The 69583-nt window shown below is 36.7% G+C and overlaps 3 protein-coding genes and 1 long non-coding RNA gene across 4 annotated transcripts; 3 read left to right on the forward strand and 1 right to left on the reverse strand.

The window, feature by feature from the left end:
- Nucleotides 1-2024: 2024 nt before the first annotated feature.
- LOC129266209 (latrophilin receptor-like protein A) lies at nucleotides 2025-4828 on the reverse strand. Its single transcript, XM_054904046.2, has 2 exons — nucleotides 3655-4828; nucleotides 2025-3128 (listed from the first exon to the last, which is right to left on the reverse strand). The coding sequence occupies exons 1-2, from the start codon at nucleotides 4654-4656 to the stop codon at nucleotides 2874-2876; spliced, it is 1257 nt and encodes a 418-aa protein (XP_054760021.2). The 5' UTR covers nucleotides 4657-4828; the 3' UTR covers nucleotides 2025-2873.
- A 12140-nt stretch (nucleotides 4829-16968) lies between these two features.
- On the forward strand, nucleotides 16969-17634 carry LOC135155423 (uncharacterized). The gene has a single exon (XM_064104373.1). The coding sequence runs from the start codon at nucleotides 16969-16971 to the stop codon at nucleotides 17632-17634; it is 666 nt and encodes a 221-aa protein (XP_063960443.1).
- Nucleotides 17635-31688: 14054 nt separating this feature from the next.
- Nucleotides 31689-44005, forward strand: LOC129261378 (nucleoporin NUP42-like). The gene is made up of 7 exons (XM_064104382.1): nucleotides 31689-31815; nucleotides 33198-33648; nucleotides 34689-34783; nucleotides 35840-35916; nucleotides 36490-36576; nucleotides 37509-37615; nucleotides 40551-44005. Exons 1-7 carry the CDS (start codon nucleotides 31689-31691, stop codon nucleotides 41032-41034), a joined length of 1428 nt encoding a protein of 475 aa, XP_063960452.1. The 3' UTR covers nucleotides 41035-44005.
- Nucleotides 44006-50938: 6933 nt separating this feature from the next.
- LOC135155694 (uncharacterized) lies at nucleotides 50939-55251 on the forward strand. The gene is made up of 3 exons (XR_010294879.1): nucleotides 50939-51102; nucleotides 51612-51761; nucleotides 54609-55251. It is a non-coding gene; the product is annotated as an uncharacterized LOC135155694 (long non-coding RNA).
- Nucleotides 55252-69583: the final 14332 nt, after the last annotated feature.

Genomic DNA, 69583 nt, shown 5'->3' on the forward strand with positions numbered 1-69583 from the left:
CACGAGTAGCATCATTCAGATTTGTAATCAGCACCCTCGAATTGACAAAAAAATCATAAAAAAATATTGTATGTATGAATTTAGTCAATTTTTTATAGAGCCTATCCTGGACTAAGTATCAGAGTCCCGTCTTCTACAAAGATTTGTGGTTAATCCAATCGAGATCAACTACTACTGAATGGAAATCGATCCTTGCCATATTGTTTTGCTCCAAGAAATCTGCACAACGCATTTCGTAAACAAAAAGGAAGCACAATGAATTACCAGGACAACGATGAATGTCGAGTATACTTCAAATTAAAAAAAAACATTTTGGGCAATCATGCATTTTATAAATTATGTTGCATGTTTACTCAAACTTATGGCTTGCCATAATTGTTGTTGATCAGATGAATCGTAACACTCTTTGTAAGACGGGACCCATGCCTTTTTCCCGAGGCTTTTGAGTGTAACGGCATTTCGAAATATTCACTAACGAAGTCCATTATTCCACATGATTAATTAGTAGACTTTAAGTGATATTCGTCAGCTATATATTTGTTGCCCTACTTCTGTAACGCGTTTGTGTGGCTGAAAATCACTGCGATGCAACTCCCAACGCAATTAGTAACTGTTCAGCGCAAGTTTTCAGCATTGTTTAATACCAACCGATAACTGCGTCACAGAAGGCGCGTCTCAGATCTGAAGTTGTTGACGTTTATATCCCTTATTTGAATATTCATGAGCAACCTTGATAAATCATTGTTAAATTGGTCAAGGTGCTCATGTTATTATCATTATTTTGTATGAATCTACAGTGCTCTTTGTTATTTATTTATAAAGTATGAATAAATTATCGTAAAAATATCGGGAAATGCCACTCGCGTCGCTTTTCCCCAAGTGTATATATTGGCCACATCTATCAACACTGATAAGACTATCTGGCAATTTTCCTATCAATTTAATTAGATTTGTGAGTGACTTTGGTTATAAGTCGAATAATTCCACAAGAAAAAATATTATATATTCAATTGATAATACATATCTTTCATTCTTCTGCAAAGGTATAAAAGAGTCACTTTGAAATTTAGTTGTGTCCATAAAAAGCTGAAACTTCATGGAAAGATCTTTTTGAGTGATTGAAATGTTTTGATTGAAATATTTTAAAGATACCCCCTTTTGGAGAATTGACGTATACTATTGATTGTTATTGTCGTGTTGATTATTTTTTACCGATGATAATGCAATTAATTTTATTTGATTTTACTATACTGTAATGTTTGGTTATATTTGGGAACCATTAGTTAACAGTCTGCTTCCATCTTGAGTTCCACAATGTTTGTCAACTTGAACGTCTTCTTTGTATAGAAACCTATATTGCATCTTTGATTCCCCCACTGCCTCAATTTTTGGTATTATTACTTATTTTGTTGTCATTTATTGATTATAAGGATTGGGTAATTTTTCCCGATAATGCCTTAACATATGATTTCAGAGTTACGATTTCTATTACTTATCCTTTGAACTTTAATAAGAAAAGGTTTCCCAAACTTTGTCACTCATACCTTTAAAAAATTGTAGACTTTTAATTAAAAAAAGTTTACCAAACTTTGTCACTTATCCTTTTTTTATTTTTAAATAGTTTTCTGTACCCATATCTAGTCAAATCAGTTGAAAGTAGCTTCTTTTATTCATTATTTTCTTTACAAATGAAGTTTTGGATGCTAACACGGTCTTATCTGATTATGGTGACACCGAAGAAAATAATTTAAAAAAAAAACCGCACCTCGAATTCGAGTTCAAGGGGCGCAATGCACAGCATACAATGGCACAGATTTTCAAATAAACAAGTGCAATCATAATTATGTATCAAGACCTAATTCCATTACGAATGGACGGCATCTGTACTTTTAGAGGATGTTTTAATGAAATCATTTCATTCCCTTTCAAGAGATTAAAGGTGCAAGGCTAAAGAAAGAATCACTTGACCTAGTCATAAAATACTATTTGCAACAAACAACAATCACTTAATTATTTGTATTTTTATGTACACATATGTATATCATTTACTGTCGGGGCTCACAAGGCCTCAAACTATTCCGATCTCGAAGTCAAAACGATTTCTGACTTGAAATAATTTACTTTTTCATGTTCATTTACATTTTTTTAAGTTCAGAACTCAATAAATAACCTCATCCCGGTTGCTCCGTTTCTTCGCTACTGGCGTTCTTTTTTAGATCTGCCACTGATATGTAAGGTCAAGGCTTGATTTGGATCAAAATTTTAATCATTACAGATAATTTTTACTTAGAATGAACTGAGCTATATTACCATGTACAAACTATATCATCATAATTACGGTTCTTTAGTGTTTGCCGAGCAAAGGACGTGTGTCCAGTTTGCATCTGCCGTTCAAAATAACTAAATATCGAAATTCCAGTCAATTACGCCTCCATGGGACGAAAAATGTTAATTTCGATTTCGAATCGTTATAACGTCATCATCGGCTGCGTCTTGAGGCCGATATGACTTTACTCTGATCACGATTTGAGCAATAAACTTGAAGTAGAATTTTTAATTTAGCATGATACCTAACTTCAAAATGTAAGTAATTATAATTTTGAATAATAAATACTGCCAATGTAATTTTCATCTGCAAATTAAAGAATATCGAACCTGTAATCTAGAAATCAAGAAAATAGTCCATCTTTTCTATTTACAAACTTAGAAAAATGTGTAATCAGAACCCTCCTGACATGGTATGAAGTCAAGGTATAGGGTTTCGATTTGTCAGTTTCAGTTTTATCTCTTGTTTGGATCTTCAAGTAAAGAAAAGGAAATCGCACTAAAACTTCTTAACCGGGGGCATTTATAAGTTTTCTGTGAGGGATATGCTACATGGTACTGTTGATTGTCGAGTTCTTGGTGTTGGTACTTTTGCTATCGCCTTGGCTGGAGCTTGCATCCTTCCTTTTGATACCGAACTTCTCCTTCCACAGACCAATCACACGCTTGTTTAGACCGAAAGCAAGGAAAACGAAAACTCCTTGGAGAGAGTTGACTGCGGTGAAGATGTACCAGAGTTCTGGAACGTTGGCATACTCGCAGACGAAGCAAAAGATCCAAGTAAAGCCCATTACACTAGAAAGCTAGAGACAGGAATATATATATGAACAAATGTAAGCAAGTCTACACTTGCACATGATCTACTGATGATGTAGAACAACTAACACACTAACACGCTAAATGTGCTCTCACGTTTAGGTCTACATGTATATCATATACAATAAATTGGACAGGCTTGATTCATTAATAGAATTGAGATGGTCCTATTAAAAAAAAATCGCAAACTCCGATTTTAAAATCTGATGATCATAACCATGGGAACTATCTTGAAAGCATGATGATTGTTTTTCCTCATTCCATCATGGATATGATGATTTATAAATTCCTTAGTCTTTATACAATGTATGTCGTCATTATTGATGGAGCAGGCATGATAATGCTAAAACGAAACTGACACTAAACCGACCAAAGGTAAGCCACCGGAAATAGCGTAGTGGATTGTGTCGGTCTATCTGGAGTCGGTTTCGCCTGGGTGTTCGTAGCATTTGGAACAAGTTTAGAGCATTTCATTGAAATTTCATATTTCACCATCAAAATAGATTCACTTACCTTGATATAAAGAGAAAGTTCTTCCTTTGCTCTGGCTAGAGCTGGCCTTTCTTTGAGGGCCTTCTCGGATGCCTTTTTGGTGAGTCGGATACCAACGACGGTGTCGCTGAAAAGAATTATGTTGAAAAACAGCAACGCAGCTAGAGGTACGCCAAAACCATACAGATTGGCATCACCACTGGATAGCCAACACAAACCTTCTCTTCCGTACTCAAAACTCAGGTCTGTGCACTCACAAAGATCAATCGTCAAACAGGCGCCAACAATCAAAGCTGGCGTTCCCCAGGAATAGAGAGAGTACCAGACGTAGAATATCTGGGATTTGCTGCCGACTCGGATCTTGGCACGGGACCCGAAGGTACGATTCAGATCAATAGCCAGCGCGTTCATCCAAAAGAATATTGAGAGCCAGAAGAAGTGGGATGCGGCTGACATTGCCTTACAAAAGCCCTTGCTATTGCTGCTGATCACTGCCAAACACATTAACACGAATACCATCAGGAGAGCAACGGACAGGGCGAGAATTGATTTTCCTGCCATGTTTCTGAGCTTGGGGAAAACTGTATAGGTGGTAATTACAGCGAGTACAGATATCATTGACAGTATAGTTCCTACCATAGTCATAATGTCCAGCCCTTCAGGTAGGCTTTGGTTTTGACCTTCGTTGTCTTTACGACAGTATAGAACCGAACCATTCTCAATACGCTCGAACTCCCCGTTCTCAATTATTCTGTTGTCAGTTTGCAAACGTATGGAATCTTCAGAGTCGTCAGTATATTCGAATTGTCCCGGATCAGCCATGAAGTATTCCTTGCAGGTTTGCAGAGAAATATTACGGCAAATATATTCTCCTCTTATTGAGGTCATTTCGTATGCCCCTGCCTCTCTGGTGATCTCCAACCTAAATGGAGGTAGCAGAGTTTCATTGGTCTTCCCTGTGAAGAAACTATAATACGAGGCGCAAGTCCAATCAGCAGGAACATTTATTTCTATATCTGTCATGGAGACGTTCCCAAAAGAAGGTGTAAAATAGCACGCTGCGTCATCAATCCAAGAAGAAGCATTGGAAATGACGCTGATATTAGATTCAATCAAGGCAGAGAAATTAAGAGCTATTTGAAAGCAAGCCTGGCATGCTCTCGTTGAGATTGTCCCGTTCGATTCAAAACACCCTTCCTGATCGTAAGACTGTATTTCGGATCGATTACAAGACACCTGAAGCAGGTCTAACACGTCAGAATCCGTCAGCAAGTCGTACGATGATCCAATCAATAAAGAGTTCATCGCGTCTACGAGGTACTCCAAATCATCAGAAGTAACGTTCACCTCCGTCTCTTTATTTGACTGAGATTCGAAGGACAGACACACACCTCCTACTTCGTCAATAGGAAGGCGCTCGCAAGTTCCTGTAGTACCGTTATAGACAAATCCAGACAGGCAATACACGACCTGACAATTCCTTGTCAGCGGATCAAAGGCCTCGTTGAGGGCACAAGAAAGAGTAGCAGATGTATCAGGACTGAAAGAAAAGTATTCCGCTAGCGATGGAAAATTTCGTCGTGATATCCTTAGTTCTGGACGCATCGATCTGCACAATGTTACATATTTATTACAGACATCTATACCGTTACATTTCGCGCAAGCCAAATTCTTATATATCGTCCCATTGTGCTTCACAGGTGCTAGATAAGAAGGACATGTGATTTCGGTATCTGGTTGTTCTGGATATTGCATGGGACACGTGGTAACGCTGACATTTAACGTACATGACCTGGGAGATAGGTGTTCATGTCTGTCTTCCGGTTCTTCAAGAGCTCGAGAACAATATCCAAGATTGATCAAATATTCCTCTGTGTAGTCAAGGTCATCAAGCTGAGACGATGTAACGTCAGGTAGCTCAACATTACATCGCCATTTTCCTTTCCATTCCTTGATGTTGGACAAGTCCACCCCGTGGCACATGGCGCAGTAAATGTTCTTGAAATGTCCAATGCTTTCCACCATCATCGGAGTGTGGAATACATCTGCTGCCGTCTGATACTCTTCACAATAAAGGCGAACAATGCTCTCACGTGGGACGTAGTCAGGGCATCTACTAATGAAGTTATAATACTCGAGACTTGTACTGTTCTCTCCGATTAAAAACCATTCTACCAGTATGGACTCACACCTCATGTAGGGTAGAAATTTCTCTATGAGAACGTTCTCGACTGGGACTTGATCAGAATACCATGGCGCATCATGGCAACAATCCTCAAAGAGAACACAATCGTCATCGCATTTACAGGGCTCAAGTTGTCGAGGTATCCGACATGAATAAAGTGATTCTTCGTCTGAACATGTCGGGTCGGGGTGAGGCTGTTCTTCCCCATCTTCTATGCATGTTAGTGGTTCTGTAAAGAAGAGCATACATGGATAAAAGAAAAAATATGCCAAGTTCAGTGGTTTCACGGTACACCATGTATTTGTTTGTGGGTGTATTATGCCACTTCTGCAGAACTTGAATTCCCGGGAGGGAAGGGGGTTGCAAGATGGGGTAAAGGGGAGCTCACTATTCACAATTGATAACTGACGTATTTTAAATAAGTGAAACTATCTTGGCAAACTTGTCAGCATTCCTGTTTTATCATCTCAAGATATGCACTGAAAAGGAACGTATATCTGTTTTCCTGAAAAGAACTTTTTAAACAATTTTTTATGTCAAGTGTTTTGGGTAGGTACACTGTAAAAAAACGAAGTGCTAATTTAGCACTTACAGTGCTTGTATATAGTGACAGCACTACGAGTTCTGATTTTCTAGTTTAAATTTGAACTAGAAAATCAGCACCCGTAGTGCAGTCACTAAACAAGCACACAGGGTTTTCAGGCCTTAATATCAACAGATTTCGAGCTCTCATTGATATTAGATTGGTAAATAATAAGATAAAAGTTTAATGAATTCCTAATAATTAAATTGTCCTTTTTTCCAGAATGGAATATCGATATCGACAAGTTTCATCTCGCACTTAGGAAGAGGAGTAGGAAAATAGTCATTTTCATAATGATGACAAAATGTCCTTACAATTTCGTCAGGTGCTTGGTCTAAATATATCCATAATAAAAAAAAAATCGGCTCACGCTTCGCACTCGCATCATTTGTGAAATACGGCCCATATCCACTTCACAATTTTCCTTCGATGCTTGAAATAGTGCTTAAATTGACCTTCTTCAGATCGCCATCAAATTTTTTTTCAGCTCGCGCATTATTGATTTTCATAATAAAAGAAATATATTTAGAATGCCTAGATTCTAGGTCTAAATCTAAAAAAAACACGCGCACACAATAGATATACAGATTTTTTTTATTCAAAACGTGCTTGAATTATCCAGTTTCTTGTATATCAGAATATCAAAAATGTTCTTCTCGCGCTTCGCGTCGCATCATTAATGGAGGAAGATACCCAATTAGTCATCTTTTCGTAATAGTGTGTCCCGTTTTGGGTCTAAATCTCATTTTTTCGCTCTCGCTTCGCGCTCGCATGAAATGTTTCGTTATATTATATATAATACCTATCATATTTATGACTACAAAAAGTGCTTAGAATGTCAGATTTTTAGGTCGAAATGTCGAAAATTTTCAGCTCGCATTATTTGATTATTGAAATGTATCGTTTTCAAGAATAGCTGCAAACAGTCCTTAAGGTCTGTTTTCCATCAGGACAGAACGTATATTAAAAATTTATGCTCGCCATCTACTCTCGCAGTAATTATTTAGTTACATACACATCTTGTTCACGATCACAATTATTGCTCAGAATGTTCAATTTTCAGGATAAAATACATGAAATTTCCTTTAAAAAATTAGCTCGCGCTTCGCGCTCATAGAATCAATTAGGGCTTATAATATATTTATGTTTTGTGAGAATAAAGCAAAGAAGTGACTGTTAGGTCTACCCCTTCAAAGAAACAAATCAAAATCAACTTTGAGCGGCCGATCAGGGAAAATATGGGTAATTCCCCTCCCCCCCCCCCCCCCTCCCCCATTGGCAAAAGCTGGATTCGCCCCTGTTTATGATGGAGAAAAACACATCATTCACAATCGAAATAATACATGTATTTTGGACTAAGTGACCTTACATTTTTGGTGAAACCTTTTTTTTTTTGCTTGTCAAATTTTCCAGCCCCTGGTCAACCTACCTTTCGGTATCAAAGGGATCCCCCTTCTTTTATTGTAAACAAGTGACGTTATAAGGGCATGAAGTCATCCACTTAAATATTGTATCTTAATATGTTCTGTCAATTACTTTTTTCAGAGAGGACACTTGTGGAGAGAAATTGATATGAAATCATTGAAACATGTACTTGTCTAAGAAAAAATGATAAGTGGATTTATGGGTTTGCTGCGTGTAAACAAAATAACGTTCACAGAGACAAAAAAATTATTCTGAAGTAACATCTTACTCAGTTTAAACATAGAAAGTCAAAAAGGGGCCTAAGCTTTCGATCCTAGCAGAATCTTCGTCGGAGGCAAAATGACAAACATATAAAGTGGAACAACCATAATATAGACCACAAACAAGCTACAGCAACGCTAGAAACAAGGAGACAAAAGGGGCATTAGTGAGTAGAGAAGACCAATCAGGTTAGTGAAGGGGATGAAAGAAAAGGAGTAGGCAGACGCAAAGGGAAGTTAGTGTAAGTAAGGCCAGTAAAAGACCTCAAGCCAAGAGGGATTAAAATAATGAGGCAGGCAACATCAAACAGGATCTGGAACAAAACAGTGATAATGGGATGAAAAACAAGAGAATTAGTGAGAGGTGGGTCAAACAGGTTACAAAGAAAGGCTTAATAAACTGGTGCATAAGAGTGGGGGAAAAAAAGAAAAAGAATGGGGAACAACTGATAATGTGCAAAAGACATATAAGTATATATGATAAAGCATTAAACAAACTAAGAGAAGAAGGTAAGTGTAAATATGTATCTATCAGTTTAAACATATTAAAAATACCGAATTCGGAGAGGACATTTTCGTACAAGATTGGCACTCTATTTTGGGTTGAGTTTCTCGGGTTTTCGAATTTTAAACAATCGTATTTCTGATTGCCGGTAAAACAGGGGCTATGATTGCTCATGAAAAAGATGCACTGGCTCAGAATTAAAAAAAAGAAACAAATAAGACAGTAATTTTGGACCTAAAATGCCAGATATGGTCAATATTTGTGTAGGTTGCTCGAACAGTGTTCAATAGCTTGTCATCGTAGATTTGAGATATGAAACAACACCTATTCAAAAACATCACATCTCGAAAACTAGATATTACTTCATGATCATGATCCAAAATATTTTACAAGACCTTGTCATGCCTTATAAACCAGCTCGTTGCCTGAGATCATTACTCCCAAAAAATCTGTAGCCTATCAGGTGCGTGAGCTTTCTCTGCTGCAGCACCTTCCCTTCGGAATGATTTGTCACTGAATTTAAGAATTATATCATCACTGGAGACTTTCAAATCTAAATGAAGTCTTAACTTTTCTCACAGTGTTATTGGCACTTTGACCCTCATTCATCCAAACTATCTCATTCTGTCTTTTTCTTGTGCGCCACGGAATAGAATATTTCTAGATAGATGGCGCCATGCCTATTATTATTATTATTAATTATTATCATCATCACCATTATTATTATTATTACTATTATTAGTGTCCTTACAAATACGACAACGGAGAAAAAGAATACAGAAAATTCACTGACATTCTAACGATAACTTACCTGAAAATTCGACGATTTCACCTTTGACTGAGTCAAGTTTCAAGGCAATAGAAAGTATCCACAGGATACGAAAGCAATAAAAATGAAAATGCATCATGAAAATGTTCAGTCAAACTGCATGGAAAGCAGAAAGCCAATCACACACTCAAAATAGATCATGAAAAACGAAGAACGCTTCTCCCTGTGTCAAAAGTCTCCTGAATCAATTGACTATCTTAGAAAGAGTGTATTAGCTGTTACATTTAACAATCAGTCTCTGATGATGGTGATCAAAGTGATGATGTCAACGATGAAAATCCTATGACAGATTAAGATTTTTAAAAACGAAAAACAATCACATATTATAAGTTCAGATCTTGATGGTTCCCTTCCTCGCCAAAATGATAATCTCTGTTCAGCTTTCCGCATTCAATAATATTATTCTCATTCTTCGATTCTACTCGGAATAAATCATCTCGAACCACTCCATGGAAAATCATTGCCAACTTCAGTCGGAGAAGTCTGATTGGCTAGCACTTGATTAAAAATTTATCCTTAAAATTTGTTTTAAATCGTTTGAAATTATCGCTCTTTATTTGTTCTTAGTTTTTTTTTTTTGGGGGGGTAGTCTGACTCGATGACAATTGGAGGTAGATCCTCAGAGTTTAAGGAATCGTTTAGAAGAATGGTACTGAGGATGATATTGATGATCTGTATATCTCCACTTATCTCTTTTATCAGAAACCCTATGCGTTATCGAAGTGACTGTCATGAACGAAAGCTATTCGTGGAGCTGATATCAATTAAATTAAATTAAATATTATACACGCGTCCTTGTGGCCTCATTTTTTGGTAATGGACTCTTAACCAGACAACTCTACCTTATTAGATAATGACTGAACAATTAGATTTCAGTCGTTAAATGCATTTCCCCCGATACAGACACAAGATTTAATGGTAAAGGATTACGACTCTCCTCTGCTCGCAGTTAAAGAAGATAATGACGTTGAAATGAAATGTAATCGAAGCTGAGATGCATATATACTCTTCCAATAATGATCGATGTTCATCGGGTCAAGCACGCGAACCTTGTGACAGACTGAAAGGGTGTGTATGGTTGTATTACCGAACTTCGTCGGTTGTCAGCAGGTGTCGGCAGATTTAGACAGTTTTCTCGTGGATGGGGGGATGGCCATGCGTAATATCACAATTTGATTTTCATTTAATGTTTTTTGTACATGATTACTAAACAGATTTGGAAACTGAAGCTCCTCCCCCACCCCTTGTTCCGCGGCTCCTGGTAAGATGAAGATTTAAACAAAACGGGCAGGTTCAGTACAAGGTAGATAAATTCATATCAGAACAAGTTGATTGACAGCTTGACAGGTATCCAAAGGCTTGTAAAGGTATCAGAGGATATCAACCGTTGTAAATGAAGATTTTGGACAACTTGAATGTCCAACTTTTGTGCAAATTTGTTTCTTAGATTGACAATAATCTAGTTCGTGTTGATCAATAATAGGTCGAACAGTGTGTTATTTTACATTTACATTTTATGAAAATATATTGACGTCAATTGGATTGACGAATCACGGTGTTTGGCTCTCAGTTTGGCTGCTTATCAGGCGTCCGACAGTTGGCATTTGGAAATAAAGAAATGGACGCTGGAATTCACCTATCAAATTTACTCTATTGAGTTCTGGAACGGATCGTTCTTCACAAACTCACTTACTAAAAAGAAGATTTATATTACCTTATCATACGTCACTTATAAATCTGTGTCCTTCATAATGAAATAGAGCACAGGGGTAGCTAACACGTGGAATAACAAGGTATTTCATATGGGAGGAAAAATAAGTGTGTCATCTTCTGAAGATAGCACTACATATAAGTTCTTTCGAGTTATTAAAACTGACAGAGAAATCCCTTTTTTGACAAATACATGTTACCGAAAATGCCAGCAAACAAACTCACTTATACTTAACAAACCGTGTAATGGAATTATAGAAATCCAAAGCCTTAGTGAAAGAACAGTCCTCTTTGATTTCGTATCACCTCTCCCCAACGCTTCGAAGTTTAATTCAGCAGAGATTTAACATCTTTGGCGATAGGGCTGTCACCGTTTATTAATACTAATATCGATTTCGTGATCCAATTTACCGAGCTCTCATTTGTATAACGACTGAACTGACGGTGGAATTAAATACGATTAGTTGAAACCTACAGGTCTTTATTACTTTATTATTTGCTACTTGACAATCATATACATGTAGTTATACATGTGTATAGAATACAGAATATTCTTGATATATAGGCATTTACTGCTAGATCGATTGTTCTGTCTTTTCCTAAAAGTTATGGTCGGATGATTATTATTATTTTTTGTTAGGGGAGGGGTGGGCAAACAAAGATGCCAAGGTGTGAGATAGGAAAGCTTTTCTGTTAAACATTATAGTAAAATTTTCAAAAACTGTTTAAAAAATCTGTTACGTCATGGGTGGATGAGTTTAACAAAGGTGTCAAATCTACCTATGTTGCAAGAGGACTGCATCAGTTTGATCATGATGTTAGTTCAAACAGTTTTAATACATTCTGTTTGTTATTTCAACACTATTTTATTTTATACAGTGGTTAGCCCCCCCCCCCCTTAGGAGTGACAGGGCGCAACATGTTGTGTATTGCAAAATGTTTAAACTCCATGGAGCTAATTTAACACCTGACCATGTGGTGTCTTGGAACACCGAGTGTTTCTCTTAACACCGCACTTTCCTTTTCTTAATCTCTTTACCAAATTTATGTGTTCTCTTCTATTTGCCCTATATTTCGATCTGTAATGGGAATAAACTCATTTTACTAGTAAACCAAAGCTTATCAGCTGCCGACATATAGCGTAATATTTGATTTTGCCTATATTAGGCCTACCCAAACCAATTAAATTGTCACTTTTCAAATTTATCACGATATCAACTCAAAATCACACAGTTTTTTAATGAAAGATATTGATGGGTCCTACATGTATGTGTATCGTGATGCGGGTATGGGTTGGTGACTTCCGCGGTATTTGACTTTATTTGTTGCGACATAAAAAGGGCGTCTTCCACACGATACGGTTTAATTTCCTGGTATATAGAGCGAGTCATGAAAAGCAAAAACCACTATCTACATGCACATTTGTAATGGTAGGGCTATATAAACTTTAATTTTGTTTGTTGGAAATGGTAAAGCAATGGCTTATATCACTTTCTAAAATACGTAAGTTAGGTATTCATTATAATGGTTGATGCCGTGATATATCTGTTTATTCCGTTTAGAACTTCATCATATCGAAGTGCTAAATCGGCGCTTTCTGTTATATCAGAAACTCGGTTTATGAGTTTGGTTCTCAGACATGTTTAAACAGTGCTTTACATTTTAAAAAATTATATAAAAGGCTTCGTGAACAACCAATTCTGTCGAAGACCCTTCTTACTTAGCATTTGGCAAGGTCTAAAAAAAATGAGGAAAGGGGGGAGAGGGAAAATGAGAAAAATAGATAAAGATGAAAAAGAAAACGGTAGGAAACAACCGTAATTGTGGTTGGTTTAGCAAGTGTGCGCCTAACAGGCTTCTTGAAATGCTATGAATCCAGTGACCGGGTAATAATAATTGTGAAGCGCTTTGAATAGTCGTAGATTGATAAAGCGCTATATAAATGTCAATTATTATTATTATTAAAAAGGGAGATAGAGAGAGAGAGCGAGGGAGATAGAAAGGAAGAACATTGACAAAGTGGAAAGAGGGCAACTTGATCTTAACCTTACAGTGTGCCGAATTTATATCCAACCAGTTGGGGCGCCGAATCAACAGTTTTCATGAGGCAGTTTGATGTATAGTGACTGATGACATCATCAACTCACTATTTATTTGGTTCAGTCAGGTAGGTCCTTATTGTCAAATTTGTTTAAAAAATTGAAATATTGTATCATTCAAACAATAAAAAAACAAATTAAATAGTGAGTGAGGGACATCATCAACTATCTCATTTGCAGGTCACTGCAGTGGTGCATATAACTACTTTGTGAGAAATAAGCGAAACCTTAAAATGTCATAACTTTCTTATTTTAAATCCGATTTGGATGAACTTGTCAGTGTTATGTTTGTTGGATTTTTTACTTTGAATCAAATCACCATTTTTGTGGGATGGACTTGACCTTTAAATACTTTCTAACTGCAGCACCGGGGGCTCATTTTGGGTGCAACTTTGCGCCTGCAGGAGAAGTATTGTGCACCTCTAATGGTGCAGAGTTGCGCTCTTAAGGAATGGTGCGAAATATGCACCTCTGAATGCAAACCTTTTAGGTCCAAATGAATTAGGTCCCCTTGAATTCTGGTAGGTGTTAAAAAATGGGAATATGTAACAAAAAATGACTTATGTTTTGTAGTGAACCCCCCCCCCCTTTTTTTTTTTGCCTGTAAAATTTTTCGGGAACAGAATAAGCTTCATTTTGAAGTGAAACTTTGTTATGACCTTCATTTTGTAGTGAAACCCTATTCCCAGGGCCCTGCCTGACAGCCGCTACCTTCATTTCTTTCTTCGAGAATTTGAACGTGAGAGTAACAAAAGAACCAATGTCAGAATTCAGAATTTGACAAAATAAGAGAAAACATTGTAATTTGTAAGTTCTTTCAAAGGGACGATAAGGAGATCCGAAACTTGCTTCCAACTAATGCAAAGCTCAACGTGAAGGACGACAGGGCAAACCTATGTCACACATAGATCATTTATTCCCAATTTTCTTAAATTGATCTAACGCTGACAAGTTTGACAGAGTCAGGGGAATTTCATAACATGTAGCAATATTCTGCTTTGTGTGTTGGTAATCCATGGATATTTAGCTAGCGCTAGTCATAAATTTAGCAACGGGAAATTGAGCACGAGCTCCGTTGTCCGTTCGCAAACATTTCAGAAAATTAACGTCCACTTCAGAAATGAATACCGCCACCACAAGATGTGGCGCCTGTCATTGTTACCATGGTTTCAAGCCAAGGACTTTCATGGTTACCTCAACCCTATATAATTATCACGACTGCAGACCGTACAAGTACTGCAGTTTGTTGATCATCCATCTTTCTTTTTTAAAAATTTATCTTTATTTTTTTCCTCGTCTTTTTGTTATTTTTATTCTTATTCTATTTTTTTCTTTGGGTTTGTTTCGACATTTAATAGTTACACAATATAAGACAAATTACACAATGTAACGCATATTATTGTTTTGCATCCTGTCTAATATTGTAGTTTTAATGCATTGTCGTTTTCGAATTTGCTTCATGTTTATTTTTATTTTTGATTTTTGTTTTTACATTTGACCTTCATACATTAGTTTGCTTGTTCGTTGCTTGCTTTTGGGGGTGTGATAATTATTATTTGATGGTTATCTGTATTTGTGATTAATGATAATCGATGCAAAATTCCTTACGGGGGGTCGAACCATTAATAGAAACACTTATTTCTATGATTAGTAGTAGATTTTCAGTAAGCGTAATTGACTTTCTAGGCAGCAACCCGAAAACGACTTAAAGTTCATTTCAAATTTATTATGCCATTTTAACAATTTTTTATATTTTGCTAGAATCCTGAAGCAAAGCCAAAAAAGGGCACTTATTCGCCAAAAAGGGCATTTTGGTGCAAACGGATATTTTCACCAAGAGATTATCATCTGTGTGAAGAAGTTGTGTGTTTTGTAGTAATTAAGTTGAGCAAAAAGTTGTTTTGTTTTTTATGATTTGTATTGATAAGATACATATTTAGGTTTTATTTTTCGCGAGCGAGCGGTTTGGATTAATTTTCAAATCTGAAATTGTAAAACTCGCTTTTTTGTCAATAATGGACCTAATTACTTGTTAAAAGGGCATCCTTGCGAGATGTTGCGAGCCGCGAATCACGAGCTCAAACTTTTGGAAATTTCATGTAATGAGACATCAATAGTAAACATTCTGAGCACTTTTTGAAATCATGAAAAAGGGATGTGAATCTATCTGAAGAATTAAATTTTCAATATACTGACCAGAAAAGGAACCTTTTAAAGACTGTATTTAGGGACTCATGAATAGGATACGGGCTACATATCTCACCAATTGAATAATGCGAGCGCGAAGCGCGAGCTGAAAATTTGTGACAATCTAACCACAAAACTGGACATTCTATGCATTTTATTTAACCAAGAACAGAATGAATACCTTAATAAACAATACTTGGTGCGAGCGCAAACACCGGCCAAAAATGTGAAATATTCCAACTTGATAAATGGGCATTCTAAGCATTTATGTATGAATAGGATAAGTATTTTACTAAACAATTATTGATGCAAGCGCCCCCCCCCCCCGGTTCCGCCGCCCCCGCAAGATGGCATCGAAAGTGGCCTCACGTAAGTTGACTCCAAAAATCTGGCAGAAACTACTGAAGCTAACAAGGAAAAATTGATTGTGACAAGATCGTTTTATATCATATATTCCATATTTAACGAACGATTACGCTTATACTATTTACAGAAAATATAATCCTTTATATTCCAAAACCTTTAAAAAAATATGTTTGCTTTAGGCAGTATATAAAACATTTGAATAAAAATTATTACTACTGTAGATGGCTTTATATTTAAAAAAAAATGATTTCATGAATTTGCTTGATACTACGCGACTGGTAATGTTGCTAGTAATTGACAAATAACTTCATGAGAATAATAAGATAATCAATCAAACCTTGGATTAAATTGTATAACCAGTCGCTGATCAAGACTTTTTAAAGGGGTGCATTTTATTCCCAAAATTTGACAAGCAAAAAAAAGGAACTTCAAAGGTAATCACTTACAAGTCATGAAGGGCATTGGATCTCCTGTTAAAACTGATGAGCAAAAAAAAGAGGGAGGGGGGTCATGACTCCAAAATAAAGGAACATTTTGGGGGGTGGGGATTTTACGATCGAGGTGCACCATCACCGTCTACCCCCTTGGATCTGCGCCTGGTAACATGTTTTAGCTAACTTGAAAGCAATGGTGTTTTCAGTAACAAAATTATAAGGTGTCAAAGTTTCAGGGATCAAAAATATATCCTTTTACACGTGGATACGAGCCGATCGAGGACTCAGGGGGTACCGGGGGAGGTGCGGAACTAAACGTGGTATGGGGGTGTGCACATCTTGGGGAGGTGGAACTAAAATGTTTGGAAAAGCAGCTGTAGAAAGCAGAAGAAGGTACGAATTTCGTTTTGCTTGCCTGTATCGGAACTCCTCTGCCTCAGCTGGAGGATGCACGGACATCACCCCCTCTCCCAGCCTACGACCTTGAGGGGGGAGGCATGACAAAAATATTCACTGGGGCACGGGGCAATGCTCCAAAGAGCCTTGGAAAATCCCCATTCAGCTTATCAAAATATTGCAGATTTAGCCCCAGAAATAAAGGATAATTACACCTAAAATATACTATCCAAAGTCATAAGAAGGGGATGAAGGGATAGCAGAGATTCTTCGTTTTATCTAGAATGCACTGCAGGGAGCACTTTTTGAGAGGAGCGCCAGTTGGTTCCGAAGGGAGTGCGCACAAGTCGGGATCGATGACTGAAGAAAATTTCTTGAAGTTTCTACAACACTTTGTGAAGTATGTGAAACCTACTCCGGCCGATCCAGTTCTTCTGCTCTTAGACAACCATGACTCTCATCTGGCAATATCTGTATTTGACTATGCTTCTGACAACGGTATCGTCATGCTTTCCTTCCCACCTCACTGCTCCCATAGACTTCAGCCTTTAGACTTGTCTGTGTTTGGGCCGTTGAAATCTCGTGTAGCACAGGAACAGGCGATCTGGTTAAGGAATAATTCTGGCAAGACCATGACAATCTATGACATTCCAAGTATTCTTCATGATGCATGGAAGGACGCGTTGTCAATGAGAAACATCATCTCAGGTTTCGAGAAGGCTGGAATTTTCCCCTTTAATCCTGACGTGTTCACTGATGTTGACTTTGCCCCCTCGATTGTTACAGATCGTCCTGACCCCGCCCTCTCAGCTCAAAGAGATAGAGCCAAAGATCCTGCACCTACCAGTGTGTCTGCTTCTCCTCTTGAAAGGCAACTCCAAACTTCTTCCAACCCTCATATTCCGTGTGCAAAGGTAGTGGATACGCTACCAGGTGACATTGTTGAAGTGAATGGTGAATATTCACTCCGTAACAGTGGTTATGAAGTCAGCAGGTTGTTGGCCTATGTACCACCATCATGACATGTGCAAGGAACTTGTCAGGGAAGTTTCCTTAAACCGGTCGTATTATGATAAGTTTTCCACTAAAGTCAACGTTGTGGAGGAAGTAAATGACTATGTCTACAGGAGGAAATACAACACAAACACTGGTGATATCATCTTGACAGCCCTGTGCAACGCTTTTGGTTTAACTGCCAACGTGTATCAGACATTGGAAGCACCAGCTCGAGGTTATCGCAAGATTCGGATGTCGCCTGGACGTGAGGCGGTTACCTCCAAAACCGTCATCAACCTTCTCCGAAACGGCGTAGGATTTGGCTCGCACTATTCGGCCATCGTGATTCCTACATGCTGATGCGCACGAAAAAGACGGAGCCATGTCGCCTCCAGGGACAAGTCCTGCTAACATAGCGGATGAGATGTTACAATATGCTTCTGCTCATATCTCGGATAAGACGCCACAATCTGCTTCTTCTCACATGTCGGATGAGACGCCACAATCTGCTTCTACTCCCATCTCGGATGAGAGGCCACCGTTTACAGAGACATCTGCTGCTCCTCGCATCTCGGATGAGACGGCTCCACCTCCAGATACAAGTTCTGCTCGCATCTCTTATGAGACACCATAATCTGCTTCTACTCGCAACTCGGATGATACGCCACAATCTGCTTCTACTCGCATCTCGGATGAGACGCCAAACTCTGCTTCTACTCCCATCTCAGATGAGAGGCCACTGTCTACAAAGACATCTGCTGCTACTCGCATCTCGGATGAGACGGCTCCACCTCCAGATAGTTCTGCTCGCATCTGATGAGACACCACAATCTGCTTCTACTCGCATCTCGGATGAGACGCCACAATCTGCTTCTACTCGCATCTCGGATGAGACGCCAAACTCTGCTTCTACTCCCATCTCAGATGAGAGGCCACTGTCTACAAAGACATCTGCTGCTACTCGCATCTCGGATGAGACGGATCCACCTCCAAATAGTTCTGCTCGCATCTGATGAGACACCACAATCTGCTTCTACTCGCATCTCGGATGAGACGCCACAATCTGCTTCTACTCGCATCTCGGATGAGACGCCAAACTCTGCTTCTACTCCCATCTAAGATGAGAGGACACCGTCTACAAAGACATCTGCTGCTACTCGCATCTCGGATGAGACGGCTCCACCTCCAGATACAAGTTCTGCTCGCATCGTGGATGAGACACCATCGTCTTTAGAGACATCTGCTTGTGCTGCTCTTCGGACATCTGGTGCCTTCACACCAACAGGAAGCTACGATGTATCGCCTCAGAGAGCAGGGCGTCCCGCATCGCCTTCTTTTTCCCCTGAGATAGTTCAGCCTCACCCAAGAGCACCCCAAAGATCTAAAAAGGCAACTGGCAGAAAGAGGAGTACTGCAATACTTACTGACACCCCGGAGAAGCGAATGTTACGCGAGGAAAAGCAAAGACGGGTGGAAAAGAAGACCAAGAACGGTCTCTAAAACGAATAGAAAAACTACCCCAAAAAAAGAAGACTGGAAAGAAGACAGTTACAAAGAAGCAACTAGCGAAGCGTACGCTAGAGGAAGAATTTCTAAAAAAAAGGACGACTGGGAATGCGTTGTCTGCGCTGGACTTTGGTCCCAGAGCCGGCCAGGAGAGCCATGGCTGGTGTGCCGTGCGTGCCGTAAATGGGCCCATGAAGAGTGCGCAGGGGTTAATGATAATTACCTCTGCCATGATTGCAATGATTCAGATTCGTAGTTTATTCACTAGGGTTGTGCGTACATGATTTTTCTGGCGTTTTAAGGAAGAACAAGGCATTTATAATCACTCATTCAAAGTTGTGACAAATGGCCTGAAGAGTCTTATTGACTGTAGTTCACTGAAATTGATTTCCACTGTTACGAATATATAGTGATAATAGAATGATTCAGATTCGAAGTATATTCGTTAATCACAATTAAATATTTATGTGAACATGTCGTTTTTCCGGTGCTTTAAGTCCTAAATAATCACTCATTCAAAGTTGTTGTAAATGGCCTGAAGATGGCCTGCTTTTGACTGTAGTTCACTGATCTTTTTTTTCAAAAAGACTTTAACTGTTATAAATCCAGTGTTACTATACATGTAGTGATTCAGATTCCGAGTACATTCGTTAATTAGCATTAAAAATTTTAAAAGTTTTTGTTATAACTTGCCGGTTTTCTGGTGTTAAAGGACCCCAGTTTAAGGAGGCACCACAAGGCCTATCAAGACTTTTTACATACTCTATGATAATTTATTTGCCACAAAATTTTAATGGGTTAGGCTTATTATACTCGTTCAATTTTTAGGCAAATTGCCTAAAGATCCTTGCTATTGACTAGTTCTTTTTCTTGTATTCCAAAGTGAATTTTTGTAGAAAGTGTTACCTCTTACTTCTAGACTGGTCTTAAAATTCAAGTGCAATGTGGGTTAAAGCTTAGCCTTACGAAGGATTTGGTCAGCAGTATATTTTTATTTATTTATTTTGTATTTTCAATTTATGAAATTTTCAATTGAATTATTTTCGTTCTATGTGAGAACAACGAGTTTTCTGGTTTGTTGTTAATAAAGCAGTTACAGAATTGAATAAAATTGTATAGTTTATTTCTTTGGCGAACTTGCCCCGTCATAGGCGCATTTACCCCGGGGGGTAGGTGAACCTGCCCCGACACGGGGCAGGTTCACCTACTTCGAAAATTTTCATTCAACATTGAATTCCTAAAAAAAAGTGATAGGTAATAGGGTTGAAGTGATGCTGTAATTTAGCCAAGAGTCATAGCTATCTAATGAAGACATTTGGGCACTATGTTGACTTGTAATTTGGACTGTACGGCGACTTTAGTAAAAAGGGGGCGAACTAGCCCCGGTCTCCCCCTTTTTCCATTATTTTGTTGCTTTGACACCCTATTACGTTACGTACATAACGTGCTCTATTTTGAAAAGGAGTTCCTTTTTACGTGCTTTTTTAATTTCTTTTTGGGGTCACGCATGGTATCCACTCGTCAATGGAAGTGCCGCCCCCCCCCCCCCCCCCGACAGATATCTCTATATATGCATATGGAAAACTAGCGGACAGAAGGTCCTCGCTGCACGTGCGCACCCTTATAACACGCATAATTCCCTTGCATTATACCCTTTTTTCACAAACAAATGTGTATCAAGGACAAGCGTTGATTCAAATAGAATTTCCGCCCCCCTGAAATGAATGGTCACAACTTCTTCTATCAGATGACCATAATTTTTTTTACATTCAATTAGTGGGAAATATGGCACTTTATTACATTAAAATCACGAGAAACCATCCATAGTCAGGAATATGTATTGGGATAATGGGTTTGGGGGACATTTTTATAGTACCCGGGTGGATTATATCCGTCGTCACATCGGTGGGTGGTGGTATCATGAATTTCCGCCCACATTACAATAAAGGGCACATTGTAAGGCAAATACTCATGAAAGAACCATGGAGATTTGTTAATAAGGAAATAGGACACTTTTATCATCAAATCAGAGGAGATTTTCTTTGTGATAGTGATGTCCGAAGAGCAAACCTACACTCGTGACGGGTTCGTTATGTATACGAGGGGTGCATCCTAGCTTACCACTGCATAGCTAAGTCTGAAAATTAAGTTTTGCTTATTTCTTTCATTTTATAATGATGTTTAAATGTTCAAACAACGATAATTCATGAAAATTGACTCAAAATATTGCAAATATTGCAAATATCTGTGTATACATTTTATCCCTCTGTAATGCTATTTCCCCCATAAAGCCGCAATGGAACATTCCGCACCACTAGTCATACGATGATCGCGAGGTCTGCAAACGTCGTCTGCTATGTTTTTACACGTCCGGTACACTATACACTGCATACAAGTTTCTTCTTCTTCTTCTTCAAGCTACACTGCCTCCTTCAATCCTGAAGATTCTTGCAGTATTGTAGTACCGTAGTATTGTATTGTAGTTTTCGATATGTGATTATGTCACTCAAAATTCTATGATTTTTGTATAATTTATGTATTACAAATAATTATTTCTATTTATTAGTAATTTTTTGTTCATTTATTTTGCAATGTGCCATTACTTGCATGATTTGAACTGAACGAAATTCATAAATAGGCCTAACTTTTGCTTCACTACAAAACAAAAAAAAATTAAAATATCAAATAGAAAATACTATTTGCCGATACCATAGAAAGAGAAAACCGTAAATGTATTATTGGGATTTTATATCATAAAAAATGCCTGTTTGTCGTTATTTTCAACAAGGAAACTGTCGGTTTGGTGATAGATGTCGATATGAACATCCTAGAAATCAGTCAGGTATGTTTCGTTTCTTGTTATTGAAGGAGGTTCTTCGATTTTCGACGAATCCCTGCACCGTGCTATTTTTTTGTAGTGCCCCATGCACCTAAAGTGGTGTAAGCTCCAAGTTAGATGGCAAAAGCTTCGGTCTCTGTGAGTGTGAGTGTAGGCCTAATGGTTGCTCAGCTGAACTCCGTCGGCTCTAGCCAGGAGTTTCAGTTTTTTTGGGCGGGTTGTGTGAAGATTGCGAATAAAGTATAAAATAAGTGTGTGGAGCACAAAGAAGAATTGTACAGGAAACAGACATGTTTCATTCACAAATCTTGAGCTGTGATCTCATTGACATTGGGTGTTTTGGCTCTCATTTGCATATTTTCCCATAATATAAAACCTATGTAGTGCGAGAAGTTTCTCTGCGAACCACCGATCAACCTCATACTAAACACGACGTATTTCCTTCAAGATTTCGAGTTGAAAATCTAATTTTCTTCATATATGGAGCTGGGTTTCACCACTCTGGGGCACTCGTCATCCCCGACCATTTGCCAAACAGCAAAAGGTAGGGGATGGGACTAGAGGTATGTGAGGCGTACTCATAGACAAAATTTGTGATAAAAAATGTAAAAGTAAGAGAGTTTGACTTACCAGTCTTTCCCCCCGAACCAAACGTTGATCTTCCTTCCGTTGTTGCTGGAATTTATCTTGGACTCAACGATATCTTGTCAATTATTCGAGGACTCTTCGGTAAATCGTCAGAATGTATGATGAAATTTGTCATGATCCTCAGCAGCGCATAGACTTCTACGTAGAGGATGTAACGCGCCCTCTTGTGCTCAATTAAAGAAAGCTAACGGAAGCGACCACACCACTGTCCTCTACAAAGCTGTATAAAAATGCTTCTCACCACAGATACCTGTTTCCGGTGATGCTTCTATTTCGGAAATCCAAGATCCAGCGATAGTAGTCTCTTTCTCCCCTGACACACAATATTTTATTTTTATTATTTTATACATCAGAATAATTTTAGCGCCATCAGCTTAGTTTATTCTATAATGAACTGTATCTTGTCGTATGCTGAAAGGAAATATGATGCCTTTTTTTTTTGGGGGGGGGGGTTATTGCTTCTTTTCTCGATCCCCGATGCCTCTCTTTTATTGAGTACTATCATTGTAAGGGTTAATTATTAATATTATTTTGGTTTTCTATTATTTTTCATATTATTATGGAATATTCATCATCATATCACTTTTGTAAGCCAACATTTTGTACCATCCTGAAATTAATATGGGTAAAGGCTGAAATGTGAAAAGAATGGAAGGGGCAAGAAACTCAAGACAAAGTGATAAAACAGAACATAATTACGTTCCAATTCTTTTTAATGAGTTTCTTTTATTTATCCAGGATGGGGAGCACATCAGGCTCGTGCCCACCCCCTCGAAAGCCATAGAACACATTTATTTTGCATCCATTTTGTTTGATAATTTGTACTGTTAATTTCATTTGATTGCAATCCTTTATGTTTGGATTTGAAATCAATTAAATTAACTTGAAACTTTCCCGCCCTCCCCTTGAAAATTGTGATCTACCCCTAAATAGGCCTTTGTGGTAAGTGATTTTTTATTTTATTTATTTCTTAATGAAAATCCTTTAGGTTAGGATTTTAAATCAATGAAAACAAACTTGAAACTTCATACTGTATAGCGAGGAGCTGTTATCATAATAAATAAATAACTAAATCAAATAAATCAAAATCAAATCATAATTGTGAAATTATTCGTTACATAAATCTCCATCACGGGGGGGGGGGGAGCTTGTTATTTTTTTCTGTAAAAGAAACCACCCCCTCCCCCTTTGGAAAATCCTGGATTCTCCCCTGATTAGACCCACAGTAAAGTTTGTTATTCTGAATTTCTGTTACATAATAATTTGGAAATTAATGCCTAACTTTGTGAAAAGTATTTCTATCGTCAGGTTCATTAATTAGAAAAGAATAAGGGGCTTTTTCATCAAGAGTCCCATAACAGAAAATTAACAAAATCGAAACAACTGAATTTCTCCTTAATTTTTTTTTATTTCATACAAAAATGTCTTTTTTCATTCCACTTTCACAACTACTAGTATCACTTTTGACTTTGTATAAACATGAAACAAAATTGCAAATTTGTCTTGATTGAGGCTATCAAGACTTCCTTACCAGAATTCATTACAAGCAAAGTTTCGTCGAAACATCAATGGTCAGTGGTCCAAACGGGTTGATGAGCCTCTCTATGGTTTCGTGAGTTCTTTTTTCTTTTTCGATTTGTCACTGTCGAACACAATAGACGTAATGGAGGCAGTTGGATGAGGTTCACGTTGAGAAATCGGTGAGTTTTTATTCATTTTTTATATCATATTTATTAATTTAAAGTCATATCTGTCAAAATAACAGTTTACATCAACGGATCAGTTCAAGTATGAACTGATTCGCGATGCTTTGGGCAACAGATGGGGGGAAAATGACCAATGTATATTTTAACAATAGAGAGGTATACAGCCGAGAACGAGGTTATATTATTTATAACCTCGTTCGTAGGATGAGTGCTCTGGGGCTACACCGCTATTCCAACGCGTGTTGGAAAAGTCGACGCCAGACGGGTACGTTTTGGCCTTGAATTTCCAGCAAATTAATCAAAATTACGGCCTAAATTTAGGTCTATGTTATCAATTATATACTAATTTCATAATTATAATGTAAAACGGGTACTCACGGGTTCTTTTCTTTCCAAATTTTGTGTTTTCATCGCCTCTTCTGGCCAACTCTTGCGATGGATTTTGTCGCCATGGCATAGGATCCTGTACGTGCAAATCCAGGGCGAGTTGTCACATGACGCTCGCGAGTCTCTAGGGGTAATGGCCTTTAATCAAGGCGTTCTTTTTGCTATAATTTTATAATGACGCTTAAATATCGAAATCAATGTAGACGAGTCTGTGCAGGGGCATAACAGGGGTATATAAGAGGGGGCATAGTACATGTCGCATGTGGAAGATAAAAGTTACGTAATGTAAGCCCCGAGCACTAGCGTACCTAGGGGGGGGGCAGTCTGCCCCCCCCCCCCCCCGATGAGTCACAAACCCATGCAAATTACATATCTCTGCCCCCCGGCCCCCCTGACGAGCTTGAAAACCTATTTTGCCCCCCTCCCGACGAGCTTGAATACCTATTTTGCCCCCCCTGGCGAGCTTGAAGACTTTTTTTTTGCTTGTCAATTTTTTTCTGGTACGATTGAAGACCTTTTTCATTGAAGAGCCTTTTTTTCCTTTTTTTTGCTTGTCAAATTTTTTGGCGGCCGATTTTGCCCCCCTGTGGAAAATCCTAGGTACGCCATGCACTGCCCGCGCTACATGTATGTTGGTAGCCCTGGGACCTCTGGATATTAACTAATCCAATTTAATTACAGATGGCAGATTTTTTTATTATCTGAGTAGCCCCCCCCCCCCCCCGGATTATTTGTTCTCACATTACTTTCCTTTTTAAATTTCCTTTCGTTCTTTCTTTCATTTTTCTTTCTTTCTTCCTTCCGTTGCTCCTATGTTTTTTTTTCAGGTGAAATCCACTCGGGGGATGGCCAGCCATGCCCCCATCTGTTTATGCCTCTGAGATGTAGGCTATACTCATGATCTTAATCTTCGATTTTCCAAAGTAGGGGGGTGCAATTTCTCAAGTAAAATTTGACAACCCCCCAAAAAGGTTATCACAGAAAAATTGTCATTTTGTCTCGCGTAAGATTTGACAAGTAAAAAGAAAAGATGGTTACTAAAAATAAAAGACTCATTTTGTCCGTGTAATATTTGGCAAGCCTCCCCCCCCCCCCCCAAGTTTAACATATCGGAGGCGCGATGGCTCAGTCGGTAGAGCAGGGGTTTCGGATTCCGGTGACCCGGGTTCGATTCCCAAGTGGTGCGCTAGTGCCCTTAAGGCTTATCCTCATTACCAGGTCCCTCGGAGAGGACCTTAAGCCGTTGGTCCCCTGGTTGCTTGCTCACAGGCATTCGTGCTTTTTTAGCAGTCAGGTAAAAAATCTCGATATAACATAACATTAAAAAAAAGTGAAGGTCATTTTGTCCTGCGTGAAATTTTAAAAGTAATAAAAAGATGGTCACTAAAATTGAAGTTCATTTTGTTTGTGAAATATTTGGCAAGCCCCCCTCCCAAAAAAAGGTTTTAACTAAAAATGATTGAAGGCCATTTTGTTCCTCTTAAAATTTGTCAAGTATAAAAAAAAAAATCACTAAAAAATGAAGGTCATTTGTCCCACGTAAAATTTGACAAGCCCCCCCCCCCCTAAAAAAAAATGAAAGGTAGCTGATAATGATTGAAGATCATTTTTTCTTGCATAACATTTTACAAAAAAAAGTGTGTCACTATTTGGCGAGCCCCCTACCCTCCAAAAAAAAGGTTTAATTAATAATGATCGAAGGTCATTTTGTCTCTCGTAAAATTTGACAAATAAAAAAAAGTTGTCACTAAAAAAAGAAGGTCATCTTGTCGCGCGTTATATTTGGCAAGCCCCCACCCCCCTAAAAAAGTTTGTCATTAAATATAGAAAGTCATATGTTCAAAGTAAAATAAATTTGGGAAGCAAAAAAGAAAAGGACAAAAAAGAGCAAAGAATATGAACAAAATATCCCCATTACAAATATTGCTGTGATTCTCATAAGGAGGTGGGGGGGGGGACTTAACTTTGTACGAACGACATTTTTTTTTTACATCCAAAATATTGACTATGAATCTCAAAAGGTGGAACGGGCCAGAAATGCTCAACCCCCCCCCCCCCCCCCTGATCTGCCATTGATTCCAATCGATAATGACTTTTCCCTGCAATACTGATGCTTGAAATCAAGATACTGAAGATTGATATATTGTAATATAAATTATGAACGTCTGACAAAAAGATAACCAACCGATCACCTGACCGATCAGCTGACCAGTACGTGAATCACATCGTAGTTGATCAGTCCCCACAGCGTTTGGAACGCTCACCAAGAATTCAAGAAAAAAGACTGAAAATGTAAGTTTAACCTCAATCCATTAAATTTCAAATGTCGTAGAAGTTTCCTTATCATGTTTAAAACTAATTAATACCTAAATTGTTACCATCCACTATGTATTAAGGCGTACATTTGCCAAAGTTCTTGGGTGCAAATAGAAACGGCAATGTCTAACCGGTTTTATCACTGATGTCGCCTATGAGGTCCATACATGTAATGTTTGGACCTCATTGGTACTAGGAGTGGGTTTCACTGGCATTGTTGAGGTGCACAGGGGGAAGGAAGAGAATACACTCTAGAAAATGCGACAGTTTCAGGGTTTTTTTGGCGGGTTGTGTGAAGATTGCGAATAAAGTATAAAATAAGTGTGTGGAGCTTGGTTTTACTCACTCACACTAATACTAGGTTAGTAATAATATATATATATACTAACCTCGTACAAGGGACCGTGTTTGACCCTGGATTTCGAAGTAGTCGGCAAACTTCGCTTCATTGCTGAAGTAATATTTGCCGAAATTCCTTCTCGCTACGCACCGGGGCTCTTTCCGGTAAGTAGCAATACATAACAAAATTATATATATGATTTTGAAATAATTTAATTACAAAAGGAGCAAATTTCGCTTATCTCGGCCCAGGGTTGGCGCGTTTTAAACGGTGTGTTTTAAAACATGTTTTAAAACGCGTTTTAAAACACCTCATAGACTTGTGTGTTATAAATATGCATGGATGTGATTTTACATGAATTTATTCTTTATACTTTTATTTCTTAATTGGTTTATTATTTTCTTCTAACTAAATCTCTTTCTCAACACCACTCTTTTTCTCCTCTCTCTTTCCCCCCTTATTCTCCCTTTCTCCATTGCTTTGTCATGTTCCTTTCCTCCTGTTCAATTGTGCACATCAATCCATATTTAAGAATATTCTCATTTTAACAAACATCTGAGTGTTGTGCTCACTTTTAGACAGGGAAAGAAACACTATTTAAAATGAGCTCAAATATGTAATAGTAGTACTTGAATGAAATGGAAGTGTTGCACAAACATAATAATATTTTGCAAATAGACTGTATATCTGACATTGTAACCTTGAGGTACACACGAAATTAGGTGAAACTTTGCGCTTCGTAAAGATGAAGAAAAGTAATTTAATTCAGTATAAGATAATCAGCTAGCAAACCTTTTTTTCCTCCCTGAACATGTGTGGAACTACCATTGTTTTAACATTTTTTGGTTCAGTCAAGTTGGTCATTAAATTTTTTATCAAATCTGTAAAAATTGTAATATTGTATTGTTCAAACAATTTTTAAAAAAATAGTGAGGGGCATTATCAACTCTCTCATTTGCACATCACTGAGTTGTAATAAATGTTTTGTGAAAAATAAGCGAAATTTTAAAATGTTATAACTTTCTTATTTTACATCCGATTTTGATGAAATTTTCAGCATTATGCTTGTTTGAATTTTTTCTACTGATTCAAATCAAACATTTTTCTGGGGTGGACTTGACCTTTAACCCTAACACACCCAGGGGACCGTAATGGCCCCCTTAAAAATTTATATGATAAATCCATAAGCACAACAGGGCCACGCCATATTGTTCAAGACTATTTTTTGGATACATGCATGGATATGTGGTTATGATATTACCATGGAGCTATCAACACATTAATAGCTCAATGATATTACAAGTGCATGACAGACCAGAATTGCTCAATATTGTGATTTCATGTACATGTATAAAGCCAATGCAAATTTTTCGCCAACATTTTTATCTGTATCAATATTTGTACTTTTTGTTAATGATTGGAAAATTATTGCCAATAATTTCCATTAAAAATCCGATTAAAAAAACACAAAAGTAACCACAAAACTGTAGATAAGAAATATGTAAAAAAAAGTTAAAACAAACATTAAAAAAACAATTTGATCAGAATTCCTCAATTAAAGAAATAAGCAGTTCAAGGGCCTAATATTTATAGATTTAAACCCAATTTTGTATTTCATGCACTTATGGGTACCCGGTTGAATGTAAATTTCATTGTAGCTTGTCCAGTACTGTGTGCGCCTCAGTGGCGACTGACTTGAATACTACCCAGGGAGTGGAGGATGTGCATACATTGTGTGCGGGAATGACTGATTGAATCCGATGATTGTGGTGATAAATCTTTAAAGCGCTTAGACATGTCGTTCCAATGTATTAAGCGCGATATAAAAGCGGACTTTTATCATTATTATTACTTAAAATTTGTATAATTGATTCAAATGAAATAAAGCATATTGAGTAAATGAAATTAAGCATTGAAAGCCTATAGTCTATAGATTATGTCATTTTCTTACATTGTGCAAATTCTTCTCACCCCCTAAATTGACAAGACTCAAAAAACCCTGAGACTACATCATATGTATGAGGAATAAACTTATGAAATGTCAACTTACTTTTTCGGCATTCGATTTCCTTGATTTCGTTATTTGGGGAAAATATGAACTTTTCTGTTGGAAATTCAGTAAAAAAAATTGTAGTCATCTCTTACTAATACTCCAAAAATGTATTTAAAACATCAAGAGCTTAAATCATACTGTATTAAATGTACAATTTAATTGATTTACAGAAAATTACATCGTTCGTTGGGAAAAAAACGTTTTAAAACGATTTAAAACGTTTTAAAACAATAAAAAGCGTTTTATTTGTTTTTATTAATAAAAAACGTTTTTTATTACAACCCTGAGGCATAGCAAGTGACTTCATTTGTCTCTTCTACGGAAATACAAGGAAGCCCGTTAGTGGCGCTAATAAATTTCACAACCTTGATTCAGCTCCTCAGTACTTTTATAACTGTGTCTAAATTCTTTGAATACGCAATTCTTATGATTAATTTACTAATTATGGGCACCAATAAATGAAATACCTTCAAAAACATAATTCAAGATTACTATTGGGGATGATAACACTTTTTTGCAATTAATTTAAAACGATGACTAATAAAAAAAAAAATGAAAAAATACACATGCCTGGAACGAAACCAGCAGTACAAGCTTTAACGAACGTCAATAATACGGTATACCAAAGTCTATACAATGAAAAGATTGGACACTTTACGGACTTCGCGTAATGCCTTGCGTCGATTTGCGTGTAAAATAGTGTAGGTGCCTACATGTAGTCTTTCCCTTGTCGTGTCTTTGATATGAATATAAATCACGCGCCCTCTTTAGGCGAAAATTGATATCCACGCTGACCAATTTTTATCTCTGTGAAATCTTCACTAAAGATCAAGAAAATATACATATTTTTTAAAAGAAACTTCAAGGAGAAGTCACGGAAGGATCTAAATGATTCGGTAAGTGTCATAGCAGAATGTGAAATACCAGATTATGCGTGATATTTTATGTGGGCAAAAGCCCAGTATATTTTGGATGTGTCGCGTGCATATGACTGATATTCCTTCGCACGCGAGACGATATGAACCCATGGGTGGGTTTTACTGGCATTGTTGAGGTGCACAGGGGGAAGGAAGAGAATACACTCTAGAAAATGCTGTGGGTTTGTCTCAAAGAAACCTACAAATTGCCTGGTATTGTCATTATCCTTTATGCGGTTGATGAGGTCACGGCGCACAGATGCAGCACTTGGCTGGACATGATGAAACATACCTCAGGCTCAGGCGATGTTCGTGCAGGCTCTACTCCACTTCACTACCGCTATACTACGCTCCACCTACCCGAACATCGGGACAGTGAACTCGATCGGATATTCCGAGTCACAAAGGTGGGATGGCAATCATGGTTATCGTAAAAATTAAAGAAAAAAAATATAACGAGGGATATGAATGACTTAATATCTTACTCTACACCCGTATTTCACTCTGTGTCCATCCTCCAGTTATCCTCAAAATTTGTGAATTTGGGCCAGTATCTTTTTCCTCACACATATTATTCACGGCCGATTTCAAAACATCGCATGCGATCGCGATCGATCAGCAACCTTCAATTTTTACGATAACCATGATTGCCATCCCACCTTTGTGACTCGGAATATCCGATCGAGTTCACTGTCCTGATGTTCGGGTAGGTGGAGCGTAGTGTAGCGGTAGTGAAGTGGAGTGGAGTCTGCACGAACATCGCCTGAGGTAGATGAAACAAAGTGTTCTTCATCTTCTCGATTAGCAGAACACAGTCGACAGATGTCATCAGCAGCCTTTCCAAGTCTGGCCTGAGTCAAGTAAACTTTGCATGAGATCTGGGCTCTGATGGTGATAGCTGGTCTCAGGGATGAATTAGCTATATGTCCAGGATACAAGTCAGTAGCCTTGGGCTTTGGTCTCCTGGTCCATAACGAGAGTGAAACTTTCTTGGATAGAGCCTCACTTTGCCTGGACTCTGATGCTCCAGTCACTGCTAACACCACCATGCGTTTCCAGAGGTTATAGGTTGGAGGTCTAGCCAACAGCTCGTTCAGTGAAGGAAGATTTAGCATCCTGAGAACAGAGCGCCATTGTTGAACAGAAGGGGTGTTGGCACAGATGCTATGAAGAAATAGCCTGCGTTCTGTTCTGTCAGGGGCAATGTTCAGGATCTGTCCTAAAAGCAGAAGCATCTCCTTCATAACCAGAAGACTTATAGGCAGTATGTCAGTCAGGAGGTACACAGCTTCATCAGATGCAGATACTGGAAGCCCTAGTATACGTTTGAAAACAAGATGGACCTGAGCTTTGTCGAGACGATTCAGCATGGCCTTGGAGAAAGACACGCAAGAGCAGCCATACATGTATAACATGCGTGGGACACAGAAGGTTGACCAAAGCTTGGCAGCGAAGGAGATGATGGAGATGTCCCGACAAGAGCAAAGAACACTTTGTATCCTTTAGAGATAGCCTCCGCTGCAAAGTCGAACTGTACATCCCAAGTCCTAGTAATTCCAAGGTGTTTATGGGATGAGACCTCAATGATAGACTCTCCACCAATGTGCCAAGATAGACCATGATCTTTGTGGTGATTGAAAACTATCACGGCACTCTTAGAGGGGTATCCTGGGTGTATCGTAGAGTTACATTAAGCATCTCCTGGAGCTCTGTTGGGCTGTTGCTGAGAAGCGCTATGTCGTCAGCAAATGCTATGACACCAACATAAAGATTCTTGATTTTACATCTCATGTTTACGTTATAATCTTGTTTTCTTTGTTTTTCCCAAGACGACAGCACGCATATCACGATATAAATAATTCCCTCTATTCTTTCAAAATATGGGCCTGGTATATTTGTTTTATATCCTTCTTTTAGAACAATAAACAATAGATCTTAATAACCTAGTTCTTGTACTTGTATTTCAACCCTTTTTTTTTTTAATATAGGTAACGCGCTGCACTGACTAACCTACTTTTCCTGAAGCGACACGCTCAGTGGATTAGCGCTGCACCGTCCCTTCACAAGACTTGCCCCGTAGAGACACCACGCTGACCGTGCGGCCGAGAGGTCGCATGATCTGCGACATCATTGATGGAATAGTGCGTTATTCCATCATTGACGTCACAGAATAGTAAATTTTCTTCAGTGGGCATTTCATTTTCAAGATCATTGCAAAATAGTGAGAATATGTTTGGACTTGGTCACATGATCCTATCTAAATCAATCAGCATACAGGATATTAAACAATATATAGCACCGGTGTGTTGGCTCAGTCGGTAGAGCATCCGTCAGACCAAAAGACATTAAAAGATGGGAGTTGCTGCTACCCTGTTTAGCGTTCAACGATTAAAGGGATAGAGCCTCGTCGATCTGGCGCTGCACAGCCGCTGCTGGGCCCATGATCAATTGGGCAAAGCAAGTTTGCGGAGTATTTCATTTCATGTCTATTTCGAACAATAAAATATGGATTTTTGCTTCATTTCATCATTCATCATATTTGGTTAACTGAACCTACAGTATTCTATGCTTTTATTAAAATTTAAATTTATGTAGCGATTTAAAGAATACTGAAAGGTAGTGTAATACATGTACATGTATATGTTATGGTATATTCTGTCTTTATGTCTGACAGTGAATTAAAACTAATTTTGCCTCCGACGAAGATTCTGCTAGGATCGAAAGCTTAGGCCCCTTTTGACTTTCTAATTTACTCCATTGGATCTCTTTTATTAGATAAGCAGTTTTCAGCAGCTTTTTTTTTTGCCAGTGAATTAAAACTTTGGAAACAACTTAGTATTATTTAGATTTACCTTTTTAAATTGTTTTTTTTTTAAGGGTTTGGCAACCAAGGCAGTTTCAGAGGTGGCGTAGGAGGAGGAGGAGGAGGGGGAGGATCCCAGTCACAGTATAAATGGAGCAGCTCAAACTATGGTACCCAGCAGCAACACTATGGTAGCCAGCAACAGAGGGGTCCAGGATCCAGGGATCTCTTTTCAGGAGGAGGAGCAGGAGGTGGAGGTGGAGATGGATCGTGGGGGAACAGAGGGAGCCATGGGCAGGGAGGCTACCAAGGAGGAGGCAGGGGATCTTGGGCTGGAGGTGGATCAAACCGTGATGGGGGTTTTAGGGGAGGAGGAGGAGGAGGAGGAAAACAAGTGAATTTTAAGGATTCATTCAACACCTTTCAGGGAAATAAGTTTGGAGAGCTTGCTGACCAAGGCTCAAGGGACGATAGAAGCAACCAGGCACATGGTAACACACAAGATGTCCCTGCACAGGAGATCATGTAAGTAGGCCTATAGATTTCTATCAAGGATGTCTAGCTTAGAAGATCTCTCCTATTATTTCCAGTGTTGTGAACTATATACCGTATTGCTGAATTGCTAAGTTTCTAACATGATTTTATGTCTTTCTTTAGTTCGGTTTCTTCTGTACTTTATCCAGACATTTATTGCATACCCTGATTGAAGCAATGTTTCACAAATGGCCTGAGAATGAAGTTTGATAATGTAAAAAGGCTAAATATTAGTGATGATTGCCATTTTTTAATGAAAATCTTTTCTTCATTTTTAAATGCACAGGTGTTTGGACTTTAACAAACACTTTCCGCATCCTACAAGTTTGGTGATCCCCTCAACTTTCTGTTAAAATCAATCCACTGCTTATTAAATGCATTGGTTTGACTTTAAAAATCTGAGCTTCAAGGTCCCTCTTGTCACCTGTGAAGCCCTGAAAAACTGCAACTGAAAATCATTATCAGACAGTGCTTCAAAGAAGTGAAAAAAATGACCAGAGCCCTGTCTTACAAAGAGTTGAGATCATTCCGATCAACCACAACTATGGAAAGCCAGCAATGTCAACATCTAAATTGCATGTTTGTTCAAAATATTTTCCAGATATGTATATTCATACATTCATTGTTTTCTTCAAATTCAGTGTGCTTCTCTAAATTTGCAAAGGACATTGTGCAAATTTCCTGTAGAAGAAATTATGACATTGATGGATTTCCATATTAGCTGAGATTGATCGGATCAATTGTAACTCTTTGTTAGACAGGGCCCAGAAACACCATAGAAATATACAATTTTTTTACTAATATAAGACTCACCATGAGATGAATTGAATAAAATATTTTCAGTCACTCAGACAACTTGAAAGTGTCTTCTCGAACTTGATTTTTTTCCAGTGTTTATTACTTTATTTTCATCCATTTGAACAATAAGACAACACTCATCAAAATACACAATTTTTGTTTTATAAGTAGGACCTCTGTAATGTTAACCTGTCTTGAATCACTGACTTGCTCATTCGTTTGTTCTTTAATAGGGATGGTATCCTCTATGACATGGAGGAATGGGAGAGTGGGAAGATGTGGCCTTTTAGCTGTTACGGACCAAACAAATCAAAGTCTTGCTTGGCAGGTCAGTTGCATTCACTGATCTGAACACTATCTTGATGGGCGGTGAAGCGTCCTGGACTGAAGCCATCGCCCGCCATCTTAGGACCATCAACACAGCGAACAAAGCCATTTAGTTTACATATAGTGGACAGGATTTTTTTTTTATGAATTAAAAACCTACATCATTTTTGGCAAGGCTAATAGTAGCACTTCTCCATACTCATGATGTCCGCATTGGTGACTTCATTTCTGGATAGCCAATCAGCGTGCAACTGCCCATCCAGATAGAATTCTGATCAGTGGTTGCATTATTCCGTAATGGCAAATTGGCAATGACAGAGGTGCCAATTTGCCAAGTAGTACTGATTTTTCCAGTACTGTATTTAGCGCTGAATAATGAGATGAATATTGATGGTGTCATGCAAATACTGTTTCTTAAATTTGTTTTTATTTGTTGTCCTACAGGGTTTCTTTGAAAATGATGATTTTCAGCTTTGAAAATACTGAAATATTCTTTTTGTTTAGGTTGGCAGCTCTGAAATAAAGTAAAATTAAATGCTTCTTCGTTAAATGCAACAGAAAATTTTAGTCAAGCAATGTTAATATTTGTTCAATTATCAATGTATCTATTTATTCATTTATTTAATTAATTTATTCATTTATTTATTCAATTTTTTTGGGGGGGAGGGGTTGGAAATCGACGTTGATATACGCTGTACACATGCTTATTTCAAAGAGGAGCTTAACTTCAAGGAGCTCTTAGCAGACAGCAATTGTCTTGCCATAGAGCCATACATGTATGCATCAGGATATTCTGGATGATTGTGCCATTCACAATACACTAGTATTTTGTGAATTTGGGTTTTGAAATTTTTATGTAAATTCAGTATATTTTGAAAACTGATGAAGAGAAGTCCATTCCAAACTTGTTTTAATAAAAAAAATTCACTGTAAAGAAAGGTTTTTTGTTAGGATTTTTTTTTTTTTTGGGGGGGGGTCATTTTGAAAACATGTTTAATCACTTTGAAATGCATATCTGAGTTAAAAGCAGCATATTTTTATATTGTTTCAACTCTAGGTCTGGAGGATTTATCCCAGGAGGAGCTTCGATTCTTAGCATACACTGCAGAGAAAGCTAAGCAGTTTGACCAATATGTAAGACTTTTGTATGTTAAAAAAAGCATTTTCATGTGTGACTAGCCACCCAAAAAACTAACAATAATTCACCAGTGAAGGTTCTCTAGTAAATAGCTGAAAAAGAAATTTGGTCTTCAAAAATTAAAACTTGTTCATATTTCTTTTCTTTTTTTTATCAATAATCACTTAGCCTACAAGTGGTAGTGGTTTGTCTTCTTCTTAGATCATATAATACCATATGGGTAAACCCATTTAGTCTGCTTTAATGTTGATCTACTTGTCAGTTGGTCTACCTTACACTTGCTGTTATACACTAAATTTGATGCTCATTTAGTAAAATGCCCTACTCTGTCTTATTTCCACTTTATGTACTTATTACTTTTTACTTTGGTAGATGAAAATTTGGTTCATAAATAGTTCATCTACCCATGTAGACTGAGTGTTGTTAAACCAATTTGATATAAGATGGAAAAAGATATGGTTTATTATTAACTGGAAATTATGATAATAAATGCTCAGTAACTTTGAAAATATACCTGCAGTGGATTTTCGAATACTCGTTTTTTTTCGATTGCCTGTTTTTGTCAATAGAGGGCAGCATGTACTACAGCTATGGATGCTGTGAAGAATAAGAGGAACCAGCTTAAAAAGCCTTCCCAGTCAATGAAGAACCAATTGGTAAGTAGGCCTATATCAGATTCATCTTGTAATGTCTTAATATTGATTTATCTCTTAAATGCTATATTTGTTTGTTTACTTATGCATGCATGCAATGAATAGCGTTATATTCAAACTAGCTGAATATTGATTTATCTCTCATATGACTAAATAAGTGCTATATTTATTTATTCACTTATGCATGCATGCAATGCATATGCTAACTAATATTCAAACTAGTGGAATATTGATTTTATCTCTCATATGACTTAATAAAGTGCTATATTTATGTATTTATGCAAATATATGACCTCTGTGACCTTTGATCCCATGACTTCAATTCGTTTCAGGTCATCTAGTCAGGTTATTGTAAGTAAGCTTTTTCGGTAAACTGGTATTATCAACACCGCCCAGTATGGAACGTAGAATGGTGTATGTACTGCCACCCAATATTTAATGCCGTGATACCAACATACCACACAGAGATAATCTTACAGAGAGCAAAAAAAAAACTAGTTACATGATGGTTTATAATTACCCACAAAATATTTGTCTGAAATCATAAACATTAGAGAGGTCTTCTGTTAATGTAAAGAAATGAGAAAGAATACTTTTATTTTTTCATATTTTTCGTGGAGCGTTGTGGCCCAGTAGATTAGTCTTTTGGCTTTGAAACAGAGGGTCGTGGGTTCGAATCCCAGCCGTGGCGTAATTTCCTTCGGCAAGAAATTCATCCACATTGTGCTGCATTCAACCCAGGTGAGGTGAATGGGTACCCAGCAGGATTAATTCCCTGAATGCATGAGCGCTGAAAGGCAGCTCGAGCTAAAGCCGGGGTAATAATGATAATAACATCGTTCCTCGGAATAGAATATTTCTAGATAGATGGCGCTATATAAATGCCTATTATTATTATTATTATATACAATTTTTTTGTTTTTTTGTTAATTTAGGTGGACATGTACAAAGGAGCATCAGATAAGAATCCCTTTGCAGAGGCCAACCCAACTAATATCTTTGGTAACAGTGTCCCGTCCCTGACTGACATTTTCGGTGCCAAGTGAGTACCGTATGCGTTCAAGTTTGTAGAAAGATTAGGTAAACAGGGAATGATATGAAATGCTTAGAAAAAAATATACCAGTTAGGTACTCGAAGAATGTGAAATGTGTTGATTTGTTATGCAACAATCACTTATATATTGATTGATTTTTGTTTAACCACTTGACTGCTATAGGCTATAATGCGCACTGACCCCCCTGGTGCTACTGAATGGGACTAACAAGTTAGATCTACATGTATTTGGGACTACAACTGACAGCAACTTGGGGGAAAAATTGTAAATAATCACATCACTTTCCTCATCACTTTTTCCAATATCCATACAAAAGAATCATCTTCCCCTTCTGACACAGATCTGTCACTATATTTATTACTCCTATCGTCTAAAGTTTTGTCAAAATCTTCTGATTCACTTCTCCACTGCGAGTCGCCATTTTGAACTGAGCGCCGTACACTATCACTATGGAAAAGTGAATACAAACATTTATAAATCACTGCAAAACTTTCAATAACTTTTGTGGAATAGCGCCATCTGGTGACCATAGTCTGAAATTTGATATACATGTGCTGTTTTCATCGTAGGGGTATTAACAGCGCGGTGCTGACGCCTCAAACAGAAGATAGGTCAAGCACGTAATATTACGTGCCCAGCACAGATCGTACACTCGCCCAGCACGTAATATTACGTGCTACGCAGTCAAATAGTTAAATCATTATTCCATAAAACCTAAGGTAATTGAAATTTTTTTATCATGATTTGCTTTTTCAAAAATTATCAGGTAGCAGCATGATATTGAATTAAAAATCTCCCCCCAAATTAGTACCGGTACTTAAAAGAAAATTGTAAAATTAATTCATTCCAAAAGTTTTTAGCATCTGATCACAATGAAAATCATCATGCATGTTGCCCCCAACATAACTTTTATAACTGGAAAACCAAATTCTTTAAAGAAATCTAATTTTAGTTTTCAAATCTTTGTAGGATTCTGATCAAATTGACTTAAACAAAGTTGGTAGCAACATTTTTTTTTGTATAGATATAGATTTTTTTTGATATTCCATATATATAGATATACATGTATTTCTTTTTTCTACTTTTTTTCAATGAAAATCATCAGCAACACCTTTGATAATAAGCAACATAAATTAATTCAGTTTCAGCAGTGAAAGTAACAATGATAATACATTTATGAATTTTGAATAAAGAAAAATAATTTGTGTTAGATTTGTACATAAATTCACATTATTTTACCAGTCTTCTCATATTTGGTATGAAATGGGTACCTGGCAGGAATTTATCGCTTTAAATGTTTGTGCGCTGTAAAAGGCTTGCCGGGCTGAAGACAGGCTAATAATATCCAACATCCCTCTGGAAGGGCTGAGAGATGTTTAATGGTATGTGATATGCACTATACATTATTAGTGTTGATGTGGAAGAGGTTCATCGTGGTGAAGGATTGAGTAGAAGAAATAGCAGTTGTCTCACGATGTATCAAACGTAGTTGGAAAGCGATGTTTCGTCTGCAAGCTGCTAGACTTTGTCAGGCAATGACCAAAGACGCTGCTGCGCACAGGTTATAAACCGTCAGCAAGGCAATTATTAGTGTTATTGCACAAGATTAAAAAGGAAAAAAAGTAATGAAACAATGTAATTAACTTTCATTGTTTTGTTTATTTTCCTGCAATCCATGATCAGAGTAGTAACACTGTACTATAGGTGTTTTATTATTACATGTATGTTGAGGGCTTCAAGTACTAGAAATGACCTTCGAACCTGGAATGTTCAGCTTCCTGTCAGAAGTCTCGATGATTGGAAATGCAGTCTTTGGCCTGCACCTTAAAGGGTTACTCCAGTCCGAAAATTATATGATTTGAACAGATTAGTAAAGTCACACTGACAGAACACTAAAAATGTTATCAAAATTGGACAAGGAATAACAGAGTTATGACATTTTAAAGTTTTGCATTATTCTTCAAATCATGAATATGCAATGAGCAAGCTAGTGATGTCATATCTCACTTATTCTTTTGTATTTTATTTTATATGAATTATTGAATAATTTTTATTCACATTTTTCCTCCCAAGAATGCCAAAAAAATTGGATTGACTACTGGTTTAATGTGTAAAGATAAACATTGCTGCAATCTAAATCATCCACACATTTTACATGAAATATATGAAATGATTATTTCATGTAATAATATAAGATAAAGGAAAGTGGGGACATAGGATCATCAGCCCATCTGTTGCATGTTGATAATGGCATGCATATAACTGTTTTCACAAAATATTGCTAATCTCTAAAGTTGCTCCAAGACATGATTTTGTATACAAATCTGTTTTATTTCCAGCTAAAATTCATGAATTTTGGCTGGGTTGAACGCAGAAACAAGATCAATGAAAGTTTGAGTAACATTTAACGAGCAATAAGAAAGTTATAAGCATTCAAATTTTGTAATCACTACTGCTACGGAGATCCTCCTATTGGTGATGCAAACAAGATCTATGAGGTTACACAAGTACAACTCTCCCCTATTGGACACTGAAACTATACCCCAAACGTCTCTTTTTTGCCTATTCTAATGACATTACATACATTTCATGATGTAATATTGTGAAACATCTATGACATGTCCTCTCTTAAAAAAAGAACACCTGATCTTGCAATTGACAATATAATAAATAACATTTGCATGAAATTTGTACTATTATAAAGTAATGGGGAATTTGTACATGTGTGACATCACAGGTATTGGCCACATTGCCATGGGGGAATCTACATAGCATTTGTGATCTCAATATTTAAAGGCTCATAATTCATTATCCATTTAATCCTTCTCAAACTTTCATTGATCTGTTTCTTTGATTTTCCTCTTTTGTGTGAATTCGACTGGAACAATGATTTCATTCTCCTTTAACTAATTTCCCTTCCAGCCTTGCCAACATCAAAGTGGCATCAGATTCCAACACAAGTACAGGAACAATGTTTGGGAAGCAACCACCAACAGGTTCATCTCTTCTAGGTGTCCCACCTGGGTCAGCGGAAAGCGCACCTGCCGCGCCAAGTAGCTCTTCACTCTTTAACAGAACTCAAGGTCCCACCCAACCTGTCTTTGGTGGTGCAGTTGGGAAATCAGATACACCAGCCCCTGCCTTCGGATCAGCGTCGTCCAGCAGTGCTTCTTCCGCTTCATCGGTCTTCGGATCAGGGTCACAGACTTCTGTAGGATCCGGTACAGGTTTGTTTGGTAAAGGACCATCGACTCCAGCGGTAGATCCCCAGCAACAGAAGGCAGAGTCTAGGACTTACACCCCAATGGCTTCGCTGACTCCTGAAGAGAAGGAACAGTTTGAAGCACCGATATTCACTTTAGGGAAAGTACCTACAAGGCCACCGCCCATTGAATTGGTGAGATGACACAGCTGACCAATGAGAACAATGCACTGTTGAAAGTTAGACAGAATGGAAGAAAAGGAATAATTGGACACTGACAGTCAACAAGACAGAGATATAGGAATGGACGGTCAGGATACGCCTGAATTCAGAAACGGAAATAAGGATATTATTCTTTATTCCAAATTTTGCATTTTGGTTATGATTGTGTCAATATTTGTTTCCTAGGGTAGACACTACTTATGAAAGTGCTTTACTATTGGGTCCTACATTATACTCCTTCAGTCTAATTTGCTAGTCACCTAGCTAGAAGGTAGTGGGTCCCATTTTCTTACCAGTAAGTCCTTGGTATGCTTCAACAAGGACTTGAACCTATGGTCTTCCAATACAGATTATGCTCTCTTGGGAAGCACAGCTGAAAGAGGTATTTATATGTATCTACAGATCCTTGGGTGAACTCTTTCAAAAACAGACTAGACTAGCACCAAAGGGATAGCAGAGTCCTTGTACAGACTTTTTACCGGGTGGAAGGAAATTTCCAAATTGACAATCAATTCTGCTCCTTGCATATACACCCCGCTTCCCTATTTTACATTCAGATTGCATGAAGAATATTTCATTTCCCCATGTGTTATATGTGAGCATCAATTAATCTTAAAGAAACAAGACAAGCCTGTTTTTGGTAGATCATAGCGGGAGGGGTGCGGTTGACTGCATAATTGTGCCTGTGTGGCTGTGTCATCATCCGTACAAAGCCATTCTAAAAACTATTTTGGTTTGACATGCAGGTGTGACACCAAACATAACTTCAGAGCTACCTGGGCATGGCAAATTTGGTCTCAAAAGTTGTGTGATATTTGAAAGTAAAAAAGACATGCAGCAACATCTTATTTGCATTTTTGACTTTATATTGCATGACGTGTCACAGGCATTCTGGGCCTTGTTAAGGTGATAGGAAAAACAGTATGAAAACATTGTAGGACATGTATCAATTGGATAATATCTTGCCTTGTAGGCCTTTATTCTGAAGTCGGGTTTAATTCAAAGTCGGGTCTAAAGTTGTAGTTTAACTATGGATGACCAAAAGGGAAATAATCTCTAATGGTACAGGTTCAATTTATCTGCTAATTTGACACTCAAATGGTTGGTACCGATCTGCCAATAGTAGATAAATTAGTCTTCTTCACCATTAAAGCATAGTAAACATTAGAAATATACAATGGTCCGTATTCTGAAATCGGGTTTAAAGTTGTGGTTTAAGTATTGATAGCAAATTGTCACATAAATCACTAACAGTAGAGATATCATATTTCAGCTCGTTTTGCTCTCAAATAATTCATAATTGTCTAGGAAGTATAAATAGATGATTGTCTTCACCATCGATGAATCAGGAAAGAGCACAGTAAACATAAGAACCATACAACTTAATACAAATTTTGACACTTTTGGCTCCCCATAATTTTAGCACAGAGTTAGACCATTGTCTAAGTTAAACCCGACTTTAGAATACGGGCCAAAGTAAACAAATTTTTTACATTTTCTGCTTCCCATAAGTTTAGCCCAGAGTTAAACCGTGGCTTATAAAGATAACCGGACTTCAGAAAATGGACCATGGTGGTTACTCTTTTGCTGGTGATATCCAAATGTGATTATGTACATCTGGGTCCCGTAACACAAAGGTTAGCGATTGATCGTACGGTTGATTTTCACGATGGATTGTACATTGTTGTCAGTGGAATCAATCGTAGAAAAATGTTCTACAATCATTGCTAAGTGTTGTGTTACGGGCCCCTGTTGTTGCTTTTATTACAGTTGTACATCACAACAATGTATAACAAAACTGAAAGGGTTGAGGTCAAGTATGAGGTGTCAGCCATGATATTTGGGAGATTATACATGTAGGTCTAACATCTCATTTGTGTCATCTAGACAAATTAATGTTGAGATTATTTTTTGTGTTTATCACAAGCTTTTTTTTTAATTGTTTTTTTTTTGTGTATGGTTGAAAAAGTATTAAAGGGGAACTCCGGGCGGAAAATCAGATTCTTTTACCGAAAAAATGCAAAAATTTTATTACTTGTCTGATTATGATGAAATTTTCACTGTTTAGTTTGTCAGATTTTACAAACCAAAACATATTATTTTCAGGCTGGGGTACCCCTTCAAAATTCATGGGAAATGGGAAATTAAAGGGTTTACTTGTCAATGATGTTACAAAGATAAATGAAAGATGACAACACTTTCTATAAAGTTTGCCTTTTTATATTTGGTATAGTTAAAACAATTGAATTAATGTGACTATAGATTATCACAGAGATTTAATCCATTCATTATATATGTTTATGATGATGATTTTAATGATTATGAAGAAACGGTGATCAAAGAGATCAGGAATATAATGATGTAAATCACAAACTGAATTGGGCTGTTGTATGTTCAGGAAAAGTGTAGATCAGGGCCCCATCTCACAAAGAGTTGTGATTAATCCGAACAATCGCATCTATGGATGGCCAGCAATGACAACATGTATTATGCATGTTTGTTCAAAATATTCTCTAACTATGATGTTCATGCATTCATTGTTTTCTTTAAAATTCACTGTGCTTCTCTTTGTTTACAAAGGACATTGTGCAAATTTCCTGTAGAAAACATTATGACACTGATGGATTTCCATACAGTTATGATTGATTGGATCAATTGTAACTCTTTGTAAGACAGGGCCCAGGACTCGGTTCATCTTACGAAGAGTTGTGATTGATTCCATCAAACTCAATTTGCAACTAATTTAATTTTGTGTAATTAAGATCAATAACTATTTGAGTTTGATTTGAATCTAGTGGCGCGTGTGCTGCACCTGACCCAGGTGAAGTAAATGGGTACCTGGCAGGAATTTATTTATTGAAATGCTTTCACACTCTAAAAAGGTTGCAGGGCTAAAGCCAAGGGAACAATTTTTTAATTCGGGGTGCCGATGTAAATTTGAAAAAGCCCCCCCAAAAAAAAAAAAAAAAAAAGGGTTATCATTACAAAATGGTGATCAAATTGGTCCAAAGAGATTTGAAAAGCAAAAAAAAAAGAAAAGGTTTTCACTACAAAATGAAGGTCATTTTAGTTACATTTTCCATTTTTACACGTCTTCCAGAATACCTAGTGGTGCTGCCTAAGCAACCCCGCTTCCCAGGGCCATGCCTTTGGAAGTACATAGGGATATAATGTGTTGTACGTTATACAAGAACTGCATCATTATCATCTTTTATCACAACTCTTTGTAAGACAGAGCCAGGGGTGTTTCACAAAGATTTAAAGCTGACAAAAAGTCTTGCTTTAGTGCCAATGTGCACATTACTTTGGGTTTCTGTATCCCTCTTGAATTTAAAATTTATGTTCTAACTGTACAGGGGGTACGGTTATTACTCATCTTTTCCCATAATTTATCCATATAGTTTTATATTTTCTATATCACATATTGTTTTCGATCACTCATGTTGCATGCTACACCCCTTTAATATTACGAGTATTTTATTATTGTTGAGTTATTAATATATATTGTGAATCAAGGATCTGAGTTGGGACAGGAGGCTTCATGCCACAGTAATTCAGTTAAATTTTTCTGTCCCTGGCATTCCAATGGTTGATATTTCTTATTTTGTATTGTTTATACTGAAATGTATTTTTTGTATTATTTGCTGAATAAATAATAATAATAATAAAAATTACTAGTAGATTATATGCAATCTCATTAATGAATAGGTTTGAATTGGTTTCCAATTTAGTAACAATTTTCAGATGTGCGAATGTGGTGATCAGCTACCGTATACAAATGAGAATTTGTCCATTTTACTTATAAATGTGTGTGAATTACCTTGAAATGTTGATGATACAACATTTGCTCCTGTGAAATCTGCTCCCGTCTTCATACCTCATAGGGCATACATGTATGGTTAGAGTTGGGATTGTAATGGAATTGTTGGTTCAGAATAATGCAAAGATAAGGATTAGGGTTTATTTATTGTTGGAGCTAAGATTTTATGTTTGGCTAAACATGCAGATTTTCTTTAGGAGGAATAGTCTCAGGAGCAAAAGTCATGGAACCGAAATTAGGTAATTTTACATCATTTCTTCAATACCTGAAAGAATGTTCACTGAATATCTGGTTTTTTTTTAAATAAATGCCCTTAAGCTTTTGATCTTTGGAATTCATTGTGTGTGGGGGGGGGGGAGGGGGTGATGTGTTGTGTTACTATGTCACTTTGAGTGTAATTCAACTGCCCATTTGTTGCCCCTCCTGAGAAGTTCTCCAAAGTACTCCACTGGCAACTGCATTCTACAACCCTGAGACTCCTACCTTACCATCCTCATTAAAAGACCAGAGACTAAAGCAATATTCGCTCAAATACAATGATAAAACATTCATATTAACAAAAATAAATCACTTTTTTGTTTATTTTATTCATATGTGAATGATGGTATAGTCCGGTTGATTTTGTTTTGTTACTTTCATTTAATTTCCCCCGTTTGACAGTTCAAATATCAATTTTATGCAAAATATTGATTCAGCTGATCTCCTTATATACAGAGGAAAATGAAACTGAACAAACACATATATGGGCAATTCCATAAAATGATCAACCTTTTTGTACGTCCGCCCCCCATTTTTCTCAAGTCTTACTTCACTTTATAAACTGATCAAGTCATGGTCCTTTGAGAACATTACAGACTGTCAAAAAAAACAAGAAATCAGAGACAGAAAATTTCATGAAGGTCCCACATAACGGTAGTCGGACGTACATATTTTATGGAATTGCCCATATGTATACATGTATATTGCCCTAATTAATGAACTTTGTTTCCGCACACTCGTTGCTATGACGCACCAATAAATTGCGCACTGTATGCTATATGCCTAGGTTATATGTTATCTTTAGCTTTTTTAGCTCCGGGTGCTTAAAAGGTGCTTATTCATTCAATGAAGTGATCCGGCCGGGTAACCCATTCACCATGCATGTATGTTTTTCCTGATCTTCCTTACACAATATTATTAATAATAAATAAATCAATTCAAATTTTATCATCACTGGTTATAGGCCAAGTATATCTGCCCCGGTTTATCTCCCTTTTAAACACTCCTTATCTTTCATTGAAAGCTTGCTAGTGCTTGGCTTTAGGATACTAGTATCTTGCCACTCAAGTGAATGAAATGAAAACACTTCTGAGTTTCAAGTGGTGGCGAGCAAAGGGTAAAAACAAAGAGGTTGTACTGTGGTAGCTCCATGATTAAACTGTGGTGAAAATATGTCTCATGCCAGATGAATTTAATATCAGCTCTTGTAGTATCTCTCTCTCTCCGTTTCTTTATTTCTGTCTACCCCCCCCCCCCCCACCCATCTGTCTCTCTCCATCCCTGTGCCCCAGTCCCCCCCCCCCCCCACAAACAATGAGTGGCCAGATTTGGCAGATGGAGCAATAAAATCTAAAAGGATGCAAACGAGCAAAATGCTAACATTTTAATACAAAAATGTATATATCTTAATTGTAAAATGACATTCAGATATTAGATTTATCTTTGTTTGGTACCATGATTTCAAACGCCACTTCTCCCTGACCAATCCTGAATCTACCCGTGGATGGGGACTAGCAAGGGTATTTTTATAATAGTAGACTTGTTAAGAGGTTGAACGCTGCATTTTTTAGTACAAATGTCCCACTTGGCACAAATGTTCCTTGAGTCAAAAGAAAAAGATTCATCCAAAGAGACACGCTGTATCTATGCAAATAAGCAAGTAATTTGCATAAATTTGCATATTATGTCGATATAGTAAAAACAAGTATTTCAGAATATATATTTAACCAGAACTGACCTAAAATTGGAAATAAAGACTTAGGGTAAGAAAGGGAAGAAAATTGAATAAAATGATTGGGATATCCTTGTTTATTATTACCTAATTTACATGAATTATGCAAATTATAATTCATAACAAAGTATTTTTTCATGAATCCTGAACTGTTTCATAAATAACAGCAATTAATACACAATGTCAACATTCTACATGAAAGAGAATATATTAGCGAAAACGTCGATATGCTTCATGACAGTATTAGTGTCTTAATTTGAGAGGGCAAATATGTCAAAATATATGACGTGATATTGCGATAAAACGAGACCAAAATGTCACAGTCACACTCACGAATAGGACAATAAAGCGATCAATGGTATGTCATTCGAGATAACACAATCCCAACACAATTATAGCTTCCATCGGCTTCTCGTATCGCTTTTGTTGGTGTGTCTGCCACACCGTATTCTATGATACATATGGACAAAATGCATTTCGGTATCGGTGAAACACTTTTAATTTTGTTTTATTTGTTTCTAATTTGTTTCTCTTGGAAAAATTTACAGGAGACATTGCTTTGCAGGTTACTGCTTTAATGAAACTCTGGCACATGAATCATGACGAATGTATCCTACCTCAATCCATATTTTAACTTTATTAAAATATATATCTTTTGGAGACCCCGAAGTGGCAAAACTGCATCCCCCCGGCATTCCCGCCACCTTACAAAACCAGTTTGACTTGTATAATCGACTTGGAAAAGACAGATGTATGAGACATCAGTCAACATGTTTCCTATAGAAAGTTTTTTGTTTATTTAAGCCTACGCCAACGGGAGCCCTCCGAATTTACCCCATCCTCTCTCCGTATTTCGACTTTAAATAAAAAAATATCGTGTTTTAAAGCCATCGGCAAGGCAAATTGCGTTTTTTGGTATGATAAAGCAACTTTTATATCTATATTTTTATATTTACATTCATCATTATTGATATTATTATAATTATTATTGATATTATTATCATTATTACTATTATTATTATTATTATTATTATTATTATTATTATTATTATTATTGTTCTGCCGTTTGTAATAATGCTCTAGCACAGTAAAGGCAATAACCCAACAGGAGCATGCCAAGGATACCCTTTCCCTTTTTGGTTTTATGTAATAAAAAATAGTTTATTATCTTTAGAACTCTTAATAGATTACTTTTGTTTGTATTAATATCTTGGAATAGATTGAGGAGAAAATACTCTACAACTGACATGTAGAGGAGCTGTGGTACATTGAATAAAAGCCACACAGCCCTTTATTGATTCCACCCTATGTTAAATTTAAATATTTTTAGAGCCCAGTCGGAAGAAAGATGCATTTCTACTACACACAGTAAAGCCTCTTTGCGTTCTCCTCTTGAAAAAAACAAACATAGAAGGCATTGTTTTATATCTCATAAAATAAGTTCGTGTACGTGACGGTGGCCTGTCGAAGTTGCCCAACCGTTTATTTTGTTTTGACAATATGTATTTAGAATATCGTCTAAACGAAGCCCTCATCTGGAAAAGGGCACTTATTAAAGGCAGCATCTACATTATATAGAGGGAGCCCTGGCACTGGGAAGAGGGGGCTGAAGCTTGTTAAATTTCTTGGGACCAAAATTTTACATTGAACGTTTTTCGCTTTTCAAATTTACATCAAGAAATTTAACAAGCAAATAAACAAAAAGGATTGCACTACAAAATGAAGTTTTTTTTGGTAACGTTTCTTTTTTTTCGTTTTGTCACATCTGCCGGAATTCCAGGGGGTGCTGCCTATGGAGAATAACACACGCAGCAGACCCCCCCCCCCCTCCGGAAAATACTGCGGGTGCTTCAACCCCCGCTTCCAAGTACCAGGGCCTCCTATATATAATGTAGATGCTGCCTTTAATAAGTGCCCTTTTCCAGATGAGGGCTTCATTTAGACGATATTCTAAATATATATTGTCAAAACAAAATAAAGGGTTGGGCAACTTCGACAGGCCATCGTCATGTACAAACTTATTTTATGCGATATAAAACAATGCCTTCTATGTTTTTTTTTTCAAGAGGAGAAAGTAAAGAGGCTTTACTGTGTGTAGTAGAAATGTATCTTTCTTCCGAATGGGCTCTAAAAATATTAAAATTTAACATAGAGTGGAATCAATAAAGGGGTTTGAGTATTTTAGAGCTTACGTGTGGCTTTTCTTTAATGTACCACAGCTATTCTACATGTCAATTGTAGAGTACTTTCTCCTCAATCTATTCCAAGATATCAATACAAACAAAAGTAATCTTTTAAGAGTTCTAAAGACAAACTATTTTTTAATACATAAAACCAAAGGGGAAAGAGTATCCTAGGCATGCTCCTGTTGGATTATAGCCTTTACTGTGCTAGAGCATTATTACAAACTGCAGAACAATAATAATAACATTGATAATAATGATAACAATAATAATAATAATAATATTATTATTAATAATAATAATATTAATATAGATACATATGAAATACAAATTAAGACACTATTACTGTCATGAAGCATATCGAGGTTTTCGCTAATATATTCTCTTTTATGTAGAATGTTGACATTGTGTATTAATTGCTGTTATTTATGAAACAGTTCAGGATTCATGAAAAAATACTTTGTTATAAATTATAATTTGCATAATTTATGTAAATTAGGTAATAATAAACAAGGATATCCCAATAATTTTATGTCAATTTTCTTCCCTTTCTTACCCTAAGTCTTTATTTCCAATTTTAGGGCAGTTCTGGTTAAATATATATTCTGAAATACTTGTTTCCACTATATCGACCTAATATGCAAATTTATGCAAATTACTTGCTTATTTGCATAGATACAGCGTGTCTCTTTGGATGAATCCTTTTCTTTTGACTCAAGTCTACTATAAGGGGGCAGTCAGTTAGAGGACCTAAAAGATGGCGTCATTTTTCTCAATCGAACCGGGATATAAACGATCCAAAAGTCTCGGTGACTTTTACGTTTTTCTATGTTTAATATATTCTTCTTTCCATTCCCCCACTGTTCCCTTCCAATATAACATGGTGGCCACTGCCCAGATTAATACTCTATTGAATCTTTTAATCCACCTCATAACCAATGAATAAACTTCATGACAAGGAATCCAAATTAATTCATGAATTCGTTCTGGCAAGCTAGCCGAGAGCGAACAAAACGGCTTGACTTAAGGAGTGCTACACACCTGTTACAAGGTTCTGTGATGGGTCAGAAAGTATTTTGCCTATGCCAACAACAATATATGTTTCACTGATCAGGGGAGCATTTCACGACACAAGTTATTTTCACGGACTATTGTGATAAGCTACTAAAATCCACACACCCCATTGGCTCAGAGCCAATAAGTCATTGAAAATCATTGACTATTTGTTTCATGAAATACCCCCCCCCTGCCTTGGTTATGTCCAGTGAAAATCCAGGTGGATAGAATATTTCGACGTCAAACAAATCTTTTGGTAGTGTTGCCTATTCAACTGACCGTTTTACTCAATTCGAATTTATATATCCGACTGAACAAAAAGGTGCATGGTAGGGGGCTGAAGGTGGGGGGATAGCCCCGAAGATTTTTTTTTATCAGTTGTTTAACAAAATACGAAGGGTTTAAGATTATTGTGATCTCCATCAGTCATCTATGCAGACAAAGTGCTGATTTCGATATTTTATATTTTACTGAAATTAAAAAGGGAATATCTTGATACTGATGAAACACCAACGTCGTTCTGTCTGGGGTCAATTCTTGCACTCTCCTATCCTATCTGATCAAGGGGAGGGGGCGATCCGCCCCTTAATAAGAAGGAAATTATGTAATTCTTTAATATTTGGGATACAAGGAAGATAGCATTAGCAATTGTTTCATGCCCCTCCCCATTTATGAAATGCAGTACCCGCCCCTAGTGACCAGTTACGTTCAGCTTGACTGGTTGTTTGGTCGTTGTTTGACGTTTCGCGATGCCGTGCAAAGGGATAGCATACCATGCTTAAACGTTGATACGTCGGAATAAACATCTTTTGTTCTAGCATGGCGCCACGGCTGACTTCCAAAGAAGACCGCATGGTCTGAATGCGAAGATGTATTCATCCGCGCCTTTTCAGCTCCTCTTCAGTTCAATTGTATGTTTGGATGAGGGTTAGAATTCCACGTTTATCAGTTTCATCCTTCAAATTTAGACAATGAATGTCATCTGAAAGGCAAGCAAAGAGGTTAGTTTATTCTCTAAATCTTTTATTTTTACGAAATATTATAAGGCATAAAGTGAATTTTTAATCCTTTTTGTTACTTGACACAGACAAAAATTTTGTTAATGTAAAGGGCATATAAGCATGTGAAGGCTATGGTCAAATGTATTTTACATTTACATTGAATCGTAAAGATAGATAATGAATCTTGTTTCTCGAAGGTTGAATTTCAATGTTATCATTAATTTACCTTTGCATTGGATTAAAACAGAAGGCGGAGCTTTATTTATTGAAGAGTGAACTTAAATTGAAATAATTGTGCGATACAGTAAGTCTTTGAATTCAAGTTTAACCAGGAGACAGTATCAACCAGAAATGGACAAGATGTCCACTCCGATAAATAAATGAAACTTACGACAAAAGTTTTTTGAAATCATATCTGATAAGACACAATATTTAAGATATCTGCCCCTAACAAAAAACGTTCAGAGCTGAAAGACTCCCATTTTGACTGGCCATTTGTATTTTTTTAGGATAGGTCGGCCTCGAAACAGCAGGAGAGATACTGAATAATTTGAGACAAGGAAGCAACTCGACAGATATTGTAAGATCAGCCGAGAACGGAAGGCATGATATCTTCCTGCCGATAGCCTATCCTGTACTTAGAGCGGTGGAAGATCTTGGTAAGTAGATACTTTATAATGGAAGCATTTTCTACAACTTGATAACACTTTTGTATCCTTTTTAGTATTCGATGCAATCTGGGCAAAATCGTGAATTTTGACACCCCCGCCCCCCCCCCAAAAAAAAAAAAAAGATTGGCACAACCTGGAAATAATATCAAAAGGATAATGAAAACAATTATATTGACTTGTAACCATCTTTAGAAAGTCAACTATTATATTATGTGCTTGAGGTTTCAGCAAAAATCAGCATATTTTTAGGGGGTCTTAAATCATTTAAGGTCTCGATTTTGAGAGAACGAAATTACCACTTGTTCACTGCAACCATCCTGCCTGTGGGGAATCTACAGGTAGGACTATGGTATGCCAATGCTGTCATAGCTCACAATTAAAAAAATCATTAAAATATCACTTTTGTGACCAAAATCACTAATTTCCATACAGTTTTATTTATTTTTCATTAGTAACTTGGGAATATTTTTTGTATTCACCAGAGCACTCAAAAACATGAATTTTGGGTGCAAAGTAATATGGCAAGAAAATTTTCATTTTTCAATCTTTATTTTTAATTAAGAAAAAATTATTTAAAGAATCAAATTTACATTAGAGCAAAGCTATATGATAAATAGCTGTATTGGAAACTGACAGTGTGAGAAAATCAACAATTTGTCCCATAGAAAAAGAAAATTAGCCAAAATTGCCACCCTTATTTTGCCACACATGGATATGTAACTGAGAACAAGGTTATATCAAAACCTTGTTCATTGAATGAGTGGAAATTACATGAATATCATACGTTTTACACGTGCACGTGAAAATCCAGTAGCTTGTAAGGCATTTTCTGTTTAAAATTGCTCTAGTATGACAGTATTAAAAGCGTAAGGAAGGTATGACATTTATTTCCCCTCTGTTCATTGGCGGCATGAGGATGTGTGTGTGTTTTGGGGTTTTTTTTAAGCTGGGGCGCGGGCAGTGAACGGTAAATGAAAATGTTTTAGGACAAGAGAGGATGGATTTACTTTACATCTCTTTAATTCTTAAAAATTTCTGAGGGGGGCAATTTCCTCATGCGCCCCTCACCTTGTTGCCGCCACTGCCCATCCCGCTCTCTTTCTTTCTCTCTTTCACATTCTTCGATCTCACTAACGCAAATTTTATATTGTAATTAGCTGCCAGTAAATATATGAAATAACAAAGCGAGGTATTTCAATTTTGCGTTCAACCAGAGAATTTCGTATATTTCACGGATGCAAGCACACGCTCATTAAAAAAGACGTAGATTTCACGACCCATTGGCCGTGTTGACGGATGAAGTGTGTGGGGCACGTGCGGACTGTCATATCATTTTACGCAGGCATGTCACTAAACACTGACTTTAAACCCATTTTCCAATCTCTTCATGGGGATACTCCGGGGGAGCGCTTTATCAACATTTTCGTCCGACAAGTTGAGGAATCAAACAACTTCCCTTTATTTTGATTGGCTAGGAAGCATTATTACAATGGTAACTGTCGGATAAAATATAAAATGGGTTTTGTCGGATAAAACGTCAGACAAGTCCTTTCGTAAAATGCCCCCCCCCCCCCCCCGGCTGAAAATAAAAAGTTTTATCGAATAGAATAAAATCATATACCCCAACACACTGAATATTTGATCGACATCAGATAATGAACAACGAATTTGAAGTTATCTAAAATTGTCGCGTTATTTTCAAACAATTTTAAGCATGTCTTTATAAATATACAATGAGCTAGCTTAGCTGATGTCATCTCATGCATTTATAATTTTGTATTTTCTTTATTATGAAAGTATATTTTTTAACCTTTTCCTTCAATAATATAAAACCAAGATTGACTACTGGTTTCATTTGAAAGATATAAGTAGCAAGGACCAAGCAATTAAGTCAGTTTGCGAAGGTTGAATGATTTTAGTCAACTGTCGTGCATTCAGATTAAAATTATATCTTATGTGTAATTAAATAAAATAAGTTGAATTTGAAAATTTGATGACATTCTGACAACAGAGGGTTGGTATTGAATATTAAATTTTAGCACGAGGCCTAATATTCAATCCGTCATGAATATGTATTATAAAAAATGGGCTGATATTAAATACCCATTTTCACTTTTTATTGTATTCCATATTATTGTAACTATTTCATGATTTTGGTTTAATATAAACAAGAGTAAAATTTACAGCAAAATGCTGAACATTTCATCAAAATCTGAAAACAATTAACTGTTATTGAAATTTAAAGATTGGCAATATTTTATCCGACAATACTTTTATGAATTCGTCACGAATATTCATTAGGTGAGTTAATGTAATGCCCCCACTTTCTCCTTTCTTACATCATTACATGAAATCATAATTATTTCACATTTTAATATGCGTGTGTATAATATGTCTCCCTTATAATGAAATCAGCAAAATTATCTAATGCAATGATTCAGCTGTCGTACCATTTTTTTTTATTGTTGGGGGACAAAATTTGAATAAACATATTTAATTTATTTATTTCATACAATAAAATATAAAAGTGGGGATATGACATAAATTTGCTTATCAAATATTGAAGAAATGCATTGAACTTATTCACCGAAATAATGCAGATCTTTATCGTGTCATTAATTTGATATTCCTTGTCCAATTTTGATCAAATCTGCAGTGTTTTGTCCGTCTCAATTTTTTTATCTGTTCAAATCATTTTTCAGCCTGTAGCACTCCTTTGAATCAGGATAATACCAATTTTGGCATAATAACGCCGATAACTAATTTTAATTACGTTTATAATCAATATTGTTCTGGTATTCACAATCCTTTTGTGTGTTTTATTCAATTCCACAGTTTTGACGGATTTGGGGAGTTCGCAAGTTATCCAGAATTCGCTTCGAAAGTTGGAAATGGAGATGGAATGAAAAGTACGACACACGTTTCCTCAATAAAGACTTGGTCTGTGTTCTAATTCAGACATTGTCGATTTCACCACAGCCAAAATACCACACCTCCTCCAATGCCGTAACATCAGTGAGAAGTGCAGCCGGGGAGACCTGGTGGCTTCAGATAAGAAGGCTGCATTTGTAGACTATGGACACGAAGAACGGAGAACTTGTTAGTAACATTCTTTGCGATACATTCCTTGCTCTACTGCACAGGTGCATGTTACGCTATTGGCGCCAACTGCAGCATCCATCTCACCAAAATTAATGCGTCATATTTTAAGTCATGTGATCAAGCAGAATCCTTTCTCCCCGAGGACGGACAGGCACAACAGGTCCAACAATACAGAAGCTGCTCAAACGGGATATAATTTATATTTAAGAAGATATCTTTGGTAGTCGGCGAATCTTTATCCATTTGGAATATCAACAGAAAGAACTTGAGATACAGGATCACTTTGCGAACTTTTTCTCCGACAGAAACTCTTTAATTGTTATGTGCGGACTAGAAAACTATTTTCACGGCAGAGCTTCGCCGAGGCTAATCCGAACCCCAGCCCTAGCTCAGTCACGGGAGGTTTGTTGATGGGTCTCAAGACGGTTGTTCTGCCCTTGATTTATAAATTTGAACTTGATAATTTTGTGACTATCAGCGGACAGACATGTTTGTGGAGCTTTGGAGAAATATTTCTTTATTGGATCATATGAAAAATTGTGAAGTTGCTGAATATGTGTTGGATCATGGATGCATGACGACGCCGTCAAAGAGAGGACAGATGAACATGCTGAGACTGATCAAACGTTGCTGAATGAGTGAGTCCTTTTACCCGTAGAACAATACAGCAATATCACTTAATGGTCTTAATGAAACTTTAAAATCTATGGAAACTGGTTAAGTTTAGGTTTTAGTGCCAGGATTCGTAGCGTAAGTTGATTTTATAGCCCCCCCCCCCCCCTCCCCGTAGGTGTAGAGTAGGCGCCTGGCCGAAACCAATTCTTTGGCCCTTTTCCATAAAATTTAATGTGTCATGTCAAGAAGATTGCTGTGTTGTCGCCTACGGGTAATGAAATTCAATTCATATTTTTTTTTAATGTTCGCCGAAAGCTTTACAACTTTTTTTAATAAAAAGGTGGTAAGGCTTTTACTCTTTCCCGACAATTCTCGTAGAATTGTTCGTTGGTGTATTCAATCAGGGGCGGTTCCACTTGGAGAGGGCACCTATGCTCTGGGAACGATTTTTTTAACAGGATGTGCCGATTCAAATTTGACAAGCAAAAAAAAGGTTTCCCTTCACAACGAAGGTCATTTTGTTAACGATAAATTTAACAAGCAAAAAAAAAAGATTTCGCTACAAAATGAGGTGATTTTGGTTAAATTTATGTTATTTAGCATACCAGATTTCTAGGGGTGCTGCCTATGATGAATAACACACGCAGCACCCCCGCTTTCCAGAGCGAGGGGCAGGGGGCCTCACCCCCGATGAAAAATCAACACACAAAAGAAAAGAAAAAAAATAACGATAAGACAGTATTTAAGTTTTGGGTCGTTAAACTCTAAAGACCCCTATAATTGAATTGATAAAATAATACTATCATCGTTTTGGTAGTCTTGCCCCTAATACCCTGGCACCGCCCCTGAATGAAAAAAAAAACTTTCACATGCCAAGATATTGGCTGGTGAAATTTGCGTAAAAACGATCGAACGATATTCGATATTTCGCATCCGAAACTGGACATCACGTTTGTCCATACCCGATCCGTATGATTACAAGGTGAGTTTCATTTAATTTTTGTTCTTGTTTTAATTTCGCATATTTCAATTGGGCATGGCAAGTATATTCGTTAACTTCTGAATACTACATTCCTTCATTAAGAATAAAGTGGTGCAGTGCACAGTCCCAAAATATAAAACCATACAGAATTATTTCGGTAATCCTCAATAAGTCAAGTATAATTGAGATGGATGGTTTATTAAATGATAGCTAAAATGAGTGACAAAGATCCAATATTCAATGTCAAATGATGGAAAGGGCAATAGTTCAGAATTCCACAAACTGATATATGTTAGAACCTAGATCTTTTTGTTAATCCATGCTCAGATGGTAATTTCCGTAGATCTTGTTCTACAGTAGTCCCAAGCACAGTCCCACACACGTAATAATAGAAATAGATCTAGAGATCGTTACCATGGTTCCCATCGTGGATGGGAAAGGGCCATGGGTGCATAAAGTGGGGTAGGTGATGATAACGATAGACTACTTGACAGAAACCTATCTTTCTTTAGGTTTTTTTAGAACCTAACAGAAACAGAAGACCTTGCTGAAACAAACAGGTTTATGATGATGATTATTTAAAAAGTAATGAAAATGAAGTTTATTTAGAATCTATCTGATACAGAAATCCTCGCTAAAACCAATTTGTGAAGATGAGTATGAAAGTGATTATACTGATAATGTTATCAAATAGGGAAAAATGAAGTTTATTTAGAATCTATCTAATACAGAAAACCTTGATGAAACAAAAAGGTTTATTTTAAAAATGATGACCATAGCCAAGTATGAAAGACAATGTACAGTAAGGTATTTAGATTCTAACTGAAACAGAAAATCTTTGCGGAAACGAATAGGTTAATGATGATGAATATGAAATGGCAAAAAAACCTTGCTAAAACAATGGTTTATGATTGATCATAAAAATGATGATCATTGCCAAATATGAAAGAAAACGTATTGTATTTAGAATCTAACTGAAACAGAAAACCTTGCTGAAACAAAAAAAAAGGTTATTGATGGTGACTATAAAAGTGATTATGATTATTGTTGTCCAATATAGAAGAAAATAAAGTTTATTTAGAATCTAGCTGAAACAGAAAACCTTGCTGAAACGAAAAGGTTTATGATGATGATGATGATGATGAAAGTGATTATAATGATGATTATTGTCAAATATGACAGACGGTAAAGTTTATTTAGGATCTATCTGATACAGAAAACCTTGATGAAACAAAAAGGTTTGATTATTATAAAGATGATGATCATTGCCAAATATGAAAGAAAACGTATTGTATTTAGAATCTAACTGAAACAGAAAACCTTGCTGAAACAAAAAAAAAGGTTATTGATGGTGACTATAAAAGTGATTATGATTATTGTTGTCCAATATAGAAGAAAATAAAGTTTATTTAGAATCTAGCTGAAACAGAAAACCTTGCTGAAACGAAAAGGTTTATGATGATGATGATGATGATGAAAGTGATTATAATGATGATTATTGTCAAATATGACAGACGGTAAAGTTTATATAGAATCTATCTGATACAGAAAACCTTGCTGAAACAAAAAGGTTTGATTATTATAAAAATGATGATCATTGCCAAATATGAAAGACGCTTTAGTGTATTTAGAATCTAACTGAAACAGAAAACCTTGCTAAAACGAATAGGTTTATGATGATTATTATTAAATGACAGAAAACCTTGCTGAAACGAAAAGGTTTATGGTGATTATTGTACAAATAAATGATCATTGATAAATATGAAAGACAATGTAGTATATTTATAATCTAACTGAAACAAAAAAAACCTTGCTGAAACGAAAAGGTTTTTTTTATGATAAAAATGATTATAATGATTATTGTCAAATATGACGGACGATGAAGTTTATTTAGAATCTAATTGAAACAGAAAACCTTGCTGAAACGAAAATGTTCATGATGATGATGATTTTTATGATTATTGTCAAATATGAAATAAAATTAAATTTATTCATAATCTAACTGAAACAGAAACCCTTGCTAAACAAAAAAAGATTATGATGAATACTATGAAAGTGATTATAGTGATGATATTTGTCAAATACGAACAAAAATTAAGTTTATTTAGAATCTATCTGATACAGAAAACCTTGCTTTAACAATAAGGTTTATGATGAATGGTTTATCAAGATGATTATTCTAAAAGTAATGATGATCATTGTAAAACATGACATACGATGAGCTTTATTTAGAATCTAACTGATACAGAAAACCTTGCTGAAACAAAAAGGTTTATTATGATTATGAAAGTGATTTGATGATTATTGTCAATTATAAAAGACAATGAAGTTTATTTAGAACCTTGCTGAAACCATGGATCTACTACTAATGTCCATGCTGAAACAAAGAGTTCCGTGATGATTGTAAAAGTGATGATAATGATCTTTCCCAAATATAAGACAAAGAAGTGTGCTTTATATGCTAGAGTGCATAAGTCATTTACGTGATCAACAATTATTATCAAATTCAAGCTATTTCATTAACCTTGTTCTTATTGTGTGTTTATGTTTCAGGTATGGCATGCTAAAAAAAATCTACATGATACACTGACACGTTTAGGAGACGTTTGGATTGTAAAACAAAAAAAAATCGTTGCATTTCTTTTCGGCCTGTTGACCTGAGTTAACCCCTTTAACGTGGGCAAAATTCTGCGAGAATTATTTACCTGTAGAACAATACAGTAATATCACTTCATGATCTTAATGAAACTATGAATTTTATCGAGCTTGTTTGTTGAGGGCAAGTTTAGTGTCAGGATTTCTGGGTAAAATTCATACATTAGGTCCCCGTTAGGCGCCTGACAGTTTAAGCTTGTTCTTAAACTAGCTCGTTAAGATTTATTGTTTCATGTCAAGAAGATTGCTGTATTGTCGACTAAAGGATGCTTATTTTCAACGTGATTGGGATAGTTCGACTCAAAATTGTTGAGGTTATGCCTGATTTAGGCCAAACTATCGATAGCTTTTTTGCGTTCTGACGTTATACTTTTGATTAGCAAAAATTATATAAAAAGTCGTTGATTCGTTAATTCTCTTCGTGCGATCGTATGTTTCTCGCTTTTAATGGTCATTCTCAATCTCAATTTGCACATCATAAATCATCGATCGTCTCGTTCGTTTGAATGATCGCGGTAAGTTTAAAATCATTACCACTCTTTGAAAATCTCTTTACTGATATATTTGTCTATTGATTTATTGCTATAATTCAAATTTCGTAGTTTGGATGTAGGCCTAACATTTTTATGTAGAGCAACATTATAATGCACGTACATGTAATGCTGTGATGGAAACAGTTCTTAGTAAAATTATCTTAAATCTTATAAATATGAAAAGGCCTTCAGAACTAGTGTTATACAAAACGCTGCATTTGATACAGTTCTTAGTAAAATTATCTTAAATCTTATAAATATGAAAAGGCCTTCAGAACTAGTGTTATACAAAACGCTGCATTTGATACAGTTCTTAGTAAAATTATCTTAAATCTTATAAATATGGAAAGGCCTTCAGAACTAGTGTTATACAAAACGCTGCATTTGATACAGTTCTTAGTAAAATTATCTTAAATCTTATAAATATGAAAAGGCCTTCAGAACAACTAGTTATATACAAAGCGATGAATTTGATAATGATGAAACTAGAGCTAGTAGCGACATTAATATGATACTAGATGATACTTGCAGGTGATGGAAGATATCCAATATTCAGCATAAAAAGGTGGATAAGGACAAGATTTGTTCAGAATTTCACAACTTCATGTACTTTAGGCCTATATCTTTTCTTGATATGCTCAGATTGAATTTTTTCAGTCCCACACACGTAATGAAGAAATGGATTTTAGAAGCCGTTGCCATGGTGAATAGGCATGATAGGAAAGAGCCATAGACCCGTAAAGTACGAAAATGAGAACAGTTGCAGCTTACCTGACAAAAGCTAACTTTCTTCGGTTATTTAGAAACTAACTGAAAAGAAAACTGCTGAAACAAAGGTTTATGATGATAATGAACATGATGAAAGTGATATTGATGATCATTGTCAAATTAAAATAACACTGAAGTTTGCTTTATATTCTAGATCTAGTGCATAATTTATATATTAGATTAAGAAACCATTATCAGAACCATGCTTTTCATTAACATTGATATTTTTGTGTTTATCTTTCAGGTATGGAATGCTTAGAATATTTACATGATACAAGAGGCGTCTACTGTAAAAAAAAGGATCGTTGCTTATATTATCGGCCTGTCGACCTTAGTAAAAATGGTAAACATCATACATGAGCAAGAATAAGTTACTTGTAGAACAATACAGTAATATCACTTAATGATCTTAATGAAACTATGAATTTTATCGAGCTGGTTTGTCAAGGCCAAGTTTAGTGTCAGGATTTCTAGGCAAAATGTATACATTAGGTCCCCCTTAGGCGCCTGACAGTTTAAGCTTGTTCTTAAACTAGCTCGTTAAGATTTATTGTTTCATGTCAAGACGATTGCTGTATTGTCACCTAAAGGTTGCTTATTTTCAACGTGATTGGGATAGTTCGACTGTCTCGAAAAAACAGTTGAGGTCGGACTCGTTTGTTTTTTTGCGTTCTGACGTTATACTTTCAATTAGCAAAAATGCGTTGTAAAAAGTCGTCATACGTTAATTCTCTTCGTGCGATCGTATGTTTCACGCTTTCTCGCTTTAAATCGTCATTCTCACAGCTCAATATGCAATTCATTAGTAATCGATAGTCTCGTTCGTTTAAATGATCTCGGTAAGTTTAGATTAATTAATACTCTTTTCATATTACATTTTAAACATCAGTCACTTCATTCGTTTGATTTAGTGTTGTAATTCAAATTCCGTAATTTGAATGTAACATTTTTATATTGAACCACGTTTCCATGCACGTGCATGTAATGCTACGATGGAAACAGTTCTTAGTAAAATTATCTTAAATCTTATAAATATGAAAAGGCCTTCAGAACAACTAGTTATATACAAAGCGCTGAATTTGATAATGATGAAACTAGAGCTAGTAGCGACATTAATATGATCCTAGATGATACTTGCAGGTAATGGAAGATATCTATTATTCCAGCATCAAAAGGTGGATAAGGACAAGATTTGTTCAGAATTTCACAACTTCATTTATTTTAGGCCTAAATCTTAATATGCTGAGAAGGAAATTTTTGTAATTCTTATTCGACAGTTTGAAGCTATAACAACAGTCCCACACATGTAATGACGAAATGGATTTTAGAGGCCGTTGTCATGGTGAATAGGCATGATAGGAAAGAGCCATAGACCCGTACAGTACAGTAAGATAATGATAACAGTAATAGCCTACCTGACAAAAGCCAACTTTCTTCGGTTATTTAGAAACTAACTGAAAAGAAACCTTGCTGAAACAAAAAGGTTTATGATGATTATGAACATGATGAAAGTGATAATTGTCAAATAGAAATAACACTGAAGTTTGCGTTATATTCTAGATCTAGTGCATAATTTATATATTAGATTAAGAAACCATTATCAGAACCATGCTTTTCATTAACATTGATATTTTTGTGTTTATGTTTCAGGTATGGAATGCTTAGAATATTTACATGATACAAGAGGCGTCCGCTAGATTGTAAAAAAAGGATCGTTGCTTATGTTATCGGCCTGTCGACCTGAGTAAACATGGTAAACCTCATACATGAGCAAGAACAAGTTACCTTTAGAACAATACAGTAATATCACTTCATGATCTTAATGAAACTATGAATTTCATCGAGCTGGTTTGTTGAGGCCAAGTTTAGTGCCAGGATTTCTAGACAAAATTTATAGATTAGGTCCCCCTTAGGCGCCTGACAGTTTAATCTTGTTCTTAGACTAGCTCTTTAAGATTTATTATTTCATGTCAAGACGATTGCTGTAATGTCACCTAAAGGTTGCTTATTTTAAACGTGATTGTGATAGTTCGAATGTCTCGAAAAAACAGTTGAGGTCGGACTAGTTTGTTTTTTGCGTTCTGACGTTATACTTTCAATTAGCAAAAATGCGTTGTAAAAAGTCGTCATACGTTAATTATGTTCGTGCGATCGTATGTTTCACGCTTTCTCGCTTTAAATCGTCATTCTCACAGCTCAATATGCAATTCATTAGTAATCGATCGTCTCGTTCGTTTAAATGATTTCGGTAAGTTAGATTGATTAATACTCTTTTCAGATTACATTTTAAACATCAGTCTCTTCATTCGTTTGATTTAGTGTTGTAATTAAAATTCCGTAATTTAAATGTAACATTTTTATATTGAACCACGTCTCATGCACGTGCATGTAATGCTATGATGGCAATATTGTTCTTAGTAAAGTTATCTTGAATATTGGAAATATGAAAGAGGCTTTAAACTAATCGGTTAATACAAGAAGCTAGATTTGATAATGATGATAATCAACCTAGAGGCAATATGATATTAGGTGATTACAAGAAGTGGCAAATATCTAATATTCAGTGGTAAGAGCAGTTTAGAATTTAACAACTTTATATATTTTAGTCCTAGATCTTTTTTTTAAGATGCTCAGATGGGATTTTCGCAATTCTTGTTCGGCAATTTGAAGCTATAACAGTCCCACGCACAGTCCCACACACGTAATGGTTTAGAGACCGTAGCCATGATGTTACTCAAAGAGTCATGGATAGGAAAGGGCCATAGGCCTGTAGAGTGGGGAAATAGCAGTCAAAGCTTACATGACAAAAGCCTAATTTCCATTCGGTTATTTAGAACCTAACTGAACCGAAACTTTGCTGAAACAAGAAGGTTTATAATAAATATAATACTCAAATTTTATATAGCGCGAATTAAAGTTAAGTCTATTTACGATTACGACAGTGATGATAATGATGATGATCATTGTTAAACAAGACAATGAATTTGTTTTATATTCTAGATTTAGTGCATATTGCATTTATGCTTATTATATTTAGAAACAATTATCAGAACCATGCTATTTCAATTACGTTGATCTATTTTGTGTGTTTATATTTCAGGTATCGAATGCTCTGAATACCTACGTAATACAGGAGGCGTCTAGATTGCGATAAAAACATAGTTTCTTATATTACCGGCCTGTCGACCTGAGTAAAAATGGTAAACATCATACATGAGCAAGAACACTTTACTTGTAGAACAATACAGCAATATCACTTCATGATCTTAATGAAACTATGAATTTTATCGTGCTGGTTTGTAAAGGTCAAGTTTAGTGTCAGGATTTCTAGGCAAAATGTATACATTAGGTCCCCAGTAGGCGCCTGACAGTTTAAGCTTGTTCTTAAACTAGCTCGTTAAGATTTATTATTTCATGTCAAGAAGATTGCTGTAATGTTAACCACAGGTTGCTTATTTTCAACGTGATTGGGATAGACTGTTTCGAATAGATGTTGAGGTTGTGCCTTATTACTATCTTAGCGTTTTTTACCTTATGACTTTAGATCTTCAGTTAGCAAAACTTCCGCTGTTAACAATCGTTCATTCGTTAATTCTCTTCGCGTGATCGTACGTTTCTCGCTTTTAATCATCCTCATCAGCTCGATAAGCACATCATAAATCATCGACCGTCTCGTTCGTTTGATCATGGTGAGTTTAAAATCTCTAACAATTTTTTGGATTTTTTTTTTACAAGCACCGATTATTGCTATAAGTACATATATTTATTGATTTATTGCTGTTATTCAAATTTTCGTAATTTTAACTTGAAATTTTTATTTAGAATATTCTCATGCGCATACATATAATGTAGTGATTGAGACATTGTTCTAAAGTGTTTGGTACCGCAAAATCGTTCAATAGCCATTAAAACGGACATACTGATGCTTTTCGACATGCACTCATCGAAGTAAAATCGCATGAATTAATAGAACGCTAGAGCGAAACAATATATTATGGAACCGAAAGAGACAATGGACGCTAAACGGCGAGCTGTGATTGTCAGTTTGTTCGATTTAAGGCTATTTTATGACATTGTTCTTAGTAAAATTATTTTGAATTTTATACTAGTTATACAAAGCACTCAATTTTATAATGGTGATTATGAAACTATGGTAGCAAAAACATTGATTTGATATCAGATCTATTTCACAAATAGAAATAACGAGTAGGCCTAGAATACATCAATTGACAACATTCTATGGAAGCTTATTTTATATTCTAGATCTATATGGTATATGTAATTATAATTCAAGTATAATCAAAATGCCACTCAATCATCAGAAAAAAAAATATGTATCTTCTTGTTACAGATCTGTAATGGACGGTCAATACATCTTCGCGCAGTTTTGGAGAGAAGTTTCCGCAACAATGTTGAATAGGAAAAAACTAAAAATAAACCAAGCTCTGCGCAAGCCACATGCCTATGGAACAAAAAGGAATGTCACAGCAACGCACATATAACTGAACATTTTATGAAATATCTAAAGAGGAATAATGGTATTAGAGTGAGGTTGAAATTAGGTTATGATCGACATCATAGAGTAACACGGGACATTTCATCTACAACATTTTGTCGCCTTTTCATCTACAAATCTTCGTCAACCTTTCTTCAAATATCTACCACTCTTTGTCTCCCTTTCATCAAATATCTACCACTCTTTGTCTCCATTTCATCACAGAACAAGTCACCTTTCATCTACCACTCTTGTCACCCTTTCCTCATAGAGCATCAAGCCACCAATTATCTTCCTTTCATATATCCCTTTCATCAAAGATCATCAATTCACTTTTCGTAACCTTTCATCAAAGAGCATCGAGTCACTTTTCGTCACCCTTTCATCAAAAGCATCAAGTCTATTCATCTGCCTATCATCAGAGAGCATCAAATTCACCCTTTGTCAACCTTTCATCAAAGAATATCAAGTCACTCTTCATCAACCTTTCATCAACGAGCATCGTAACTTTTCGTCACCCTTTAATCAAAGACCATCAATTAACTTTTCGTCACCCTTTCATAAAAAAACACTAACACCTTTCGTCACCCTTTCATCAAAGAGCACTCAGTCACTCTTCGTCACCCTTCCATCAAGTCATCATTCATCACCCTTTCAACAAAGAGCACCAAGTCTCTTTTCGTCTCCCTTTCATCAAGAAGCATCAAGTTGCCCTTCGTCACCCTTTCATAAAAGAGCATCAAGTAACTTTTCGTCACCCATTCATAAAAGAACACGTCTCTTTTCGTCTCTCTGTCATCAAAGTGCATCAATTCGACCTTCATCTCCCTTTGTTACCCTTTCATCAAAGAGCAACGAGTCACTCTTTGTCGCCCTTCGCCACCCGTCACCCTTTCATAAAAGAGAACCAAGTTATTTTCATCACCCTTTCAACAAAGAGCATTAAGTCTCTTTTCGTCTTCTTTTCATCAAGAAGCATCAAGTTGCCCTTCGTCACCCTTTCATCAAAGAGCATCAAGTCACCCTTCGTCACCCTTTAATCAAGGAGCGAAGAATCACTCTTCGTCGCCCTTTGTCACCCTTTCATAAAAGAGAACCAAGTCATTTTCGTCACCCTTTTACCAAAGAGTATCAGGTCGCCCTTTGTCACCCTTTCATCAAAGAGCATCAAGTCACTCTTCGTTGCCCTTCGTCATCCTTTCAAAAAAAAGAGCAATTCATTTTTCATATACCACTCTCCATCTCCCTTACATCAAAGAGCATCAATTCACTTTTCGCCACCCTTTCATAAAAAGAGCATCAAGTCGCCCTTCGTCACCCTTTTATCAAAGAAGATCAAGTCATTTTCGTCACCCTTTCGTAAAAAAGCATCAACTCTTTTTGTATCCCGTCATCAAAGAGCAGAAAGTCGCCCTTCGTCACCCTTTGATCAAGGAGCATCAAGTCAATCTTCGTCACCCTTTCATCAAATAGCAACATGTCAGTTTTCGTCTCCCTTTCATCAAAGATCATCAAGTCGCTTTTTATCTACCACTCTTTATCTCCCTTTCATCAAAGAGCATCAAGTCACTTTTCATCTTCCTTTCATCAAAGAGCATCAAGTCACTTTTCGTCTCCCTTTCATCAAAGAGCATCAAATCGCCCTTTATCCCCCTTTCATCAAAGAGCATCAATTCACTCTTCGTTGCCCTTCGTAATCCTTTCAAAAAAGAGCAATTCATTTTTCATCTACCACTCTTCATCTCCCTTACATCAAAGAGCATCAATTCACTTTTCGCCACCCTTTCATAAAAAAGCATCAATTCGCCCTTCGTCACCCTTTTATCGAAGAAGATCAAGTCATTTTCGTCACCCTTTCGTAAAAAAGCATCGACTCTTTTTGTATCCCGTCATCAAAGAGCATAAAGTCGCCCTTCGTCACCCTTTGATCAAAGAGCATCAAGTCAATCTTTGTCACCCTTTCATCAAATAGCAACATGTCAGTTTTCGTCTCCCTTTCATCAAAGATCATCAAGTCGCTTTTTATCTACCACTCTTTATCTCCCTTTCATCAAAGAGCATCAAGTCACTTTTCATCTTCCTTTCATCAAAGAGCATCAAGTCACTTTTCGTCTCCCTTTCATAAGAGAGCATCAATTCACTTTCGGCACCCTTTCATAAAAAAGAATCAAGTCGCCCTTCGTCACCCTTTCATCAAAGACAAACGAGTCAATCTTCGCCGCCTTCGTCATCCTTTCATATAAGAGCACCAAGTCATTTTTCGTCAACCTTTCTTAGAAGAGCATCAAGTATCACTTTTCGTCACCCTTTCATAAGAGAGCATCAATTCACTTTCAGCACCCTTTCATAAGAAAAGAATCAAGTCGCCCTTCGTCACCCTTTCATCAAAGACAAACGAGTCACTCTTCGCCGCCTTCGTCATCCTTTCATATAAGAGTACCAAGTCATTTTTCGTCAACCTTTCTTAGAAGAGCATCAAGTATCACTTTTCGCCACCCTTTCATAAAAAGAGCATCAAGTTGCCCTTCGTCACCCTTTCATCAAAGAGCATAAAGTCGCTTTTTATCTACCACTCTTTATCTCCCTTTCATCAAAGAGCATCAAGTCACTTTTCATCTTCCTTTCATCAAAGAGCATCAAGTCACTTTTCGTCTCCCTTTCATAAGAGAGCATCAATTCACTTTCGGCACCCTTTCATAAAAAAGAATCAAGTCGCCCTTCGTCACCCTTTCATCAAAGACAAACGAGTCAATCTTCGCCGCCTTCGTCATCCTTTCATATAAGAGCACCAAGTCATTTTTCGTCAACCTTTCTTAGAAGAGCATCAAGTATCACTTTTCGTCACCCTTTCATAAGAGAGCATCTTTACTTTCGGCACCCTTTCATAAGAAAAGAATCAAGTCGCCATTCGTCACCCTTTCATCAAAGACAAACGAGTCACTCTTCGCCGCCTTCGTCATCCTTTCATATAAGAGTACCAAGTAATTTTTCGTCAACCTTTCTTAGAAGAGCATCAAGTATCACTTTTCGCCACCCTTTCATAAAAAGAGCATCAAGTTGCCCTTCGTCACCCTTTCATCAAAGAGCATAAAGTTACTCTTCGTCACCCTTTCATCAAAGATGATCAAGTCATTTTCGTCACCCTTTCGTAAAAAAAAGCATCAAGACTCTTTTTGTATCCCGTCATCAAAGAGCATAAAGTCGCCCTTCGGCACCCTTTTATAAAAGAGCATCAAGTCACTCTTCGTCACCCTTTCATCAAATAGCAACATGTCAGTTTTCATCTCCTTTTCATCAAAAATCATCAAGTCGCTTTTTATTTACCACTCTTCATCTCTCTTACATCAAAGAGCATCAATTCACTTTTCGCCACCCTTTCATAAAAAAGCATCAAGTCGCCCTTCGTCACCCTTCCAATAAAGTGTGTCAAGTCGCCCTTCGTCACCCTTCCATCAAAGATCATCAAGTAACTCTTCGTCACCCTTTTATCAAAGATCATCAAGTCACTCTTTGTTGCCCTTCGTCATCCTTTCATAAAAGAACATCAAGTCACTTTTCATCTACCACTCTTCATCTCCCTTACATCAAAGAGCATCAATTCACTTTTCGCCACCCTTTCATAAAAAAGCATCAAGTCGCCCTTCGTCACCCTTCCAATAAAGTGTGTCAAGTCGCCCTTCGTCACCCTTCCATCAAAGATCATCAAGTAACTCTTCGTCATCCTTTCATATAAGAGCACCAAGTCATTTTTCGTCACCCTTTCATAAAAAAAGCATCAAGACTCTTTTTTGCATCCCGTCTTCAAAGAGTAAAAAGTCACACTTCGTCTCCCTTTCATCAAATAGCATCGAGTCACTTTTCGTCTCCCTTTCATCAAAGAGCATCAATTCACTTTTGTCCCCTTTCATAAGAGAGCATCAATTCACTTTCGGCACCCTATCATAAAAAAACATCAAGTCGCTCTTCGTCACCCTTTCATCAAAGAACATCAAGTCACTTTTCATCTACCACTCTTCATCTCCCTTACATCAAAGAGCATCAATTCACTTTTCGCCACCCTTTGATAAAAAAGCATCAAGTCGCCCTTCGTCACCCTTTCAATAAAGAGTATCAAGTCGCCCTTCGTCACCATTTCATCAAAGATCATCAAGTCTCTTTGTTGCCCTTCGTCATCATTTCATAAAAGAACATCAAGTCACTTTTCATCTACCACTCTTCATCTCCCTTACATCAAAGAGCATCAATTCACTTTTCGCCACCCTTTCATAAAAAAGCATCAAGTCGCCCTTCGTCACCCTTTCAATAAAGTGTGTCAAGTCGCCCTTCGTCACCCTTCCATCAAAGATCATCAAGTCACTCTTCGTCATCCTTTCATATAAGAGCACCAAGTCATTTTTCGTCACCCTTTCATAAAAAAGCATCAAGACTCTTTTTTGTATCCCGTCTTCAAAGAGTATAAAGTCGCCCTTCGTCACCCTTTCATCAAAGAGCATCAAGTCACTCTTCGTCTCCCTTTCATCAAAGAGCATCAATTCACTTTCGTCCCCTTTCATAAGAGAGCATCAATTCACTTTCGGCACCCTATCATAAAAAAAACATCAAGTCGCCCTTCGTCACCCTTTCAACAAAGAGCATCAAGTCGCCTTTCGTCACCCTTTCA

The sequence above is a fragment of the Lytechinus pictus genome, chromosome 1, assembly GCF_037042905.1.
Source record: "Lytechinus pictus isolate F3 Inbred chromosome 1, Lp3.0, whole genome shotgun sequence".
Classification (NCBI taxonomy): domain Eukaryota; kingdom Metazoa; phylum Echinodermata; class Echinoidea; order Temnopleuroida; family Toxopneustidae; genus Lytechinus; species Lytechinus pictus.

Excerpts from the sequence above, each read along its gene's own strand:
- LOC135155423 (XM_064104373.1), top strand. The coding sequence starts at position 16,969 with ATGACTGAAGAAAATTTCTTGAAGTTTCTACAACACTTTGTGAAGTAT.
- LOC129261378 (XM_064104382.1), top strand. The coding sequence starts at position 31,689 with ATGGCCTTGGAGAAAGACACGCAAGAGCAGCCATACATGTATAACATG. Across the intron at positions 33,649-34,688 it reads GTCCCTGCACAGGAGATCAT|GGATGGTATCCTCTATGACA; the intron begins GTAAGTAGGCCT and ends GTTCTTTAATAG. Across the intron at positions 35,917-36,489 it reads CTAAGCAGTTTGACCAATAT|AGGGCAGCATGTACTACAGC; the intron begins GTAAGACTTTTG and ends TTTTGTCAATAG.
- LOC129266209 (XM_054904046.2), bottom strand. The coding sequence starts at position 4,656 with ATGACAGATATAGAAATAAATGTTCCTGCTGATTGGACTTGCGCCTCG. Across the intron at positions 3,129-3,654 it reads AACTTTCTCTTTATATCAAG|CTTTCTAGTGTAATGGGCTT; the intron begins GTAAGTGAATCT and ends TCCTGTCTCTAG.